Source organism: Astatotilapia calliptera, chromosome 23, assembly GCF_900246225.1.
Source record: "Astatotilapia calliptera chromosome 23, fAstCal1.2, whole genome shotgun sequence".
NCBI classification, from domain to species: Eukaryota; Metazoa; Chordata; class Actinopteri; order Cichliformes; family Cichlidae; genus Astatotilapia; species Astatotilapia calliptera.
In genome coordinates, this window is record NC_039323.1 from 31,564,177 (window position 1) to 31,635,156 (window position 70,980).

The 70,980-nt window shown below is 39.9% G+C and overlaps 4 protein-coding genes across 7 annotated transcripts; 2 read left to right on the plus strand and 2 right to left on the minus strand.

Moving 5' to 3' along the window:
* Positions 1–4,871: 4,871 nt before the first annotated feature.
* Positions 4,872–21,626, minus strand: txndc16 (thioredoxin domain containing 16). Of its 2 annotated transcripts, none has more exons than XM_026158263.1 (20): positions 21,193–21,626; positions 20,736–20,906; positions 19,375–19,457; positions 19,219–19,292; positions 18,143–18,217; positions 17,800–17,921; positions 17,218–17,308; positions 15,039–15,207; positions 13,255–13,424; positions 13,111–13,171; positions 12,909–13,020; positions 12,641–12,787; positions 12,229–12,288; positions 11,666–11,864; positions 11,306–11,442; positions 10,212–10,290; positions 9,621–9,762; positions 7,561–7,748; positions 7,262–7,452; positions 4,872–5,493 (listed from the first exon to the last, which is right to left on the minus strand). In XM_026158263.1, exons 2-20 carry the CDS (start codon positions 20,890–20,892, stop codon positions 5,303–5,305), a joined length of 2,448 nt encoding a protein of 815 aa, XP_026014048.1. In that variant the 5' UTR covers positions 20,893–20,906; positions 21,193–21,626; the 3' UTR covers positions 4,872–5,302. The 2 variants fall into 2 exon arrangements, with proteins under 2 accessions (XP_026014048.1, XP_026014045.1); XM_026158260.1 differs by having other exon boundaries at positions 12,876–13,020.
* gpr137c (G protein-coupled receptor 137c) lies at positions 20,837–35,598 on the plus strand. 2 transcript variants are annotated; one of them, XM_026158265.1, is made up of 9 exons: positions 20,837–20,899; positions 23,576–24,032; positions 30,982–31,031; positions 31,336–31,443; positions 31,596–31,734; positions 32,412–32,561; positions 33,971–34,096; positions 34,188–34,312; positions 34,402–35,598. In XM_026158265.1, exons 2-9 carry the CDS (start codon positions 23,658–23,660, stop codon positions 34,682–34,684), a joined length of 1,356 nt encoding a protein of 451 aa, XP_026014050.1. In that variant the 5' UTR covers positions 20,837–20,899; positions 23,576–23,657; the 3' UTR covers positions 34,685–35,598. The 2 variants fall into 2 exon arrangements, with proteins under 2 accessions (XP_026014050.1, XP_026014049.1); XM_026158264.1 differs by lacking the exon at positions 20,837–20,899 and having other exon boundaries at positions 23,295–24,032.
* Positions 35,599–39,946: 4,348 nt separating this feature from the next.
* Positions 39,947–50,683, minus strand: acp2 (acid phosphatase 2, lysosomal). Its single transcript, XM_026159551.1, has 13 exons — positions 50,495–50,683; positions 48,502–48,597; positions 48,087–48,173; positions 47,768–47,828; positions 47,585–47,676; positions 47,398–47,496; positions 45,890–45,979; positions 45,193–45,276; positions 45,052–45,100; positions 42,580–42,668; positions 42,298–42,404; positions 42,005–42,180; positions 39,947–41,893 (listed from the first exon to the last, which is right to left on the minus strand). The coding sequence occupies exons 1-13, from the start codon at positions 50,582–50,584 to the stop codon at positions 41,748–41,750; spliced, it is 1,266 nt and encodes a 421-aa protein (XP_026015336.1). The 5' UTR covers positions 50,585–50,683; the 3' UTR covers positions 39,947–41,747.
* An 8,752-nt stretch (positions 50,684–59,435) lies between these two features.
* On the plus strand, positions 59,436–70,266 carry LOC113015828 (insulin receptor substrate 2-like). 2 transcript variants are annotated; one of them, XM_026158179.1, is made up of 3 exons: positions 59,436–62,358; positions 62,545–63,026; positions 70,189–70,266. In XM_026158179.1, exons 1-3 carry the CDS (start codon positions 59,687–59,689, stop codon positions 70,191–70,193), a joined length of 3,159 nt encoding a protein of 1,052 aa, XP_026013964.1. In that variant the 5' UTR covers positions 59,436–59,686; the 3' UTR covers positions 70,194–70,266. The 2 variants fall into 2 exon arrangements, with proteins under 2 accessions (XP_026013964.1, XP_026013965.1); XM_026158180.1 differs by having other exon boundaries at positions 62,548–63,026.
* The last annotated feature ends 714 nt before the right edge of the window (positions 70,267–70,980 follow it).

Sequence of the window (70,980 nt, forward strand, 5' to 3'; positions counted from 1 at the left end):
GATATGTTTACATTTTTTATTTGTTATAGTTTTAATCCATATCTAAGAGTAATTTTTTTAATTAAGCCATTTTTCACTTTGTGGTGTCAGTTGGATGACTGTACAGCCATGCGTTTAGCTCTGAGTGACTGGAGCATTCCCATGCAGCACTGCACACAGTGGAGACTGCAACAACAACCCTGGGGCAAGGACACACAATAATTGTGTCACGTGCTGTTCATTTTTCTTAGTTTATTATAGATTTGCGTGGTAAAAATAAATAAGCATTCATATCTGAACACATGATGGAAATAATGTGTTTTAATGCAACCTGAAATCTGTGTCCTAATTGAATAGCAGATTATGTAGAACAGAGAAATTCCTGCCTCTGCCAGCAATAAGGGGACAATTGTATTTCTTAAACAAATACATGTATCCTAAGTCTGACAGAAAACAATTACTTTTTTACTATTTCATCAAAATATTTAAAAAATAATCATTTTTGGTAATACAGTAGATATTTATTTAACTGCATAAGTAATAATATATTACAGTTTTTCACACAGGAAAGAGTACAGCAAGCTGCAGGAGGCTGTCATGTATTTAAAAGAATAAAAGACAGGCAGTACAGAACAGTATGTTTTAATGTGGTACAAGTTGTGTCTGTGTTTGCCTTTCTGTAAAACCGCATGCCACAGAAAGAAGCTGTCTTTGGTTCCAGTTCAGTCCCTTATTTGTGATAAAGGCTTTAATGTCATCCAGTGATAACGTTGCAGTAATAAAGATTTACTGATTATCACGACTGAGCTTGGGGAGGGGTGATGCGCGTCATCTTGTATGCAGTGTGGTTTTGGCAATGGGATCTATGTCTGTGAGAACACAGATTATCTGACCTCCCATAGGAGTTTTTTTGTGCAATTATGGTTGAGATTTAGATACACACAAACTTGGGAGTATATATTCCCAGCCAGATAAACTTTACTCACACACACACAGGAAAATATACAATCACAGATAACACATCCTATTTCCAACAGACAAGATTAAGCTTATAAAAAGCATCCTCCTCTCTCTTCTTCTGTATTTCTCCGTCTCTATCATTGGATTTTTTCCTTGGCTTTTTACATGCTTACATCTGTCTGTCACTATGCCATAGACTACACATAGCATGTCCTGCACAACAAGCCAGATTCTTCCTTTTCGCGCAAATAGCTGGAACCACAGGCTGTGGTCGATGTTATGCAAACCAGAAAAATACTTTGAAGCAACAGCACATGAAATTAGCCATTTTTTCCTTTACAACTATGGCCTGCTTTTACTCAAAGTACTGTATGGTGATGTGAGCATAAAAAAAACATGACTTCTTTTAAGTACTACCAAGAGAACAAACAAACACGCAGGCAACATAGAAATGTGGTCTGTGTGTGTGTGTGTTTTTAATTTCCACAAATGTAATGATACACACAGTCTGGGGACACTAATGTCATCACTCGCGTGTGACACGGGGCTGTGTGATTAGACCATAATCTAGTTATATACCTGAAATATGCACGGCCATTTCCTTTTTGAGTGATTATGCTGAGTCACTGTGCCATGCAAAGCTCAAATGTAATTCAGGGAAGTGATACAGACTTCAGATTGGTTTCAAACCTGGTCATCACTGAGTGCTCTACAAAATGAAACCGTCCTCTAACATTTAAAACTCTCGTACATGTCCCTCCTGATTAAATATGAAAGAGGCAGAGGATTTTATTTTAAATGTTCTAAAACTAACATTTTTCAGGCATGTGTGTGTCTGTTGTTTCTTTCTTTCTTTGTTTCTTCAGTGTGCGGCCTCTACATATTCACAAAGTATGAATCTTAAGTATAAGCGCACAACTAATGATTTGGAGGAGCTAAAAAGGAAAAAAGGGGAGGAGATCTAGTAGGTCGACATTTTTCACTGTGAGATGTTGTTTTGTTTTTATTTTAAAAGTCTTTCTTTTTGGTCGTTTTCCAAGAAATCATAATCTTGAATGATTAACAGTTCATTTATTTTTTTAGTGTTCTTAGAAAAGAACAGGCACCTTTAGATAAAATGACCTGCTGATGCTTTAAATACAACATCCACATGGGGAAGAAAAGTGATTTAAGTGAACATGGCATAGTTGTTGGTGTCAAATGGGCTGCTCTCGGTATTTCAGAAACGACAGATCTCCTGGGATTTTCCTGCAAAAACATCTCAAGGTTTTTACAGGGAATTGTCCAAATAAGAGAAAATATTTGGTGAGCCTCGTTTAAACACCACAGCCTAGCTAAATATTGTTGCTAACCATGTCCATCCCTTTATCACCGCAGTGTACACATATTCTGATGGCTGCCTCCAGCAGGTTAATGTGCTCAAATGACCTCCACAATCACCAGATCATAATCAAATAGAGCGTCTTTGGGATGTGATGGAACAAGAGATTTGCATCATAGATGTGTAGCCAACAAATCATTAACTACGTGATGCTTTTGTGTCAGTATGGACCAAAATCTGATGTTGAATCTGTTGAATCGATGCCATGAAGAATTAAGGCAATGCTGAAGGCCAAAGAAGGTCAAATCTAAATAACTTTTTTCTCTCACTGATTGATCTTTAATTTCTTTTTTGTACTTGTTGAATGGGCGGCTGTAGCTCAGGAGGTAGAGTAGGTCATCTACTGAGCCGAAGGTTAGTAGATGCCTGGCTCCCCCAGTCTGCATCCCAAGTATCCTTAGCATAGCTGTCTTACTAACTCAGTAACCTTCCCAAAGGAGTGTGAATGTTAGCTAGGAAGCACCGCGCATAGAAGAAAGTGCTTGTGTCAATGGGTGAATGTGGCATGTTGTACAAAGCACTTTGAGCGCTCCGGGAGAGTAGAAAAGTGCTAAGAATCAGTCTGATGTCTTTCTAGTACATTTGTGAACTGTGAAACTGAAGGCTGAATAAAATAACAACAAATCCAAATTGTACTGATTTTAAATATCTTGGCCAATACCAATATTATCTTTTCAACTAACAATTCGGCTGTGTTCATTTGTTTATCATGCCAAAGTTGAACAAGCATACGATCACTCATACAAATATGTGGAACTGGATCCATATGCAAGGATGGAAAAAAAAAACTCAAAGGAAATGAAAGAATTAACTCACTTTTGAACAAGCATTTTCCTGGATTGCATTCTGTGACAATAGGAAAAACATAGAAAAAAATCTAAAACCACAGAACACTGGAAACCATCACAAATTTGTTTTCTCTATCATTTGCACGATATGCATTGCATATTTGTACTGTCACGTTTCTGTTTAAATACTCTCCAAATTCCAGTAAAAAGGAAACAAAGAGATATAAAACAAAGCGCCTCATCAGTCCCGTCAGCAGCTTTTAACACTAGCAGGGATTTTTCTGAGGGTGCAATTCTCCTTGAATTATATATGACACATTTCAGTCCAGGTCACTCTCTCACCACCATAAATAACACATAAATAACGCAAGTGTTAATGTTTTCGTTTAACTCGAGTCAGAAGGGAGAATGTGTCATTGATTGGACTTTTAATCCCAATTTCCATGGAAGCATTTCCACAGCACTAATCAGACCCTTAACCCATCTTATCATACATCTGTCTGTGAAGGTTCTCAGTCATCCAGGTCATCGTAGTCAAAGGAGCTTGCAAAGAAAAGCGTCTGGACTTCTTTGAGTTGCTTGAAGACGTTTCACCTCTCATCCGAGAAGCTTCTTCAGTTCTAAGGTCAAATGGTGGAGAGTCCCCATACATACTGGACAGAAATTTTTGGAGTGGCACAAATAATTTGTGTGGCATCTTATTGAAAAAGGGGTGAAAGGTAAATGGCTGCAAAAAACTTTGTGGTTTGCAAAACTTGTGCATTTAATTTTAAAATTGACCATTTATATTTGCATTTAAAGTTATGAAATATGATTCATTAAACATGTTTGTGGTTGAAACAGTAAAAAATATAACATTTTCTAATCGGATCTAATGTTTTTTGTCTGATTTTAGATCAATACAGTGTGTCAAAATAAAAACATAACTGTACATAACATAACCAGAGGGTTAAACATTTTTTTAAAGTAAGGCAATAGTTGTTTTTCAAGTAATTAATTACTTTTAGAATCTTGTAACTCAGTTACTAACTTAGTTACTTTTTTGAAGAAGTAACTAGTAAATATAATTAATTACTTTTTCAAGGTAACTTGCCCAGTACTGGTTGTTAAGCTGTAATCAGCTTCACTGATTACTTCATTGGAGTGCTCTGGGATCTGTATGAGTCAATCTCAGGGACCGTGCACTTAAGTTTTAGATAAAATAAACTAAGCTGAAACCATTAAATACCTAGCAAATATGTAAGCTTTAAATCTGCCGTTTATCAGGCATCACTGAGTAATCCTTTAAATCTAACCTCTCTTGTTCCTGTCCTGTCTTTTCTTACATCTCTGAGTGAAGTTCTCACACTCTGTTCTGTCCCTGGGAAATACAGCAGCTGAAGCTTTAGCTAGTAGAAACAGTGTGACAAACAGCACACAGAGTTTGTGTGTTTGCTGGTGTTTGTTGAGCTGATAGAAACGCTGAATTTGAAATTAGCTGCAACTAAATAAACATCACTGTCTTCATGCTTCCTCCTCGAGCTAGATTCTGACACCTGCACTCCTTCCAGCCCACTTTAACTCCTCAGTATAAACACTACAAATGAAACTGCTGAACCTAATGTAACGAGTCTGTTTTGAAAACGTATGTTGTCGAAGGTACAGATATTTGTTTCACCAAGTAGACGATATGACACGATGATAACACATAAGACTGGTTTTTGAGTTAATGAATGGAATGAACACATTTTTATGAATGCGTTCATAAAAATAGTTAAACACACTTTTTGTTTTCCAAAGGTTTATGACTTACAACGAAATTAAGGGACAGTTTACTGACTGACACATAATTAGTTCAGTTAACTGGCACATGAGCAGCTTTAAAAACAAAAACAAACAAAAACAGCCAATCAGATGCATCTACAAAGTTAAAAGAGTCACAAAATCACAGCAGTAAGAAATCAGACAATGAAACAGTCTCAATAAAAAAAAAATCCAAAAATAACATCCAGGAACAACTGAAAGGTTTAATAGCCAGCATGTCACATTAAAACACAATGGCAAAAATATTATTATTACTATTATTACATTATTATAATAATCTCTCATTAAATACTCAGTAACCCAACATTTAAGCTGTATATTATTAATAGAAAAGAAAACTTAAACAAAGAAACAGACAAATCAGATCAGCAGTGTTCTTTCCATCTGATGTTCAGAGTTCAGAGTGAGCGTGACGATTGTCACCTGTCATGTCCTCTACCACTACATGTTCTTTCACATTAACCTCTTCCTCCTCCTCCTTAGGAGTTTGCTGCTGGGCAGAGTCAGGTTCCTGCATGTCCATAATTTTCAAGAAGTCATAGAACTCAAAAGCAGGTGGCCAGCTATCCTCATCCAGCAAACCTACAGAACAAAAATATTTTATTATAATGTGAAGTTTCATACAGAATTAAAATGAATCATATTGTTAAAAGCATATTTGTCTTAAGATTAGAAAGTAAAACACAGGAATTTTCACAGGAATGTTGATACCTGGTGTCAGAGTGCTGTAACATCAATTTCGTTTGTGTCTTCTTTACTCATCAGTCATTTTAAATGCCAATAACAATATATCAGCAAATAGCTAATATTGGCCGATATATCAGTCGGGCTTAACTTCTCCAGTCTTCTTGAGTTTATTCTATATAGCCCAGGTTGTCCTGTTTTAGCTCCTTGGTTATTAGGTTTCCCTTGTGTCTTTGTCCTCTGTGTCCCTCTCTGTGTGTCTCTGTTTATGTGTGTGTCGTTGTGTCTTCTTTCCCTTTTCTCTTCCCATGTTCTCCTCCTTATGTCTCATTTCATCCCTCCCCTGCCTGTCATTTTTATCCCATGTTTCCCCAGACCGTCATGTCTCTCCTCTCACTCTCTGTGTCTCGTCTCCATTATCTGTTCCTGCGTCCCCCTCGTTATCTCCTCCGTTATCTCCCTAATCCATCTTGTTTCCTTGTGTGTCCTTTCCTCTCAGTTCCCGTGTCATGCTATGAGTTAGTCTGTGTCTTAGTGTTTCCTGGTTTATTTTGATAGTCTTGCGTTCCATGTTCAGTGTGTTTAGTTTTGCTTCTATTTATTTCTATAAATAAATTAAATAAAATTTTATTTATTTATAGACCATTTTTGTTCCTGAAGTTCAATTTATAATCGTCACAACAACTTTTTTCACTTTTATAAAATGACTTCAAATAATAATTTTAGGACTCACTCATATATGACAACCATCGCTACCTGTAAACTAAATGCGAGTCTGCAAACATAATACAGGTTTAACAGCATTTCCAAATCGATGAATAGTAAAAATGAATACATTGCAATCCAGCAGAAGAGTTTTGGTTAAAACAAGATTACAGCAAGTCAAAAACAGAACCTTAAGTCCTGCTGCATTAGTAAAAAGGTTGTTAGTCTGCAGTTTGTGTGCAGAGAATCAATTAAACGTTGTGCATTTCAGTGATGGAGACCAGCATCTTATCTCGGCTCTTGCCTTTATACACTCCAGAGCTAAAAGAGGACTCCAGATAGTTCGGGTTTCATATCTGAACTACGTTCAACAGTTATATTAACAGTTCTCTCACTGATAGAGAAGACTGCTGAATGTGTAGTCAGTCTTTATGGTGGGAATGTGACCACAGGTATTATTTCCATTTAGAAATATCACCAGTACAAGTAATTTCTCAGACTAACTGTTGTATGTAGAAAGGCAAATGTAAATAGACAGAAGGACAGCCTCTTGATCACAAAGGTCAGTCAACAATCACACACAATGTCTGCTTTTGTCGTTGCATCCAGTCTCATTTGATGACTTTGTGCGAGATTTTCAAAATGTGCTTGTAACTCAAATAAATTCCAGGTGACTAGAATCTACAAACTGCTAAAGGTAAATCTGAGGCATAGTTGAATTGTTTATTATTGATTTTTTATTGACTGGAAATTCCATCCAGACTAAGGTGACCTGAACATTACCTTAAAGATTTCAATCTTTAAGGTAATCTTGCACATTTCTACTCTCAATTCTGCTTTTAAGAGTGACCGGTTCATTAACTGTCTGTAATAAGGCAGAATTATAGCTGTATAGCATAGCTGTCTTGGAATTTATGGGATTGTAAACTCAGCTTTAAGCTTTCTCTTCTCCCCTCCTTACCTGTTGGTGACTCAGTACCATCCTCGACCCTTTGCAGCCAGTGAAGGACTGAGGAAGCCACTATGGGGGTGTTGGGTGGGTACTGGTATATTTGGTCTCCAGAGGGCAAGTGTGTGAGGACTAGTGCAGGAAGAGGGGGCATAGAGCCTACGTATGACCCCAGGACGGACATACCAGCTGGAGTGCGTCCACTAAAACAAAATATATTTTAAAAAAAAGTATAAATAAAAAAGTGGGGATTTTGGATTGTGTACACGATGGAAAAATAGAGCAGCAAATAAGCAGAAACAGAAACGTACAGATGGATCCAGCAGGCCAAATATCGCTCCATCGTTTCCCCTTCCGACTCTACTAATGTTCTCATCTCCTTCACCAGCGCCTGGTTCTGCCTTCGCCCAATCTTGTCCTCCTCCTCTCCCACAAACAGAAGGAGTAGGGCTTTGCCCAGCAAGAGGAAGGATGGCAGATTTTCTACAGTCAGCTCAGGCTGGGGATAGAAATCATGAAAAGAGGACGAAGAAGTGCCAAATAACTCAAAGACTTCAAATATCTGCATTTTCACAAACTCAGTCATCACACTACAAACCAGATAAAACACAGGCCAGTGAAATGAACAACATCCCAAATGAAAAAGAGAAGGTTTGACTTTGACACAATCAGCACAAATCTTGAGTTTCGGCTAATTATCCAAAGTTTACACATCACTGGTTTTTGCTGCACCTGCAACATCCTGCAGAAAACCTGCTTACAAAGGTCAGCACCAAGCATGTTAGAAGCAGCTGTTTACTTCCTGTGAAGAAAACTGCAGGTGGAATTTTAAGAGGGTCTGTCAATTAAATAGTGAGATGGCTGAGCCAATATTAAGTGATAAAGATTTACTAAGCAGAGCACGAGTACAAGGCTGCGACTGCAAAATAAACGTATCCATGAGAGTGGACGGTACTGCGAGTCATCTGCTGACAATGCACAAATCTGATTTAATGCTGACCTGTGCAATCTACTATAACTGACACAAATTACTGTCACGTTTCTGTTTAAATACTCTCCGAATTCTGTACAGTTAAAAGGAAACAAAGAGATATAAAACAAAGCGCCTCATCAGTCCCGTCAGCAGCTTTTAACACTAGCAGGGATTTTTCTGAGGGTGCAATTCTCCTTGAATTATATATGACACATTTCAGTCCAGGTCACTCTCTCACCATCATAAATAACACAGAAGCAAGTGTTAATGTCTCCATTTAACTCATTTTATCAAGTCATATTCTGTGATTGATTGGTGTGAGGTCATCAGCACAGCCAGAGGGGAGAATGTGTCATTGACTGGACTTTTGATCCCAAGCTCCATGGAAGCATTTCCACAGCAGGAATCAGACCCTTAACCCATCTTATCATCCATCAAGGATTATCGAAGCATTACTCTGACCTGGCATGACCTCTGTATTTGGAAAGCCGTAACTAAACCACATGTGAAGCCCATTACCTGAGACTATGATACTATGAACACGCCATAGTGGCTTTTATAAACATCCAAGAATTGTATATTGTATTGTAATGTATTTTCAAGTGGGATTAAGGAGGTCCTCAAAGGCCAAGAAAAGGGTGGAGTGCTCACTCTGGGTCAGGGACAAGTTCCTGCCCCAAGTGGAGGAGTTTAAGCATCTCGGGTACTTGTTCAAGAGTGACGGGAGAAGGGAGCGGGAGATCGACAGACAGATTGGTGCGGCTGCAGTGAAGCGGACACACTGTACTGGTCCGTCGTGGTGAAGAGAGAGCTGAGTGTAAAAGCAAAGCTCTCACTTTACTGGCCGATCGATGTCCCTACCCTCACCTATGGTCACGAGCTGTGGGTAGTGATCGAAAGAACGAGATCGCGGATAGAAGCAGTGGAAATGAGCTTCCTCCGAAGGGTGGCTGGCTTCTCCCTTAGAAATAGGGTGAGAAGTTCAGCCACCCAGAAGGGCCCCAGAGTAGAGCTGCTGCTCCTCCATGAGCAACATGAGCGCTTCCTGGGTGAGGTGTTTTGGGCATCTCCCATTGGGACAAGGCCCTGGGGCAGACCCAGGACACACTGGAGAGTTTATATCTCTCGGAAGCTGGAAGAGGTGGCCGTGGAGAGGGAGGTCTGGGCTTCTCTGCTTAAGTTGCTGCCCCCACGACCCGGCCCCAGATAAGAGGAAGAAGACGGACGGATTATAGTGATTAAAATCAAGCTGGACTTAGTTATTCACTCACTATTCCTGACTGGATGATTGCATTGAAACAAGTCATCCAACTTGAATTTGTGACTAATTTTGCAAAAAATGATAAAGACAAGTGTACACACACACACACACACACACACACACACACTATGGTTTACCATTGGGTGGAGCAGCGCAGTGTTAATGTGTGTGAGCAGCTCTTCAGCAGACGAGGAGGCAGGCAGTGTGAAAGGATGAGTGTGTGTCCTCCAAGATGGAAACACTAACACTGCGGGAAGGTCTACAGTGTGGTCTGCAGCCCTGCATAGTCAACATGCACGCACGCACGCACGCACACGCACAATATAAGTAAAACTAATAAACAATATTTTAAATGGTTAAAATTTAAATATTAAACATTAGAATCACAGCTAAGTTTTTAATGACAGGTATGTCTAAACCTTTACAAAATGTAACTACAACACTGATTAAAGCGTCTTTCCAAAGCCAGGTTGGATTATAGTAGGTACATGTAGGATTTCCACCCCTCAAAAACAAACTGCTTAACTGTCCATCTCCTAAAGCCTTTAAAAGCAATTGGAAATCCTACATTTCAAAGTTAGGAAAAACAGACAACTCATGGAACTATATTTTGTGCTTTTCAAACTTCAGCTACAGTGTGTTTTTCAAAACTTCCAGTAATTTAGGACTTTAAACTCGAAGAAGCAGTTTGCCAAATTGCCTCAACCTTGAAATGGTAGAGCTCGTACCATTTCTCTGCCAGTTCATCTGTCAGCAGTCCAGTCAGTGCGTCTCCTCTCAGGGACTTTGCTGCTTCGGTAAACGCTGCTAAACATGGCAATAAAGAAAAATTTGGAAAGAAAGAGTAAGTAATACAAGATACTGGAAACACACCGTCTATTTAAAATAACAAAGAGGAAAAGACTAAAATCAACAATGAGCAGAATCTGAACTCATTCGTTTGTGTTGTCCAGAACTGAATGAAAGCACAACAACGAGCTGCATTGTTAGATCAGGTGATATATTTCCACATTACCATGAACACTCACACTGCAATTTATTTTGACCGATCGCTCAACTGTCGCAGTGGATGCACCAAGCAAGCAGCCTCAGTGATATCAATGTGAAAATCCTGGGCGACTTCCTTCTGGAAGATTATCTTGTTAATAATTTTACCTCCTCATTACGTACGACTCTCAATACTGTAGCTCCTATGAAAGAGAGAGCTTCCCTTCATTGGTTCCAGTATCTAGTATATTTTCTCTGTATCTATTATTGTAGAGTCTACCTTACAATATAAAGCACTTTGAGATGACTGATGTTGTGATTTGGTGCTATATAAATGAAATTGAATTTATTGTGACAAAGCAGACAGACAGCTACTTTCCCACTCGATTGTTTACCACTCCCATTCATATAGTGATCATGTGTAGTGATCTGCCCCTTATTTATCACCCCCACTTTCCAAACACCAAGATAGCAACAGTAAAAACACTCATCTCATCGCTTTAAAACAGGAGTTCACAAACCAACAGAGGTCACAGTAGCTAAATGTATCTTTTATATATTAGCCAGAGTAAGTATTAGCTGATTACACCTACTCTGTTACTGTAAACACAATGCTAACATTGAGATAGCTTTGAATGTGAATGAGTACAGACAAAAGTGTTAATTAACAGCTACAAAACACCTCCAAGTATTTCTCCCCCACTCCCTTAAAAGTTCTTGTTTTGATTGCAGCTACTGGGAGATCTTCCTTAGTAGTATAACCATAACTAATAGAAGTTTAGCATTTGCACTGAGGCTTCCCTTGCAACAACAATGCACAATAACAACATCTTACCTGTTTGTGTCTGGGCCTCAAACAATCCCACAACTCTGTCAAGCTGGTACCCTGCTAGCTCAGGATGAGGCACTTCCAGAAGGAATGATTGCGCTTCCTCTAGAGTGGACAGACGAACAGGAGAAGCTACACGGCTTCTGGTTAAAAAAAATCAAGTCCACACAAACACACGTGTACATGTAAGTAGACTGACATTAAAAAGACAGCGCTACAAGACTAAACACACCTCCATTTCTATTTCAGGTTAAAGGGAAAGGATTGTACAAGTACACTAACTGCTATTTCATCAGTCCTTGATTTGGACCCGACTGAGGTTAAAGGCTTATATATGACTTCAAAGTTATATTCATGTTTTCTCACATCATGATGAAGCGATGTAGTGACTCACTACCCAGCATTCCTCTGAAGTGCTGGGCCGGATGCTGGGGGTGAAGAAGCAAGACACTGGGAAAGGCAGTGATTGGCTGGAAGGGGACAGCACTGCCTGGCTGAGCGGCGCAGAGGTCGGTCCATTCGCTGCAGTCGACCACACTCATCTGAACTTCGTTGACCTCTGAGTCTTAAGGTCAGTGAGAGCAAATCATGTGTTGATGAGTGAATTTTCTATCCATTGTTGCTATTAATCAAGTTTTGAAATGTGCAAATGAGGCCTGAATATTACATCTGCCTAGATAACAATCCTTTGTGGTTAAGGTAAAAGGGCAATTCATTCAGTACATGGATTTAGACGACTGTATGTTGGTTCACAAGGGGGTTTCATCTTTTGTAAATTTAGACAAACTGTAAAGCACAATAATAGGAGTCATAACTGACGTGGTACTGCCATCCAAACACACTTCTGTTCAAATACAGATCTCTGTTTTGACGTCTGCTAAAATAAACAGTGGAAACATAGCCCCCCCCAAAAAAAACTGCTTGTTTACCTGCAAGTCTCTCTGCAACTTCAATGAAAGAGCTGAGAAAAGCCATTGAAACAGCATCCCCTGGTGGGAGAAAACAGAAACTGCAATTTACTTGCATTTCATGTTCAAGAGGAAAACTTTTTTTTTTTTTTTTTTAAACATAAAGTATGCCTGGTTCATATAAGAGACATTATATGAAAGAGATGAATTCCAAAACAGTAAATATGGTGGTAGAAGTATAACTTCCATGGACAGGAAAAAGGCTTCATAAAGACTGTTAGAAGTACGGTAAATGAGCAACATTGTTAGAGTTTTATATCAGATTTTTCTGATGATTCTATACATGTAGTTTCTCTTTCCTGGTAAATACTGAATTTGTTGTATTAACTGCCTAAAGTGCCAAGACGCCTCTAAAGCAGCGACTCTGTCTTACATTTGAGGTAGAAGAGCACCACTGTGAGGCCACTCTGTGCTACTGCACTGTGAAAGTTGTCAGACGTCAGTTGGGTAACTGAATCCATGTCCGATAAGGTGCCTCTGTTTTCAAAAACTGCTGCTGCGATTTCATCGTCCAGCTTGCCTGGAGACAGATGCAGACACAAAAAAGTTAATCTCCTGTTCTCATTCTTCCTTTTCTTCACGCTTCTTTCACTCTTGAGTCCCTTTACCAAAATGTGAATCTTCCTCATCATCATCCACACCTTCATTGTCTTCTTCATCCTCCTCCTCCTCCTCTTCATCTTTTTCTTGATCTGCGAACAGCACCAACACCTCATCGAGGCTGTTTAAGGTCAAATACTTTACTTCTAAACTCTGGAGGTGCACACACACAAACAAAAACGTGGGTAAGAATAACAGGTACTCTCATTCTGTGTATTATCTCGTGCCATGTTAGAGTCACACCTTCTCAGGCAGCCTATAAGCAGCATTGTACTCATCAAGGGTTTTCACTGCAGGGCTCTGCCTGGAAACACACAAACCCATAAAAGAAATTATCTTAATGTCTTCATATCCATGCTCGTACACGTAGCTGGAGCTGTTGCACACCTGTGTACAAGCAGCAGCAGGGCGAGGCCTCGCAGCCTCCAGGCCAGCGTGGTGGCCGTATCGAGGTCCAGGTGCTCGGTTGCGGGATGAGAGAAGAGGAAGACCTGGGGAGTCTGCTGGTAGGGGAACTGGGGGGGCTGGACTGAGGAGGGGTCGTCGTACACCTCGGTCTGGTAAGGAAGAGACACAAAGTGTTAAGAGATTCTACTCCTGGTAGTAGGGTGGCTCTTTGTGCACAACATGCTCATGGTTACTTTTTTTGTAAATTTGGTAAGTTGTACGTTGCTTTTTTCTAAAGGTCTACTTACAAAACACAGCTGCAATGACAGCACAATAACCACATGATCTAATATGCTGTGTTCCTGTTAAAAGGGTGTTTTTTCTTCCCGCTGACGCCAAGTGCTTGCTCATAGGTGGTGATCTGATCGTTGGGTTTTCTCAGTATTACTGGAGGATCTTTAGCTTACAATATAAAGCATTTGTTATGATTTGACACTATAAAACTAAATTGACTTGACTTGTGAACTGTGAAGAAGCTTGCGTAGTGAGTCTTATATTGTTATTAAAGCTGCTTTTACAGGAAGCATCGAGTAAGTCCAACTTTTATTCGCACCTCAGAAACGTCAGCCTACAGGTAACTGAAAGAAACGTCACGATATGTGACTACTATACACAAAGAGAACAGGAGGCTGTGTTCTCCTTTTTCTTATGTTCGCTAGCCCCATCAGCAACATCTCCACTTAGAGACACATCAGTAGTTTTGTCTCTTGCATCATTTCATACACTCTTGTTGCTTCTTAATGACTGAACTCCTGAATTTCTTTTTGATCTTGCTCTTTTGTTTTGGACCGCTGAGTTTAACAGGTTAGTTTAGTTTAGTTGTCAGTGTCATGAAGGTTGGTCTATTTTACCCTTGCTAAATCACTGTGGTAACTTATGCTGAAGCCCAGCTTCTCACCGAATCTTTCACTTAAAATGTATTTTAGAGCAGGGATGCCTACTGTGAGGCCCGGGGGCTAGAAATGACCTGCCAAAGTGTCCAATCCGGTCAACTGGAAAATGTACTACGGCGGGGACATCCCTGCTTTAGAGCTATAAAGACTCATTGCTGAAGAAATACACTTTATACATGAAAGTTGTTAAGCCGTACCTTACTAATGCCACTGATTGAAGCCCAGCCAAAGAGTTACAGCAGCTGGAATTGCACCTAACAGAGATCAGATTAGAAAAGTGATCAGTTACATCTGTTGGCCACTTCTTGCCAATAATCTTCATTTATTAAAATAAATTTCACTTTGACCTGGCAACAAATAAAGCGTTCTCAATTTTTCCTCTATGAGCTTGAACACACTGACTAAATATTTTAATGTATCTGAGGTGTCAGAGCGCTGATGTGCAGCTGTCACATTAGTAACAAACAGCAGGAATGACAGGGCACTGAGAAATAAAACACTTAAACAACTCAAGACAGTATTCTGTTTTTTTGGCATGTTTGTGAAGATCAGAAATTGAGAAGATTAACAACCAACTGCAGCACCGCTGTCTTGTCTTATTTGCATAGATCTGTATCACCAAATGAGCACAGACACTGAGCCTAAAGCAGAAAGAACACTGATAACAACCCTTATCTCTGACTGGGGCTTTGTCAAGTCAGCTAACGCAAAGAAAACTGAACCATGAACTTCACTCTGTTCGCACGACGCCAGCAGCTCGATGACATTTTATACGCCAAATAACCTGATAAATTTTGCATTAATTTACAAAGTAATCCTGTACCAGCTTACAACTAGTGGAGCCTCCATGAGCTGCAGGAAGGAGTGGAGGCTTAAGGTGGATAGGGGTTTCCTCATGCGGGTCAAAGGGCAGCGCTCAGAGGTCATTGGGGTCATGAACCCACTGTGAACTCTGCAGTGGAGGAACCACACTCGAGACGAAGGAGATGATTCGTTTACACTGAAAGACACACAGAGACAACTTCCTGAAAACACAGACTAACATCAAACACATTCATACTGTCGGGTCTTTAGTTTATAACATGAGAAATTACATGAATCCTTTTCTTTGTATCCACACTTGTGTGTTTGTCTATGCATTTCCAGCAGGATGTCAGACTTTTCATATTTTCTCCCAAGTATTTGGAGTCAGACCAGAAAAGCAAAAATTATCCTGGGTATGTTAAAAGCCTGTTTCGAATGACAGTCCCTTTGGTTTTCACGCCATGTGAGTTTAAGGTTTTGAGCATGTATCTCTGAGGTCACAAGGCCACAGCAGAGACATCAGCTGTCATCTTAAACTTTCAGTAAATATCACACGAGCTACTGTAGCTGGAACTACATTTGCTGCACAGCTGTAGGACACTTTGCAAAGAGCCTCAATCTCAGCTTCTTCTTTTCTATGTTGTGTTACGTAATATTCAAAGCGCTTCACTTGTTCCACATTTTGTCATGTTACAGCCTTATCCCCAGCTGGATTCAATTCATTTATCACCTGAAAAATTCTACTCACAATACCCGATAATGACAAGGTGAAAAACATTTGATTTATATTTTCGCAAATGCATTAAAAATTAAAAGCAAAACTAAATGTACACAATTTTTCACAGCCTTTGCTCAATACTTTGCTGAAGCACCTTTGGCAAAATTACAGCCTCAAGTATTTTTGAGTATGATGCAACAAGAAACACTTTTTGGGGGGAGTTTCTCCTCTCAGGCAGGATGGGGAGCATTGGTGCACAGCCATCGGGTTAATCGGGTTAAGTCTGAGCTCTGGCCGGCCCCTCAAAGGTATTCACAGAGAGGTCCTGAAGCCACTTCTTTGTTATCTTGGCTGTGTGTTTAGGTTGTTGTCCTGTTGGATGATAACTCAGCAGGTTATCATTAAGGATGTCTCTGTACATAGCTGGTCCCCCAGTTCGTGCTCCAAAAAACCATTCCCACAGCATGATACTGCCACCACCATGCTTCACCGTAGGGATGGTATTGGCCTGGTGATGAGTGATGCCTGGTTTCCTTCAGACACGGCCCACAGTATTCAGGCCAAACCAAAGTTAGTCCTTGTTTCATCAGACCAGAGAATTTTGTTTCAGGTGCCTTTTGGCAAACTACACGTAGGCTGTCATGTGTCTCTTACTGAGCAGTGGCTTACATCTTGCCACTTTACCACACGGGCCTGATTACTGAAGTGCTGCATAAGTGGTTGTCCTTCTGGAAGGTTCTCCTGGAGCTCTGTCAGAGCAACTATTGTGTTCTTTGTTACGTCCCTGACTAAGGCTACGTCCACACTAGCCCGGATAGATTTGAAAACTGTTTTCGTCTGAAAAACGCTCCACGTCCACACTAGTGTTTTCAGTCGTTTTCACAGAGTTCTGCGTCCACATTGAAACGTCCGAAAACGCTTATGTTCCAGTCCTGTGCATGCGGGAAAAGCAAGACGATTCGACCTGCCTCATTTTTGTCTACCGTTTATTTACTTTCCAGCTCTTTGAAACGTCGCAGTAAAATGTTGAGGAAAAGCACTGAGTTTTTTAAATGGACTAACAATGAGGTGGAGTTGTTGCTGTGAGTAACACAAAAGTACAAAGTTGCAAAAGCGAGTGAGAATTAAAGATGCGTTTTCAAAGCGCATTAGTGTGGACATAGCCTGGTGTGTCTTCTAAATGACATCCAAATGAATTTACTACAGGTGGACTCCAATCAAGTTGTAAAAATACTTATGTACATGTTACATTTGTGTGGGGTTTTTTTTAAATACATTTACAAGAAATTCAAGCGAACTAATGTCCCTTTGTCATTATGGGGTATTGTGTGTAGAATGTTTTAGTTGAAAACTGAATTTAATCTAACTTGAAAGAAGGCTGTATCGTGACAAGATGCTGAACAAGTGAAGCGCTGTGAATACTTCCCAGGTACAAGTGTTGTCATTGACGCCTGCTCTGTACACAAAGAAAGGCCAAAAAGAACATACCCTAGGTGCTTCAACACGGGTCCTCCTGTTATGAGAATAAACTGATATTTGGATCCATACACATAGGCCGTCTCCATAATCGATCTGTGCTCTTAAGAAAAAACAAACAAAGATGATACATTGAATCAATCACTGGGACAATGTGTGTCTTACAAAGTACGATCAAACCTATGAGTAGCTACTAAAAAGTTTACCATCTTTAATTTAGGACTTGGTGATATGACCTCAAATTAACATCATGATTTTGAATTTTGATCGATGAATGATTATGCATACACATACACAGGCTGGTGACCTGTCGCAGGGCTAACACAGAGAGACGGACAACACTCGCACCTGTGGGCAATGTAGAATCACCATCTGCTGGAGTTTTACAGTCGGCTCAGTGTTCGAATTACGCTCTGAGTCATGTGACAACACAAACGGTATGTTTTATAGTTTATATAAGTATTAACAGAAATGAAAAACAAAGAAACAAAAATAACAGACACGGGCAAGATTGTGATTGTCCGTTTTGATTCCTTTTGAATTAACTGCCCAGCCTTACATTAATTACTATCCTTCCTGTCCTTCTTCCCATACCTTGTGTTCCCAGACTGCAAACATAACCAAGCACAATGTCTTTCTTCCCTCTGGCTGCCTTTTCCATTGCGAGGAGGTCAGCGTCTGTGTGGACATACTTTATCTCATCACGTAGAATGGCGCTGGAAGAGAAAAGCCGTCTTCAGTTAAATGCCAGAAGTACACGTTTGGCTCCCTCCTTTCATTTTTTCCCCCAACAAAGCTCACCAAAAGACAAAAAATAATGAGTGACTTTGGTTCTGGTTCAATCTCAGTGGATCATCTGAATGTATGTGATCCTAAAGGGTTCAAAAGTTAAAGTTTCACAAAGGTCTCTACAACACAGAGCATAAGCCTTACTTACAACAAGACTTCGGAGACTATCGAGTTGACGTCAAAGATAGTTTCCAAATCAAAACTCAAGAACTCCTTACCGCCTCTAGCAACAGAAAGACAAGGGCAGATTCAACGAGATTGCAACCATGCAGACACAAAAACCCTCATGAAGGTTATAATGTTCAGTTTTTATTCTCACTGCTGTTGAAAGTCATTGATGAAACTTTATGGACACTGAATGTTTTTTTACAGTTACAAATTCTAGTTTTAAAGGGAAGCTGTTAAGAAGTTTACTGCATTACATTTCAGTTTCCATAATACTTTGTCCACTTCATTACTATATATTAGGGGAGTAGGTAAAAAGGTTGATACAGTAGCATTAATAGTGTATCTCAGTGATGATAGCTGGGATAATACCTTTTGTGTTGATTGTTAGAAATACAATGAGAGTAAAGTTTTCATTAATATGAGCAGTAGCCCTTCCAACATGTAGTTAGAACTTCCTCTGGACTCTGATGCAGAGCATTTAGGGTGGATGCCAACAGGTGGCAGCAGATATTTTCATACTGAGGAGCAACAGAAATTGAAGTGGGGGAGAGACCAGTTAGATATAGTTTGGTGGAATAACTTTGCCTGTTTAACACAGCCAACAGAGTTGGGATCTGATTGCTCATGGAGTCAGGAATCAGGTTGAAGGGAAGCTACGTCTTTTCTTTCTTGATGAGTCAGAGATCAAATTCAAACACAGAGCTAAATTACACCAATTTTTACATTAAATGTGAACATCACTTCCCAGTGTGAACAAATGCCAGTGAATTAAGTTGGAAATCACAGAGAAAGAGACAATCAGCAGATTTATTATCCTTATTTACAGACTTGAATTGTTATTCTTCCATTCTGTTACTGTAGCTTAGCATGATTCACACTTTAAAATAACCGTCACTTATTGTGCTTTGGCTGCTGTAGGTCCCACTTCACCCACGCTCAGAAACAAGCTATTTTAGTTCACTTTGCCCATCCTTTAAAACATCTTTCTTCTGATTGGCTGCCCCTCCATGTTCTGGTCATTTTAGAATGAACACATACTGAGACTTTACAACTCACCTGAACAAAAAAGCAGTGTGCAGCAGCTGTTCCTCTGCGCAGTACGTGTAAACCAGCTCTTTGTTACAGTTCACCTAAAAAGCAACGACAAAAAAGTGATTCAACATCAACTTCAATGACTGATGAAGCGCAGTGCTCACAGGGGTCTACACTTACCTTACCAACTAGTACTCCATAATCCTGAAGAGCTTCAACAGACTTCTCCAACTCCACCAGGAACAGAGAGATGGTCGGAGAGACTGGAAACAGAGGAGGCGACAAAGAGAAACGCCTTTCAGACACGGACTGCTTTCCATTAATCTGAATCCACACGTTTTAATGTATGATGAATTTTCTCTTACTCATCTTATGCTACACATTCACATGTATTAAAGATTTAATTTTTTTTATTAAACTGAACTTTTAAAAAACTAAACCTTAAAAAAAAATGTTGTTTGACATCATTTAATGACTGAATCTCAATCTGTGAACACATTTCAACATTAAATGTGTTTGGATTACAATCAGACTGTAGCTGCTTTGAAAACGTCACTCTAAATACATTTGATTCAGTTTAGAGCCTTAAAGTCATTTCAGCTTCAGCTTCACTCAAAAGTACACATCATTTGCAAGATCCAGCTGTGACAGACAGTTTTCCATTAGTGTGACCGATTACAGCACGACTAATAATTGATCATTGATCAGTGTGTAACATACAGTAAATGTTTGCAGTACTGCCCACACACAGAGTTAGAGTTGTGGACTCTACAGAATTGATTGTGAGCTGGTTATGAATAAACGTGATCGCCGTCTCTGTCCTTATATATTTATGACTCAATAACTGGGAAAGTGTTCATGTTAAGTACACAAAACAGCAAACTCCCGTAAAACTGGTATTTCTGTGTCTGTAAAAACATAACATGAGCTTTGACAGCAACTTTATTACCTTGGAATGGAATCAAAGCATCAGTCACCTGGTTCAGGAGGGGAGGAGTCAGAGAGAAACTGTCTCTGTGAACTAAGCCTGCCAGCAGGTCTAGTTCACAGAGTCTGTTACCCTGGCAACTGACTCAGAATTTAATTTAATCGTCTTTCTGGACCAGAAAGCGAGAGTTTCCCTTATTTATGGTGAAAGCAAACCCAGAGATGTTAGCTAATCCTGCTTCCTGGAATAGGGCCCTAGCAGACAGAATGTCACTCACTATTTATGCACAGCCAGAAACAACACATTGATGTTCTGGTAGTCATTTTGGTCTTTTTAACCCTCCAGCATCATCTAGAATCTCTGCAAAGCTCTTCTTCATCTCTTCATGTAGAAGAGATGGCTCTCCTGCAAAAATGCCGCACAGCTCCTTATTTCAGTAAACTGACGTCACGTCAGCATGGCTGCTAATTTCATTAGCATGTTGAACTCATCAAAATACACTTGTTCAGCACGCTTGCATGTTTCACATCACAAGCCTGATAATGAGGAGCGTGGGACCTATGACAAATATACAGCAGCACAGCTGAGATAGCATGAGCAGTGAGCGGCCTACCTTGATGCTCAAAATAGATGAACATCATCTTCCCAGAATGCAATTTCTCATAAAAGTCCGCAGCTGTGTATTTAATCAGGTCTGAAGTGTTGGCCTTGTCTGTGCACCGTCCCGACCTCATCCACAGCAGGAAGACAGTAACACACATCCACATCATGGCTGAGGTGTGTTCTTTGGAAGAAACAATACTGTTAAAGGAGCACAATTGTGTGTGTGTGTGTGTATATATATATATATATATATATAGAGTTTGTAATAATCTCAGCTTCTGAAATTTCCAAACTGCGCAGGGGAGCTGTCATATTTGAGTCCTAAACAAGAAAAGGGGACGATTAAGGCTCGTTATTTTTTTATGTGACCCATACCATCTGCTATAACTGGTTAATATTTCTTGTTCGGCTCAATCAAATGAACAGCAGCACGTAAGAAGTGACAAAAAAAGCATGCTATCTGTTACCTGAAGAAGCAGACTGCAGAAAACCTTAAGGCTTAACTTGTTTCTTTCCAAGAGGTAAAAACCACAGCTAAAGCATTGTTGGAGGGAGAAACATCACAGCGATAATTATGAGCAAAAAACTATCTTACAAATATAAAACGTCCAAAAAGTCCAAAAACACCGCTTTAAGATTTTCTTAAAAGCTAATTCTTTAGCTAGGCTTGTTAGCTGCCTATTGATGGATATTCGTGCTAAGGGCTTTAAATAGCTAACAATTAGCTGATATTAGTTTTAAATTTAGAATATGCATGTCGCTATATGTCCGCGGGGAATCTAGGCCCAAACCAAAACTGTTTCCAATGTTATTTTTCGCCTTGATACACAATGAAATCTAAGAAAATAGTTCAAGATGTGACTCTCCAATATTAGCAAAACACTGTTAAATGCTCAGTTACGACGGCACTTCCGGGAAGCGTTTCAAAATAAAACCACAATAATATATATTTTTTTAAATTTATTTATACGTGCAAGCAAACATGAAAATATAGCATATAAGCCAAAAACAAGGACTGTACAGTTATAAAGAGCTTGAAAGTCAATATCATGTATCACCAGCTATATTCTTCATCACAGCCTCTATTTCTTCTAATTTTTTAAGCAGTCCTCAGGAATGGTTCCCCAAGCTTCTCGAATGACATTTTAAGCTCTTTCTTGGGATGTTGGCTGTCTTTTGTTCTGCTTTCTGTCAATATTATCCAGCACTGCTTCAATAATATCGAGGCTCAGACTCTGGAGACGAAAAAAATCAATGACTGATTAGGTTTTTCTATCCAGGTATACTTTTATTGCCTTGGCAGTGTGTTTGGGCTCAGTGTGATGATGGAAAATTAAACTGCTGCCAATCAGATGCGTTCCTGTTTGTATTGCATGGCGGATCAGAATCTAACGGTACTTTTCTGCGTTTATAATTCAATCAATTTTGATAAGATACCCAACACCACTGGTTGAAATGCACCCCTAAACCTTGGCTGTTGTACCTCTCTTCTAATGACCTCTGTACAAATTGGTGATATTGATTAATATTCCTCTGGAAATGGTCAGGGACAAGGACAGGAGTGAAAATAAATGATAATTCAATTTATTTATAAAGCGCTAAATCACAACACAGTCGCCTGAATGCACTTTATTAAAAAAAGAAAAGAAAAGGAGCTGTGGTCAAAGGAGCTTGCAAAGAAAAGCGTCTGGACTTCTTTAAGTTACTTGAAAACGTTTCACCTCTCATCCGAGAAGCTTCTTCAGTTCTAAGGTCAAATGGTGGAGAGTCCCAGATATAAACCTAGTGGGAGAATCCCCCCACAGAGGGACAAAAGGACCCCCCGATGATCCTCTAATCCCCTGAGCCAAGGTGTGAAACTGGGTGTGGGTCCCAATCAGCCAGAGTTTCGGGTTTTTGTCCCTCTGTGGGGGGTTACTTCCACTAGGTTTATATCTGGGACTCTCCACCATTTGACCTTAGAACTTTGCAAGCTCCTTTGACTACGATGACCTGGATGACTGAGAACCTTCACAGACAAAAGGAGCTGTGACTTCTTGAAAACAAAATAGAAAAACAATTACAGGCTGCTCTCTCTTTTTTTTAGTTAACGTAAAGCTAGCATGTGCGTTTATATTGAAACCACAGACGTTTTGGTGCCTCTGACTTTTTCCTTTACCCAACTTTCAGCCAACAGTATCTATCTGTTATCTATCTATCTGCTTGCGAGAGACACCCACTGGCATCCCTGAACCAAACACATTGTGGAAGGGTTTTGACTTGAGCAAATCACCAATCACACGCGCGCAGGGGGCGGAAACTTCCGCAGCTGACATCATCGTCACTCAATGAAGGAAGGAAGTTCTGGAGGTTGGGCGGCCTGATGAGCCAATGAAGCGGTGTTCTGATAATGTGGGTGTGCCACTGACGTTCACTTATGGGTGTTCGGAAAACAGCTACAACCTCCGGCTCAGGAGTCAGATGTTTTCCAATAAAACAAGGCTGGTGAGGAGCCAAGATGGCGGCCTGCGAAGAGCCAGTTTCCCTGTTAATTGGGACCGAGGGGGCGGGTCTATATAACTGCATCACAGCTGATCTGGAGGTTCCCCCCCCCCCTCAAGTTGTTTTTTTGCAGAGAGCAGCTTTGCAGAGAATCACAAGGGGACCTCTCTCTTGTTTTCTTTCTCCTCTGTCTTGTTATTCTAACCTGGCGCTTTAGAAAAAACTAAATCCAGCCTTTTTTTTTTTCGTTTTCAGACCCGTAGCGAATTTAAAGCACAGCGCAGTTCCACAATGCCACTTCTTTTCAGAATAAACTGCTTTTCTCGCAATTTTTCACCCGCACCCCCTCGTCTTTTTTGTCACCCACAGTGAATTTAGCCCAGGTCTGACCCACTTTGAAGTGTGTTCGCCTTCACTGCACCTCATGTGTTAGTGCGAGCCGCCGGCGGAGATGTTTTCGGCAGGAGAGGAGGTTCATTCCCAGTTGTTTACCTCACTGAAGGAGTCCTCCGGAGCTGCAGTCTCCCCAGCACTGGAGCTCAGTCTAACTGCCGTCTACACCGTCCTCTACTCCCTCCTGTTTGTTTTCGTCTACCTGCAGCTCTGGCTCATTTTGCACTACGGACACAAGCGTTTCAGCTATCAGAGTGTGTTTCTGTTTCTGTGCCTGCTGTGGGCAGCGCTGCGGACGACGCTCTTCTCTTTCTACTTTAAAAATGTGGTGCAGGCCAACCAGCTGCAGCCTCTGGCCTACTGGCTGCTCTACTGCTTCCCCGTCTGCCTGCAGTTCTTCACCCTCTGCCTGCTCAACCTCTACTTCACACAGGTAAGGGTGTGTGTGTGTGAGATGTACAGGGTTTGTATGAGATACCAGATTTCATTAAACTGCTGACACTGCAGTTTTCCCTTCTTTTGGCCCTAAATGCAAGCATAAGCACTTACAGTTGGTCAGGGATGCCTTTATCCACCTGTCTAGTGCAAATGTCAGTCACAGGGGACTGGAAAAACACATCATCAGTGAAGGATCCAGTGCTCTTAAGGTCTTGTGCTGCCAGTTTGAAAAGTTTTAATAACAGACTATATGGATGTTGCCACTATGATGTCACTAAATCCTGTCTTTGAAGGCTTGAGCTGAAGGACATTGGCATGCTAACTTTTTAAACCACATGTTACAAACACAGGGTGTATATGACCGAGACACTGAGAGGAACTGGACAGTCAAACGGTAGGTAGGCCCAACCTAAAGAGAGCCTTCTGTACTCTAAAGGGGAGCAAAATACATAAAATGAGCATTATGTTGGATTTTCTAAACTAGATATTAACACCGCAAACTCATCAAGCTACTATTAGGAGTAGCTTGAAGTTCTTTTCTGAACTGAGCGGTTGCTGTTATATTTTAGGCCTGCATATAGAACAAAATGACTGTTTGCACCAGAAATTAGTGAGGGTGGTCTCTACGCTTGGAAAAACCCAGAAACCATTCAAATGGTCATCAAAACAAGTCTTTATTGATATATTCTGAAGTGTCGAAACTGGTCATTGAGAGTACAGTGGAGGTCGTCAAATGTCGTCTCTATGGGGGGGAAAGAGGTATAACTGTGCTGCAGGTTTAATAGGGTGATTGGACAGCCTAGAAAGAGATTGGGTTTGCCTAAAGACAGAGAGACTTACCAGGTGAACCAGAAAGCACAGATCACAAGACACACCTGTAGAAAGTAAGAGCTACATAGAGGGACAGGCACAAGGTTAATGGTATGTCAAAGGTTTTACAGATAATACATCTTCTGTGTGTCATGAATTCAGAGCTGCATGATAGTTTATCAGATTCAGTAGCTCAGTGTTTGCTTTGTATTTCAATAAACAAGTATCACGTGTTTCACATAGACATACTTGTACATTATGAATACTTTTTAGCGGACCATGCATCAAAGGTGTAGGCAGCAATTAATTCACCTTCAGAGATTCATTGAATGCACGATAAAACGTGCTGGACTCATCTGCCACTTTATTAGGTGCACCTTACTAGTTCCAGTTTGAATCTTCTTTTGACATTCAGAACTGCCTTAATTCTTTGTGGCGTAGACTCAGCAAAGTGCTGAAAACATTTCTCAGATTGGCATGATTGCATCACAAAGTTGCTGAAGATTTTGTCTGCTGCAAAGTCATGAGATTCTCTTGTTCTACCGCATCTGAATGGTGCTCCATTGCACTGAGATCTGGTGACGAAGACACAAGTTTAAGAGTATTTCAGCTTTGTCACATAGTTGTCCTATTACAAAGCTTAAATCGTTGTTATTCTGGTGGAAGCAGACATCAGAAGATGCGGACGGTGTGGTCATAAAGGAATGGACATGGTCAGCAACAATACCCAAGTTGGTTGTAGCATTTTTAACAATGCTCCATTGGTATTATAGGGACTAAAGAGTGCCAAGAAAATATCCCCACATCATTAAAACCCCATCACCAGCATGAATCGTTGATACAAGGTAGGATTGAGCCACGTTTTCATGTTGTCTACATCAAATTCAGACCCTGTTATCTTAAAGTTGGGGTAAAGACTGGAGTGGCACTCGGTGTTTGTGCTGGAAAGTCCCAGCAGATCAGCAGCTTCTGAAATATTCAGACCAGCCTATATGGAAACCAAGAATCATGCAGCATTTAAAGTCACTTTCTTTCCCATTCTTGGATACATCCTCACGTTTACACTTTAGTACAAGGGTGGAGAACTCCAGACCTCAAGGGCCGGTGTCCTGCAGGTTTTAGATAGCACCCTGGATCAACACACCTGAATCAAACGACTAGTTCATTACCAGGTCTCTGGAGAACTTCAAGACATGTTCAGGAGGTCATTTCGCTATTTAGATCAGCTGTGTTGGATCAAGGACACATCCAAAACCTGCAGGACACCGGCCCTTGAGGCCTGGAGTTGGACACCCCTGCTCTAGTAGGTCGTCTCGATCGTCATGCACGCCTGTATGCAGTGAGTTGTTGCCATGTGACTGGCGGATGAGAGCAGGTATTCTTATTAAAGTGGCTAATTAGTGCGAAGTGGTCATTCTCAGATGTAAGAACATTTCTGATTGCGGAAACCTTACATGCGGAAAATACATGTTCTTGTATATTTGGTTTATTAAGCTTTCCTAATTGTTTTTGTTACTTTTGGAGAAACTAAGGCTTGCAGTTTTAGTTGTTATGCTAATAAGCCTAAACACACTTTATGCTGAGCTAAGCTAATCAGCTGCTAATTGTAATGTCATACTTGGCCAATACTATTACTGCTACTACTAAAAATAGTAATAGTGATATTCCATCAATACTTAATGGATGGATATAAAAGTGTCTTCAATCTTATTATTGAAATATTTGTCATAAAGTGACAGTATCAAAGCTATCAATTTGATATAGCCAGTTTTTCATTACGTGGTGTCTAAAATAGCAGGGGTTCCCTCTAAAAATGTATGCGCAGCTAAATAAATATGGCCAGTGTTATCACCATTGGCCTACATGTTCTGGGCGGACTGGTTTGAAGCAGTTTGGGTTGGTTTTGAAAGCTTTGCAAATAGACTCTGTTCATGTCCTGGGGTGACAGAAGGTGGATTGCATTTGCTTCTAACCTCCATTAGTGTTTCCTGTGCAGTAAGTGGATTGGACTCAAGAAAATGTCCCTGTTTGCTGTCACGGACGCAGTTGTTTAACACCTGCTCATGCCAAATGCATCTACGCATGTTGGGATTGTCACATGACTGGCCAGCCCAGTGAACAAACATTTCCAGCTTGTGGTTTGACGTCTGGTCAGAAGCACCTCCACACTCTCGGCTGGTTCACTAATGTCTCATTTACATACAGGGAGAGTAAAAAGGAAGCCCATCCAACTGGCTAAGTGGAGGTTTGGTAATGAAACCAATGGTGTCCTATGACTGCTGATTAGTCATTGTTGCTTATGTGTAAATGCACACAAACTATGCTCCTTTTTAATATGAATAAAATTAGCATTACATTTCCTTGTGTTGAAATAACAAAAATGAATCATGTCACATATAGTTTTGTTTTGCTTTGTTGTCACTATAGATTTAAATCTAAATTTAAATATACCCATGTTGGAATATCATGTGACAGGCCAGCCCAGTGAATGAACATTTCCAGGTCTGGCCAGATTTGAGTAATATATCTGAATCATATGTTCTTATAGTGTATACAGCTCAAACTGAACGCTCTCTCTGCAGTAAACTATTGCAGGCTCAGTAATAGCAGAAAACACTTTTTGCTCACTTCTTCTGTTTGACCACCATTGTTATCTCTACGCCAGCGGTGGCTCAGCTGGCCTGTATGTAAGCAAAGTTACTCACAGCAATGAAGCATCAAAGAACTCAACTGTGCTTTGTAAAGAATTGAATAATTTTACAAACTTTCAGCTTTATTTGTCACTTTGCTTGTTACAAAAAATAAAACAGAGTTAGCTGGTAAGAATTGGAATTTGTGGGTTGCGATTGCTTATTGCTTGTTTTCTGCATTAAACTACCTTGTGACAATTTGCATGAATGGATATCAGAAATATGGCTTTGGTTAATATTAACTCCCAGACAAATATTGTCTTGTGTAAATGGGACAAAAGCCAAAAATGCTGGAAATCAATGGCAGACACTTACTCAGGGTTAACTGGAAGCGTCTTCACTAACCATGTGACAGTGACTCATAAAGGGTCATTTTGCTGACTATCAAAACCCACAAAACGATATCATTTACTGTAAAAACTGTTAAGAAAACTCCACACTTAAAAACATGAAACAAAATCTTATTGTTATTGAAAAATGACCAAACTGATAAATGTCTTGTCAAAAATAATGAAATTTATTATTCTTTGAGTCCAGGTATGGACCTCTTAGGGTCGTGACAAATGCCCCAGGGCTACTGTAACATTTGTAATTGAAATATTTAGCATTTTATAGATTTAAAAACTTAAACCTGCTAATATATAAGATTCTTATGAAAATATGCAGCATAATAGGAGGAATTCAGATCATCTCGCCATTAAAATAAGGTCCAAATTAAGAATTCTGATCCAGTGATATGTTTATATCCCAGCATAGTGAATATTTTAACTTTAGGTATTTTAATGTTTTGATGCTAATACTTGTGTATTTCTACTTTTGCAGAGTCATTGCTTTTATTTAAGAGTCTAAATACTACTTCTCCATCTTGCAAGGCAGTTCTTAAACATAAAGCAGTATTTAAAAATGTGTGTTGTGTCGCTTTTCATGTTAGAACTCCTGTACGAGAGCACAGAGCTGCACGCGAGCCTAAAAATTGTACCCAGTATTTTCTATGCCGATAGACTGGCATTCATTTCTCAGCAAATACTCTGACTTAACTTGACTTCGTTTCTGAAAATGCATTAAAAAGAGCTTCATAGTATCATCACAGACCTTTAGATCTGCAGGGCTTTACTATTGAAACACATGACCGATTCTTTCAAACAGTATTGAATGATTTTTTTTTTTTTTCCACCTCACTGTTTAATGTTCACTTGCCTCTTTAGCTGAGGTCTGATATATTATCATGCAACTGCTGTGTGACATGCATGTGTGGAAATAGTGTCTTTCTGATGAGTTAGCTGTGACTCCTGGCATGTGATGTACTTCCCATTATTATACATTTTTTTTCTGCTTCCTACAAAAAGTGTAATGTAGTGATGAGTTTCCTATGCTGAGAGAAAACACAATAACAAATTGAACTATTCTCATTGTCTACTTATTAATAAAGACAAAGTATTGATAAGTGGACATTTTATATAGATGGTTTTTTATTTTTTAATTCCATAACCTACATGCAGAAACATAGTGCACATAAAGTATACACCCTGGTAGTCATGTGTTGCCTTGATGCTTCATTTCTAGGTTACCAATTACCTCCTCCTGGCCTACATTCTCACACAAAAGGCTCACTGATAATGTGTGTACGTGTCCATGTGTGTGTTTAAACTCAGCGTTGACTTGGTCAGTGTCCTGTGTGTCCAGTGCAAATGTAACATATAGTAATGTCAGAAATGGATGATGATTCATTTAACGTTGCTCAAAGGCAAATGTTGGCGTTTCCCTGTTTGTACCTCATAATCGCTGAATAAAGACTGTTTTGCTAAATATCTATGAAAAGGGACTCATTCCAAGGAGCGAGTGAACTTGGATCAGTGGATGTCTGTGTTCCAGCTTTTGTACCTTTAAGCTGGACTTGGGCACAGGTTAATGTTTTTTAGGCAGCTACTGATAAGATGTTGGCAACAAGGTGGCTGAGAGTCAATAGCTTGTGTAGTGCAGGTCTCAGCAGTTTATTAGCTCGTTTTTGTGCTGTGTGCAGCAGTTAGCATAGTATAGCATAGCATTGCATAGCAGCTAACATCATTTTATTTCATTTTTAGCTGTTTTACTGTTTAAAGAATATTCCAAATTTTTATGATGTTACAAAAATATGATTGTCACAGGTGAAGTATTTTAACGGGTTCCTATGTTTAAAAATTATCTAAAATTAGCTTATAAAATTAGCCAGAGCTGTAAAAGTCAAAGACATGTAGGGGTGGGGGATCTTTAACTTTCTGTTGTTGTAGAGAGTAATCGACTCAAGTTAAGCTGGGGCTGGGTCATACTGTCATGCAGTACCAATTTGAACCATAAGAGTTAAACAGGCTAATAATTGGGAGCACATTATGTGCACTGGTGGCACATAAATGTAGGTAGAGAACAAAGAAATATCAAAAGTTAGAAGAAAAACGGCACACATCACCCTTAGTGGTGAAAATGTTATTAACCCGTGCACACTGTAACTGAAAAAAATACCTTTAAAGACCAACCTGAAGAACTTGTCTATGTTTTGTGTTGCTACTCTCTAAATTATATGATCAGTGTGTTCTGTTGTGTCAATGGGGGGGGGAAGATGGCTATAGACATATTTTTCATTTACTCATCTGCATACAGCAGAGCAGTTAGTAGTTGTTATTAGCATTTAGTTTCTGGCTAACATCTAGTTTGCCTTTACAATGTGAATGTTGCAATTTGATAATATTTAAAGCAACATGACAGTCTTGCCAACCAGTAGAGGTTTTGCAAGTGCAGCTGTACTGGCTCTGCTTGTGTCAGAGAACAGTTTTATTGCTCCATAGGGACAGTCTGTGATAATCAGTGAGTCATAAAATGCCCAAACATACAGAAATGTAATTTCTAAAATCAACAATATATAAAAGAAAAGCACACAATGTGATCCTGTCTAACCTTCAGCTAGAAAGTCCAAATTATGTCTTACTAGAAAAGCTAACAGTGCATGGATTAAAAGACTTGCCATATGTCCATATATCTGTTAGTGGTTTCTGTGGAAGTAACATCTTTGCCCCTATGATGTTTTTCTTTATCTTTTGCTCAGCCAAAAGGTGTCACTATAACTGCTCTAAACTCTGTTTTAGACAGATTACCTTTTTCTTGGCTCTATATAATATAATTGACAGTGGGTATCCCTAATATGGCTGGGTCAGGCATAGATGTCTAGCTGTGAACACTGAAGCCCCACCTACCTGTTGTTTAAATCATTTATTTGCGATCATTGGGGCAGCCAATGAGAAGAAAGTCAGCTTGAGGGGCTAAACTGAGACATGGGCTGAACTGAGGGGGCTACAGCATGCAAAGCTATTATACTAAATGCCAATGATAACAGTATGGACTGGAAGTACACTGTTAATGTACAGTATCTGCCCTATAATTGTAATAAAAGTGATATCATTGTCTCTTTCTCAGGTGATGTTTAAAGCTAAAGCCAAGTATTCACCAGAGCTCACAAAGTACAAGTAAGTCTCTTTTTAATCTGTAATATTTGTGTTTTTAAGTAAACTGCATTTAGTTATGCAGTATTCCCTTTAACCTTGATTATTTAAGACAGAATTCAGAATAAGTCATAAGATCCTTCTTCTGCTTATGGCTAGAGTCTCTCTTTTGTCTTTCTTATTCTTTATACAAACACACACACACGTGCGCGCGCGCAGATGGATTGCAGCTTCAACACTATGAATATTAATAAGTTGTGTGTGAATAACGTCACATTTTTGGCCATCCTTTTACTGCCTGTCTGTATTTGTCTGTTTCCCTCTCCAGGGTTCCCCTACGTTTGTTCTTCCTGTGTCTCAGTATATTTTTCCTGGTGGTGAATTTGACTTGTGCACTGTTAGTGCAAGGAGCTCTTGAACACTCTGAATCCCCGAGGTACACAAAAACCTTTAATCAAAACAAAACAGTCAATTGAATGTTTTCTACTTACTTGAAAATAACGGAGAAAACATTCATTCATAGCACAGTTTTAATTCTGAATTTTATCCCAGTATTTAAAGACATTAGCATAACCTCTGTGTTTCCAGTGATGGGAGTGTCAGACATGCAGTCTTGGCCCGGGTCCTGATCAACGACAGTCTGTTTGTGCTGTGTGCCATATCTCTGGCTGTGTGCATCTTCAAGATCGCCAAGATGTCATCTGCCAACGTTTATCTCGAGTCAAAGGTAGAAGGGGAAAAAAAGAAAAGAAAAAAGCATGAATTGTTCAGCTGCTTTTTCTTTAGATACACTGATATTACTTTCTTCTAATCAATAAATACAGTTAATACTCAACAATGTGAGATATTAGGAATTAATAATTTTGATGCTGATCATTCAGTGTCTTCAGATCATCCACTTTCCAACAGCACTGTTTGGGAAGTGAAGAAAACTGTAACCTGCATATTTTCGTCCCATCTGCAGGAGTCTGCCATTGTTTTTATGATATAAACTGTCTTTATAACGTAAAAAAACAATTTATCAGGGGAAAAAAAAATATGATCAGCTATTCTGCAAACAGCCACATGGGGGCGATTGAGATATTTTATCCTCCTTTCCCAAAAGTCCCAAAATTTGAAATTATTTTACACTACCAAAGTATAAAAACTATAAAGTAACCTTTACACAGGGAATAGTGAATGAATGAACAAGGTGCTTCTCTGGACACAACCTTAGAAATCCAATGAGAAAATATCATATCTCTCCTATAGTTCAATCTTTGGCTGTAGTCAGACATTTCTGTCACGCTAAAGCATCTGTTGTACTGGTGGATCACATCGGTGGCCCACATCTGACAATACATTACAGGAAAGCTGGCCGGCTGATGCGTGAGCTTGTAATAAGTGCAGAAATTCTTCCTTTAGGGTACATCCGTGTGCCAAGCGACAGCCATCGGTGCCATGGTGATTCTCCTCTTCATGTCCAGAGCCTGTTATAATCTGGTGGTGGTGGCCCTGACCCCACAGGACCGATTCAGTCCCTTTAATTATGGCTGGTACAGTGTTTCTGATCAGGTACTGTATCATGTGTGTTAAGTTATAGATATATCGTGTGTGTGTGTGTGTGTGGACAGTCCATCTAAGGAGATTTGGTAAGATGATACTTAATGGGGTAAAGGGCTTTGTTTGCTATAAATAACTATGTGTCTGTGTGAACTGACCTACATCTGAGTTCAGGCTTTGAGATGGACAGAGCTTTTTAAATCATTCCATTGTGTATTTTGTGGGCAGGTACTGCACACGACAAACAGTAACAGATCTCTAACAGGAGTGTAATCTGATATTATTTCCTTAATCTGGCAGTCTAATATTCTTCTATCCCTTTGTGTAGCGTCTGAGCACTTTCAGTTTACATCACGAGAAGATATACGCATACACATAACAGACAACAATTGTGTGAATATTATTATTATTATTATTATTATTATTATTATTAATGATAATATGTATTATTTGGTATTTCTGTCTATGAAGATTATTTGCCACTAAATTACTAGCCAAACTATTCGATAAGTGTGTACTAAGTATAGCCCACCTGATATAAACCAATCCAGTACTTGTTTCAGCTTGTTTTCTCCTTAGTTTTAAACATCTGCATTGCTGTCAATGATGATCAAGGTTGCCCTCTGGTGGATACAGCATGGAACATCAACAGTCAAAACATGGTTGAAGGGTTTTGGTTTGGATTGGGGGGTTTTGTGGTGGTGGTTCACCTCCTTTTTGTTTTTGTTTTTTTTAATATTATAAATGCTGATAATGATAGATTAGCATGCACCTAATCTTGGCCGACAATATCATTCCATATTGGGTGCTAGAGGCTTTGCATGATTCATGAGTGATATTTGTCTGTCAGAAATATGCTGTTTTAACCTCTCTTTAAGTTCCATGAGACCCCACCCATCTGTTCTAATATTACGTAAACAAGGAAAATTTTTTTTAAACGTATGTTTATGAGATAATTAATAAAATTAAAACCTACTATTTTAGCTTGAGCTAGGAATTGATTAGCTTAGCTTAGCATACAAACTGAAAGGAATAGAAACTTGAGGTTTGGTAATTTAGTAAATATTTTTAACTGTTTCTTTTGGAGTTTTTTTTGTCTACAAAAAAGGTACATGTGTAAATTTGTAGGTAGTTGGAAGCCATATTTTTAAATATATAAAGGCTAGCAGTTTCTCCGTGCTCCCAGTATTTAGGCTAAGCTGCGATAATTGCTACATGGCGCTAGCTACAAACTGGAACTTTGATATCAGAGTGGTATCCATCGCTTCTCAGCCTTCTTTATTATTTCAATATTTTAAGTTTTTTTTTTTTTTTTTTTAATTATTATTATTATTTTAAATTTTTTTTTTTCAGTTATTTGCTGCCTTCAATATGTTATAGGTCAAAGAAAATATCTGTAATACAGCGTGTTCTTGTTAAAGGCTGACGTACAGGAGATCAGCGGTGAAGCCTACATTGTGTTTGGGATCATTCTGTTCTTCTGGGAGTTGCTGCCTACCAGCTTAGTGGTGGTTTTCTTTAGAGTCCAGAGACCCAACCAAAACCTGGTAAACTAAGAAGTTAAAAATACTGTCTCATGTGAACTTTTTCAAAAGTTGTAAATTTGAGACAAAACTTAAATATGTCTGCATCTCTCAGGCTCCAGGAGGCATGATCAACAGCCATAGTTTCAGCTCCAGGGCTTATTTCTTTGACAATCCCCGGCGGTACGACAGCGATGACGACCTGTCCAGAAGCATCAATAACAGGACTGATCGGGCCAGGTGGGTATGAACATTTGAAGTTAAAAGTCACCATTTTTAAATCATGTTAAGCTCGTCGTTTAAAAAAATGTGTTCTCTCCCATCCTCAGTCTCCTGTCCACCACACCTCAACCAGGAGCATCTAGTTGGTATGGCTCCATCCAATGTAATGCACCTTTAGCAGCAGGGGTGTCATCTGCCCAGCAGCCACCATCTTCCACTGCGCCGCTCCTTTTTGCCTATGGAAACATCCAGAGTCACCATCACCACCATCACAACTACTACTCCACCCCCCAGAACAACTACCACCATCACCATCACAGTAACTATTATTCTACGCCACAGAATTATCACTGCGGATCACAGACATATTTCACCACCCCACAGAATTAAGCTGGAGTGGTCATAAAGATAAAAAAAAGAAAAAGGGGGGGGAAGAAAGAAGAGGGACTAATTACTTAAAATGTTTTGTTTTTTCCTTGTCTGCATTCTGCTTAACAAACAGTGTCATAGCTTGTACTTGTACAATTTTTTTTTCTCTGGACCAAATTGTGCATCATAATTGGTTTGCCAAATAATTTTGGAGAAATGTGGGGGTATAAGGTTGGCACACCATGACTACTTGCTTTTTGAAAGCCATCTTTAAACAGAAACCATGGAACAATTTGCAGCACTAGTGGCTAATATGCCTACAAATGAAGATGCTTTTTTGCTGTTTAATATTTTGGTCAATAACTTCTTGAGATTGGAACCAATCATCGACTGGGAAAAATCATCACCCTTTCCTGGTCAATTCCACTCAGACACTATTTATTTTGACATATATACGATAATCAAGCAGGTATGTAAGCTAAAGTGGCTAATCATGAATCTGCAACAGTATGACAGTGACGAGTTTGGGACGTCTTGTCAAATTGTTTGGATCATGTGACGGTTTTTGCAATAGAATTGTAAAAATGCAATTATTTTAATTGGCAGTAGGCTAAGTTGGGAAAGGGCACAGCACTGCAGGTGGGCTTTTTCAAAAGAAGAACCAATTCAGTATGCAGTTATCGCACATTAACACCTCTTTGCACTTTTCTGAAAGTGAAATATTTCTTAAGCGTTATTAAATAAATGGCTACGCAAACACAAGAGTCATCAGCTGTAGCCATAGCTAAAACCTTTTGACAAGCTAGCTGCAGGAGAGAATGGTGTGGCTAGCAGCTAACAAGGAAAAAATATTTTGTGTGCCTGCCACTGTGTACTGATGTAGTTACATTTAAAAAAAAAAAAAAAGATGAAGCTAATAAAAAGTTTAATTATCATTCCTTGTTTTATTTGCCACGCAGATGGTTCACCTGAATGCAAAAACAGCCTAATCAAATTAAACTGGCCAGTGCTATTTGGCTAATGGACTATGAACAGAAACCAGAAATCTTGTAAGCCTACACATTCCTACATATGCATACTTTTTTTTTTTTTTTTTTTTTTTTTTTTTTTTTTGGACAGAGATTTGTTCCCACAATTGAGATCTGGGAATGGTTTTTCACAATCCTCTTATGCTATAGAGAATGTTCTTGGGAAAGTTCAAACCTTTGTCATAATACCATTATAAGCTAGGCCATTAAAATCTAACCCTTTAAACATAGGAGTATCTCTTCACTATGAAAACTAAATTATGTACTTTTGCAAAAGACATTTCAAGATGTTTATCACTCTTAAGATCTAGTTTTGACAGGAATTAGCGTTTGCTAATTTGCCAGTGACTGTTGATTCAGCGAGTGCTAGGTTATACAGAGTGCTGACACTTTTGTTAATCTGTTTAGCAAGAAAATTAGCAGAGACCAAGAAAATGCAAGAAGCTAATGATTCCTTAGCTTCATGTGTTTTCATAACCAATTCCTTGACCAAACAGATCGGTAGGAATCTGTTTTTAAAGGCAAATTTATTACTTTTGTTAAAATGTTTCCGTTAAATTGTACCACACAAACAGAAAGGTGTACAAAAACTATCAAAAACCTTGCTACTTTAAGCTGCTGAACCACTTCTTTACTGGCACGTAATGTTGGTTGGGTCAAATAAGTTTACAGTTTTCAAAACTTGCAAAATACTGTTACATTTAAAGGTACTTTTTGTCATTACCCTCTGAAAAGTTAAATCAGCACTTTCACCACCAGGAGGCAGCATTTTAACAACAGGTGTACTGAATTAGGTTCACATTTCTGTTTAGCCACACCCTTGTGTCCTCAAGAGGCATCTAGATTGCCATTAAAACGAATGCATACTTAATGACTTGCCTGATTGACTCAGAGCGCCCTCTTGTGTTTGACATTGGTATTACAAAAATATGGGCTAGTTCAACTTGGCTGATATTACTTCAACACAAGTCACATATGTTGTGGACATGAAGTCATAGATTGATTCTTCAACTTGTAATAGGCACCCTTTTTTTTTTTTTTTTTTTTTTTTTTTTTTAAAGAGTTATGTCCAGGAAAAAAACCCCAAAACAGTCAGATTTATATGTAGCAGCTGTATGGGTATCAATCTCAACAGAATCAGCCCGGTTGAGGAAGACTGTTTAACAGATTATTGCCCGAGCCAGACTTCAACAAAATCTGCTTGGCTTCTAGAGAATGCCGATGTTGATGAAACTGCTGATTTTTGGATACAAATTTTAACAGCTACATCCAGGCAACCTTGGACAAAATCATACAATGAAAATTTGTGAAAATGTAAGACTGGAGCAAAAATTCTATCACATATTCTTATGTGAGAAGAAGAATTAAAATATATCATAGCTTCATCTCAATCACAATCTTACATCATACATAGGAGATTATATCATCAATATGTGGCCTACATCCAGTATTGGACTATAACTTGGCCCTTACTATTCGTTTGGAAGGGAAAGGTTCGGTGAAACGTGACCAAAAACTTTTATGGTACCTAATTCTTTGCGAGTTGTGAGGCGACGATTTGCACTTAGAAAAGAAGTTCACCTTCAATTTAAAAAAAAAAAACAAAACAAAAAAAACCCTTTTCAGGGCCTGAATGTAGGTTTTTCTTCTCAAACCTTGTATTTTCTTCAGTAATCATCGTTATTCTGTATTTTACCATTTATCCTTTTGGAAAGGAAAACATCAATGTGCCATCACGTCATCATATCTAATAGTTTCATTCCTTAAGGAAAATATTTTTGCACAAAAGAAAAGGTTGAATGATGTTGTTAATTGTGTCTGGCTATGTAATTTCTAATTGGTGTGTGAAGTAATTTGAGTCTGTGTGTTATGCTTTTCTACATTACTGTTTATTCTACATTAATTTTTACTGTCTAACAGATTATGCAGTTAATTTTTTTGCCCCATTGTTCTTCATAATGTTTCAAATGTTCCAAATCTCATAACAGACTGCAGCCTGTAAGCTTCACTTTTAATGGAACCTTTTTGCTTTATGACCTGGCTCACAAATCAGAATCCCTCAATCTCTTCTGACTGAAAGAAAAAATGTTTCCACATGGTTTTGGAACACTTCAACAGACTTGTAAATGACCATGCAAACTTCATACCACCAAAAGGGGGGGTGGAAGCAAGAAAGTGTCTGTTTGGTTCACTTTTGTGGAACAAATTAGCAATAAAATCGTTTCAATTGCATTTCATGCTTTCATCACTTCTTCAGCAGGTTATACTGGATATTCTGAAACACAGTGAAATAAATGAAGTTCTCATTTTTCTTTTTGACCCAGCTGCAGTGGAGAATGCATGTTTCTGAAACGGTGCACAACAACTCAGTTTCCTATTTTCGTTTGAAGCTAGTAATACTTGTGTAAAAATGGTGTTTGCTCTTCCTGCTACAAAAAAGCAGTGATAACTGTTTCATGTTATGAATTGTTTCATCTGTGGCCATAATGAATGTAACCTACTGTGCAAGAGATCACTAATGATGTATGCAAGAAAAACACTACCATGTTTGAATAAAGGCCTACTGCACTGTTTTTAAGATGGAAATCGTTCATGTATAGAAGGTCCTCATTATGTTTGCTAACATGGATCTGACCAGTTCTGACTTCGCCTACGAGTACACACAGCAGAATTGACCAGCTAACAAGATTATGGAAATGATCCGAACTGAAGGTGAGATGTTAGCTATTCCTCAGAGAGCTGCAAGATGTAGCACCAGAAAACATAACAGCTTTGATTTCTGATTAGATTTAAGTCTCATTTTCCCTGGAATATGTAATTTCTTTTCATGTTGTGCACACAAAAAATAACAGCACATTTTGGCTCATTTAGCAAATGTCCATTCTTTTATTTATTTATTTTTAAACTGATTTGTGATAACTGCAAAATGCAAGTTCAAAGTACACATCCTCGTGGCTTAGACTTAAATTTGGTTCCTGAATTTACTTATGCAAAACAGACTGAAATATAACATGGACATAGCCAGTGTTACATCACCTATTGGTTACTGAAGTCTCGTTGTTTAACCCAGTGTATTTTCACTCAGCTGCCTTAACCTCCTAAGACCCGAACTCTTCCACGGTATGCATTTTTAATTTCTCTTTAATATTTGGGCATATTGGGGCCCAATGAATGTAAAAACAAAGAATTACCAGATTTTTTTTTTTATTACCTTATTTTTGTTTTTAAGAAAAATAAAATAATATCCACACATGAGGATATTCGTTTAAAATTTTGATAGAACAGTAGCAGTATAATGTCCTCGTAAGTGGCTATCAGGCCCATGTAGAGCAAAATTTAGTATTTTGGTCTAAATAACCCAAAATGTGATGTCCACATATGTGGACTCCAGGTCCTAGGAGGTTAAAACTGTTTTTTTCAAATACTTTACTATGAATAACGTTTTTTAAATGAACTTAAACTTGTTTTTCAGTAGACTTTTATACCACTTGGTTTTCTACCTGAAAAAAACAATTTAACCTATTTTAGCCCATTTAACAGAAAAACATTTTTACTCATTGATTAGTGTGTAATTATGTCTCCCAACAAACTAACGCATTCTCATAAACTTAGGATTAATCAATTAAAAAGACACAGGAGTGAGCACAGATTTATCGAAGTTGCCATGCTGCCCCACCATCTGGAATAAAAAAACCAACATGGACATCGCCGTTCCACCTGACTGCGTTTCAAGTATGTCACTGGAGAACAGCCATATATGTAGTGCACCTTGTAAGTTATTAATTTAAAGATCACAAATTGTAGGGTCTACCTTACAATATAAAGCACCTTGAGGCGACTGTTGTTGTGATTTGTTGCAGTATATAATTAAAATTGAATTGAATTATAAACTAAGATTATGCCAGCAACCAGTTCAAAACTAGGATTATGCAACTGAACTGGGAGGGGCAAGAAAACAGAATTTAGTCGACTGCTGTCTACTGACATCTAGTGGTGAGATTTTACACACTGTATTTCTAAAGGCACTTTTCCATTAGTACCTACTCCGATGGACTTGCTACGACTCAACTGGTTTTTCATTACAACCCAGTGTGCATGCTTGTTGTTGTAGAAATGCGTCTGGGTGTCCATAATGTAATTAATATGTAACATGAATGCTATAACAAAGGTGGGTGGGGTGGAAGCTCTGGCCATCTTTTATATGCAGTCTGAAAATCTCATCCAAAACTGGGTGTTTTCTTTTTGTAAAACATTGTGAGATACCATTAATGGGTTTTAATGACTTAAAGTATTAAAAAAATAAGGCAGAGAGTCAAAGATGCATTTCCAGTGTTCCCAAGTTCTCAGATTTTCATAAATGGATCGATTAAAAACGAAGCTGGGGGGGGCAAAAAACCCCCATTCAGATTACACCTTTAACAAAAAAACAAAACAAAAAAACCCCCCAAAACCCTAATGATTCTTCTTGGTAATTCCAAGAATACTATTTTAGTTTCTTGCTGCAAAGAGATTAAACATTGGGCTTAAGCCAAGCTGCCAATGTGCTTGGCAGCATTCAGTGACAGACCTCCCTTTATTAAATCAAACACAGATGGAAGATTTGAAATTACAAACAGCATAAAAAACACCATATTATTAAAAACATACAAGGCATCTTGATCATTAGGTGCTGGAGTCAAAACAGATCCAAAGCTGAAATGAATCAACCTTACCCCCAGTGTGCAAAAGCAACACATACACACACTGAGAGGCAGAATGAATGAAAGCACTGGCACAAACACACAGGTTTGCAGTTAGAAATATCCAGGAGAATGCAATGATATAATTACAAGAAGACATATGCTGGATTAAACCTCTTTAGTAAATTAATAGAACCAAAAGCTGCAGCTTTTACCCCATCCTGTGTTAACAGATCTGCAAAGCACCATGCAAATGCCAAAGCAAACAGATAAGTGCACCTCCACACCTCAACAGTCATCAAGTTGTCACGTTTAACACAGAAACAGGTTGTTAAGTAAGACTTGCACTAATATTGTGTAAGATTAATTACTTCCCATCAGGATATATTTTGGATTTATTCAGCGGCACATACTTGCATTACTGCTCAGATTCACACTTGTGAAGCATGATGCTGTGAATGGGTTGTATTGCTGCCACCTTTGAGAACTGTAATCATTATGCAGCATGTTGCTTGATTAAGTTTAACAAAGGCTAATAAACTCTTTGTGAACTGGCTGAAGGGCTAATGGAGACCAAATGTATGGCTACATGAAATGACTGTGTAAGGCATATATTTTCCCAGTGTGGCACTTGGTGAATCTGAACGTACTCTAAACAAGCAAGTGGGGTTATGTAACATGTGATGTGCTGGAGAGGAGCTGACAAGACATGGTTAGCTTACCTAGCAGTTAGTCATGATGCTACAGTGCATAAACTGCCCATTATGGTTGCTGTATTGGTAGCATTATGCGCAAACTGTGGCGCGACCACAGCCCTGTCACTGTGTATACTACATGGGTGTGCACTGCTGTTTGTGAGGGCAACTATGGTAAGTGTGATGGGTCCTTACCATTAACCATGTAATGCCACGTCACCGCGGAGTTATTAAGTGCAGCATCAGTAAATGACTCATTTTGCAAATGCCCAGAATGAGGCCGCGCTCTGACTGACCTATTAAGGAAAAAAAAATTTTTCACAGCACAGCTGTTGTCTTTTTAACTGCTATTATAAAAATCTGGATTCTTAAAATGCAACACCCAACCCCATCCTCCACACGTTTCATTAAAATCTACTCATTTACGTTCAATTAAAAAAATCTATATTTTCAGTCTTTAGCAATAAAGATGCAAATTTTAAAAAAAAATTTTTTCAAGGAATGTTAAAACCAAGGATGTTCTCCACTTTCATCTCGGGATCTAAAGTCTTGCTGAGTTGTTCTCTGGGTTGAGTTTGAAATTTTCTGCGAGCGGGTGGGTTAGAGTTCAAAGTTCATCGTCATCGCTGGTCTCCCAAGATGCAAGATTTGGAGATCTCCGAGGAAGGAGTTTGTGCTTCTGTCAGGAATCCTCTCCGCCTTCCTGGTTGATCACATGCTGGTATCCCCGGCTGTTTATTGGATCCTTGTGCCGACAAAGAACGCCGAGGAGGATGACAATGAGGACGAGGAGCACACATCCGGTCACAGCCAGGCTGGTGATGACCACTGCAAATATGAAGAAGAATGCAAAAATGGTGCAAAACTGTTTTAGTCTATATTTTTTTTTTAATGTTTACAGTCAAGTGTGTCATGTTTTATTATGTGTGAAGTGCTCACGTTTATCTGTGTGTTTTGAAGGGAGCTGACACTCTTTGTCTCTGTCGTCTGAGATGAAGACCTTTGTAATTGTTACAAACTCATCCAGGGGGCAGTCAAGGGAGCAGCCCGGTAACTGAAGCGGGTACGGGGGCTCCTTGGTGTTGTTCCGGTAAAACATGGACACTGAAGCAGAGCTGCGTGGACACGAGACAAAGACTTTTACAGTTTTACAAGTCCCATCATCCCACTTAAATATACTGTTATCAACTCAATGGAGTCTGTTTTACTGTGATGCTTGCGTGTGTGTTTACCCGTTGTCTTCCCTGTAGAGCTCAATCATGAGACAGGAGGCATATGGCGGCTGTATTCCATTAAATACGCTCAAGCTGGCCAGCAGAGCGGCTACAGTGGTGTCATGCTGTGAGGCACACAGACACACACATATAAAGAATAGTATAGGACAGCTTAAGCTAGCTTACTTAGCTTAGCAAAAACCCGAAACAGGGAGACTGCTAACATGGCTCAGTCAAAAAACAAAACAATCTTTTACCAACAATTCAAAAAGTTACTAATAAGTCTTCAAACTAGCTCACCGCTGAGAGCATCATCATTTTCAGCTGCTGTTTTGGGTCTGGAACGGCCATCTTGGAAAGATTCTTCACGATTTCACCCAGCAGCATCCCTGAAAGACAGACAGTAGATACTATTATCCCTTTAATGACAGCTCGAATCATTTTAATACTGTTAATAAATCTCCTGAAAAAACAAACAGCATTTGCAATTATTGCTCCTTCTAGTGAGTGCTGTGTGCATTTCTTCTTCAGTCACCTCTCTCACTCACTATGTGATAATAGACTCTCTGCATTGAATCATATCTTTTATTAATCTGTCTCTCTTCCACAGCATGTCTTTATCCTGTCTTCCTTCTCTCACCCCAACCGGTCGCAGCAGATGGCCCCGCCCCTCCCTGAGCCTGGTTCTGCCGGAGGTTTCTTCCTGTTAAAAGGGAGTTTTTCCTTCCCACTGTGGCCAAATCGCTTGCTCACAGGGGGTCATATGATTGTTGGGTTTTCTTTGTATGTATTATTGTAGGGTCTACCTTACAATATAAAGCGCCTTGAGGTGACTGTTATTTTGACTTGGTGCTGTATAAATAAATTGAACAGAAAAAAAGACTTTGTGTAACACAGATCCATTGTTATTCAAAAAATGATTAAAAAAGGACATCATGCGCCTTCAGACATGAACACACTGCAGATCATCATCAAGCCGTCACAAATACTCCCTTTAGTGTTGGATTTTTTCACCTACTCTTAACATATTTTTACATATATAAAAACCATGAGAAAATCAACAGCACCGCTGTTTTTAATTTATCGCATTCATGATGCTACTCCAACCTACTGCCAGATTAACCCCAGAACACCAACGTAGGGTGACTTATCCCACAAATTAAATTCTAAAAAACACAGAACTGGGCTGTAAACAACCACAGGCTGACTCTGTATGAAAGCAGAAATCTTCATTATATCTAATCTAAAAGTGTGCTCGACAGTCCTGTCTCTATAACTCAGTGCTACATGTTTGTTACCAGAGAGTAAGAGCAGATTACGTACTGTTTCTGTAGCATGCTCTTCTCTTAATCACATTTCCGTTTTTGAATTTTACAGAAACTGCACGTTTCACATATGCAAAAGTAATACAGAAGACCCTTGCCAAGTCACGGTGCAGAGTTCACAGATTTCTCCTTAAAAATGAACTAATTACTGTTCTTAGAAACAGAATTCACAAATATACTCCAAAATTTGTTTAATGGCTTTCTTTGTGTCAATATATCATTTTTCATGTGTATTAATGCTAAATTATTAATACTATATTTATATTTTAGTACTGTAGAGCGAACACAAAGCAACTGTAATACCACTGTACTCAGAGGCGGGAGTTTTAAAAGTATCCAATCCAAGAGTGCTATTTATCTGTACTTACTGCAGATGGAGTCAAGTATTCCTGCATCATAACCAGTGTTGGGTGTAATGTGTTACTAAGTAACGCGTTACTGTAATTAAATTACTTTTTCACTGAAAAAGTAGAGTAACTAATTACTGTTCATTTTTAGGTATTTTAATTACAGTTACTTTCAATGTACTTGCGTTACATTGTAAAATAATTAAACTTGCTGAATATCATTGTTTAATTTCAATAATTTGTCTTCTAAACGTAGAAGTAAACTCTGCTGCTTTAACATCGTTGCAGTGCAGGTGCTCGTCATTTTGCGCCAGTTTGCTGCATAGTCGTATTCTAAAGCGGAAGATGTCGGACTTGGCTGAAGCGAGTGGCTGTTTTTTGAAATGGACATATTCCCGACTCTTCACTTTTCTGAAACAAGCAGACAAGAATATTAGAGTAATATGTAAGCCATGTCCTGGGGAGAAAAAACTATCGACCGCTGTTAATAGCACGAGTAATCTATAGAAGCGCCTGACACGAGAGCATAGACGAACACTTCTGAGTGATCTTTGTTCATCATCCATGGATAACACCGCGGCAACTCCTGCTAAGCAGGCAAAGCCTGATTTTACTTCAGCAGCACAGAAAGCGTCTGAAGGTGAGCTTAAAACAATGATTGCAGGCTACATTGTGGAAGAGATGCTACTGCTGCGTACTGTAGAGTCTCCGTCTTTAAAAAAATGTATTTATTACTTAAAGAGTTTAATTTCTATTGTTTGCCCACTCAAGGTGTATAGGGATTTTAAGAAGTATTTAGTTAAATTACTTATTTAGTAATTAAGTCACTTTTCTGACACAGTAATTAGATAAGTATTTTAAATACAATATTGACTGAGTAATTAGTAATTAATTACTTTTTTAAAGTAACTTACCCAACACTGATCATAACAAGTGTTCTCATGTTTTTCATTTCGTTCTTCTAAAAACTCTAACAAGACACCCAAACACATACTTGGGTTATTGGGGTTTTGTTTTTTTTCAAACCACATCTTCTTGTCAGGCTGACGCTGAAACATAACAAATTTAGTTTTGGTAGCCACACACACACAGACACACACCTCCCTGCAGCCGACTCTTCTCCTGCTGTTCGTGCACCGCAAATATGACCTGCAAACATGTCACATTAGATAATATTAGTAAATATCAGTACTGAGATCAGAAACTTTAAATGAAAGCTGAGATGGAACCACAGCTTTTACCTGAAATCCAAAGTCTTTGAGCTTTTGGAGCTTCTTCATAACGTCAGGCGAGACCCAATCAGGAGCCGTCATGTTGTGCTGAGACTGGAAGGGGGGGGGGGGGGGGCAACACAGACAGACATAAAGACGAGTTTTTTCATACTTTCCTACTTAGTTACTCAGCGGTTGCACTCTGTGTCCCAGCTGTACTCTGCTCAAATGAAAATTAACACCATTTGGTGTATAAATGGCACCTTTTACTTTACTTTATTCTCACTAAGAGTAAAAGTGTGAACAGTGTAACAGTGGCACGCCACTGCTCATGCGGTCCACCTAAAGTCAGGCTGAAATGCAGGAAGTGAGACAAGAAAAATGTGAAACTGCTGTGAGCAGCACTTTGCTGTTCCTCAAACATTGTGTTACCAAAACTGTTCATCGTTTCCTCAAAATGGTCAGTTGAGTTATCAGAATAAAACTCATGTGACATATGAGATTTGTCCTGACTAGCACGGTGCTGTTATTTTGAAACTAAAGCAACGTGACGGCCTCTTTTAGCTGCATATCTGACAGCAGTAGAAAACATTGGATCATTTAAAACTGGGCCTATTCTGCTCTGACATGTTGCTGCTGTAAATAAAAACTCAACAAACCGGCTGACAGAGAATTTGGCTTTCCCTTGGTGTTTTTAGTGTGTGTGTGTGTGTGTATGTGTTCTTACCTCACAGAAGAGAGTGTCATACACACTCCAGACAGTTTCCACAGTGGTGTCCTTCAGGCCCGTTTTGTTCCTCACCAACTCTATGATATCCTGAAGAGAAGAACAAAGCAGACTTGTGAACAGTGTACCTCCAACTCTTACTCTTTATTCTCCAATGATAAAAAGTCATTTACAGTCATGTGAAAAAGAACATTTTCACAGGATTGTATGCATTCTTTGAAAAACCAAGTACACCCATGATTCAGTAGCTTTTAGACTGGAAGTAATCATTTTCTGTACGACTTTGTCTCTCTTTGGGTCGCTGTTCTTTACAACATTGCTTCAGTTCATTTTGTTTGTGGATATTTGTTTACGCAAAGCTCTCTTAAAGCCCTTTGAGGTCTTATTTCAGCCAGTTTGAGGTCTGGACTTTGACTACGACTGTATCAACGCATTGATTCTTTTGTTTGTCAGGATTGTTAGTGTGCCTGGGATAATTGTACTGTAACAAGACCTGTTTCAGCCAAGCTCTGGAGTACTTTGGTACACAAAGAAGTTCTTGGTCCCAGGTCCTCTGGCTGGAAAACAAGCCCAAATCATCACCCCTCCACCACCATGCTTAACAGTTGATATGAGGTATTTCTGCTGATATACTGCGTTTGGTTTTTGTCAAACATCTTCATTTAGTACTTTGGTCAAAGCTTTGTGATGTATTTAAACACTGCCATGTCAGGAGGTTTTCTTCTAGCAACCTTTCCAAATAAGCCGTACTTGTTCAGTCATTTTTATGACCATTTTTCTACCCTCCTGAACTTTAACATTTAACATGCTAACTGAATTTGTTAGCGAATTTGCTGGGAAGATTCCAGCATTTTGTTAAAATAGCTAAAATGCTCCAGATCAGTCAACTGCCAAAACCTCTGCTTTTATAGGGGTGATCACACTTGATTAATTCATTAGCAGCACCGAGCTGCTGCTAATCCTCTCAATTTCGATGAAAGCCATAAGAATGCACTTGAGTTTTTCACAAGTCTGCTCTGTGAAAATTTTCTTTATACAACGTTTGGGACAATGGCACGATTTCCCCTTTTGTATCCCACCATAAAGGATTTGAATGAAAACAAAGCAATCACAGCATGACTGAAAAGCAGGCTTTCACTTTTTCTCTAACAAAACTAAAATATAAATCATTTAGGAAAACTACACTTAAAAAACAAAACAAAAAAAAAACAAACATATACAGTCGATTTTTTATGCTTAAAGGTGATTGGCCAATGATCTGTTTTAAGGCCAGGTGTGGCTCATTTTCACAGCATTCGATGAGAGAAAACGTCTAAAGTTAATTCCATTTGTTTAATTTCCTTATATTTATAATTAGCTATCATTATATAAGCATAAAAACATGAAACTGAGTGCATTTCTAAACAGTCAATACATTACTATTTATATTAAATCGCTTGAATTAAAGCTGAGTCTATACGTCTGACCCAACAGTAATGGATAGATATACTAAAGAAGAGAAGCGGTACCTGGTACGTTGCAGTAACGTTTAAAAATTCCTCCGTGTGTTCGGTTTCATTCATCAGCTGCTGGTAACGAGGACAGTCTTTCAAAGGAAATGAGAGAAGCTAAAAAACAAAAAAGACATATTTCAGACACCGACTAACTTTTCGCAAACATAAACAACTTCAAACAGCAGTGACTTCATACACTAACCCTCTCTTCACTTTGCGGCACAGTGTGGACAGGTATCGGCTGCCACTTCAGGTTAGGGTTGAAGACCTGCTGGCCGCTGGGAGGATAAAGACCTGGATGAGGGGGGAAAAAAAATATGGCACGCCAAATGAGAAGAGTACCAGAAACAGCAGTATGAATATTAGAAAGAAGAGGTCTTCGGACCTGCGAGGTTGGCCTCGGCACTCATAAGGGTGCGATCGTAGTCTGTACTGCGAACTAAGATCTGAAGACAAAAGGCATTAAGCAGGTTAAGATGTATTATAGTTGAAATTTAGGATATCAACAGTCAAAAGTTAAATATTAAGAAACAAACTGCACAAAAACAGAGGCACTCTTCCGTCATATTACAGGAATTTGTGCGCTGGTGCGAACTCTGAAGAGGCCTCTTCTGTCAAATATTAACAAGAGTCACAGTTTGACTATAAAAGCTTCATGACGACTTGTCATGTGGACTAAAAGTGAAAAGGAGGCTCCATCTCACCTCGTGCCGGTTGTAGGATGCATTGAGGAATTTTTCGTATCGAGTCCTCAGAAACTGGCCCAGCTCAAAGTGCTGCTGCATCCCTATCTACAACGACAAATATGAAATAAGTTACACTCTGGCTAAAGTAGCAGAACTGTAAAATCATGTAGTATGTTAAAAATCAGAGTAGTATGGGCCAGCTGGTTGGTGTTGCTCAGGAGCCTGGCTGCAACATTTTGCATGACCTGTATTTATCTCATTTATCTTTTATTTTTTGTACAAACTTGGAAAACAGTAATCTAGCTTGTACCCTGAACACATTTTTCTGTATCAGCTTTAGCTGTGTGACAGCTGTACTACACACAATACTGCCTGCTGTAGTAAATGTAGATTTAACAGTTTACATTAGAATAAAAAGCAGTCTTGGTTATACCTGTGACAGCTGACCAAAGCCCTGCGGCCAGTCGCTCTCTTGGTGGGGGTCAGTGGGATAGGCTTTGACTGGTGATCTGTCGCCATGCCGAAACAACTGGAAAGGACAGAAGTTAAAGAAAGAGTGTCATGAAAAACTGGCATTTAAAACAGTTTAATTTAATATTTTCAAATATTCAAAGCTGCACAAAGTGTGCTCTGTGTATCATTTATACGCACACTGAAAGCCTGACAAATCATGAAATATTATTTTCCATCTTCATAAACATATTTTTAAAGTCTACCAAAGGTGCTTTGCATGAATTATAACGAAACAAGCTCTTACTCCTGGTGGTTCTGAAACTGTAAATCAGTAAACAGGTCAAAAATGTGTGTGTTTGGATTTTTTTTTTTTTTAGGAAAAATATTTGCCCGACAGTGCACATCACTGTTTGCAACATCTTCAGCTTATCTTGCATATACTGACAACAAAACCTTTGTTCTACTTTTATCAGTATCACTGGTGGACATAATACCCAGTCAGCAGACACCTGAAACTGCTTAGCAAACACTATAATGTCAAACCATTAGGACAAATGGCTTTAACACCAGTCCCCTAAAAACAGCATGGATAACGACTAAATGCAGTTTGTGTCATATTTAATAATAAGAAGGCTACAGTGAAACCTGTATTTATGAAGCAGGTCTTTTATGAACCCTAACATTGGTATGAGGGTTGATTACGATCAGTTTCAAGTGAAGGAGATCCTATTACAAGCAGTTCCACCTAAACATCCTACAGTACACATCAAATGGTTTTAAATTTCAGCTTTCAAACCACTCTAGAGAAATGCTGCTTTCTAGTTTACACAAGTCTATTTGAAGAGTGGATTATCCCTTTCTAATCTTATCTGTTCTACAATACAGTCTTGGCTCTCCATGTAAGTTTCTAAGAATGAGTCCAGGTATATCCTGATCTCCTATTTCACACTATGGCAACATTTTTGTTGCCAATGCCTGTTAAAACACATTGGGAACATGTGACCTGGAGCTCTCCCCAATACACAAAGTGTTAAAAAACAGGCAATTTTCCCTTTTCAGTTGGTAGTCTTAGACATGCAAAAAAAAAGATCCTAATGTGCACCACCCATAGAGCAAGCAAAACACATATGGACTGGAAGACAACAGAAAACAGTACATCTTGCAGTGTATAGCTCATTGTTGCCTCTTGAAGACAATAACTTCCTTATCCTTAAACACTTTGTTTTTCTTTAATGAGGCATGCCGGTGTTCCCGATCATCTGTAAATATTGGCTCTTTTGTAGTTTGTGCATCTGTTCTTTGACTATTGGGCTCATTCTACACTATCATCACTGTGACCTACATTTACACATTTATTGTTCGGGGTTTTTTTTTTAAGTGTTTGTGTGTGTATCGACAGAGCTCATTCCAACTTCATTAAGTTCGCTAAGTTGTCACGTCAGAAAGGTAAGGCCTGTCATGCAGCTCCTGGTGCCAGCGGTGACATTAACATTACAGCCCACAACACCTCAGGTTTCTTACTAAAGTAATGATAGACACTTGCTAACAGAGTTAGCATGTAGTGAGGATTCCTGTAGTGGTTTCGTCTGAAGTCAGTGCACACCGTGCCATTTGACAATTTCTAATACTTTGACGTTGACATATTCCTTCAGTGTGCAGTCTTAGAACGGGTTAGCATTGCAGCCTTCTAGTTCAATACGATACTAGCTACTGGTGAGAGGCAAAACACTCAACCTACCTACTAATTTCCTAATGATAATTATTCGTGAATGTATTATTTATATGCCGATGTTTCTAAAAGACTCCAAAGACTTCTGCCAGATGTCATTCCTAGACAGGAAACTATACATGTTGACAAGTAACCGATGGTTACAGAAAACCTCCTAAATTATAAATGTAGTTCCGCAACCGTCTACACACTGTGGAATTCCGCACAGCTTTCGCGGCGTTTCAACACCTTCAACGTTACTCACCACAGTCGTATACACTAGTTTTCTTTCTGCCGCGGCTCGTCCACACACACAGGTCAGTGTGAAAACAAAGAGCACTGCAGCTGGCACCATGTTTCTGTCTGTGTCAGCAGAGCGCTAACCTGTCTTGGCTTCAGCTGCTAACTGGCTCGATTTCCTCTCTTGTGCGCGCTGGGTCAAGTCAGCAGCAGACTCGAATTACATCGGAAGTCGTAAAATAAACTGGCAATATTTTTAAAGGAAATTAAATTTAAAAAGAGGAACCATTGAGGTGGGCGTATTTCTGCTATTTTCATATGTATTCATAAAACCGACGATGATGTTTTTCATCCACATTTGCTCCATAATTACTGGGTCAGATTTTATTTCGAAACGATAAACGGAAGTGACAGAGCAGCAATTTTAAATTGTTATTGATCCCTTTATCCCTAGTCTTAAAGTGTATATTTATTTTCTTGCTCTTCTTATAATTATTGTTTGTTTACTTGCACTGCTGTAACTGGAGCCTCGTCGTCTCGTCTGTCTATATACTGGACTGTATGTAGCGGAGATGACAATAAAGTTTACTTTGACTTCAGCAGCGAGGAAGCGCACCGAGGGCTCTCGCGCTCACTTTTCGCATACAGAATTTCGAAAAAACATGCAAATTATAAGTCTGTATCATAATGTCGGGTGTTTTCGTGTTTGTTGGTTTGTTTTTATTTTGTTTTATTTTGCGAGTTGGTTATTAGATGCTGCTCCAGCCAGCCAGAGAATCCCCCGCCACCCCGCCCTCTCCTCCCTGTGCCGCAAGCAGCAGGCACCTCGCCCTTACTCCCAGCAAATGGGCGATAGAAAACCGATCGGTGCCTATGCCATCCTCAGTATGCGCTGGCATGACGTCGGGGCAACATGAGTACGAGCAATTTTTTTTTTTTTCTTTTTTTTGCCGATGCCCGTGATGCCGCCCCCCGCCACAATGCCGCCCCGGGCAACCGCCCGTGTCGCCCGTATCAAAAACCGCTACTGGATAAAGTACAGTATCACCGCAAATATGGTGACATTTCTTAGGTATATTTAGATTTAGTATACATAATGAGTTTCAGTGATATAAATAGATTATATAATTTTTATACAATTTATGTATTAGATTATTTTACATTATACAGTTTGCTGTACGTTGTGTTTTTTGACAACAGAAAGGATTTTATAGCTTTACATAAATAGAACTGAGCGCAGGGATTTATATGAACTTGGAAATGCAACGTGGAAGCCAAATGCAGGAGTTACATTAATATTTGTTTGTTTGTTTATCTGTTCATTATTAGATTTTGTGTGTAACAGGAGTTTTTTGTCTTTTCCTAAGATTGTTATTCAATTGCGCCATTCTCATTTTCTTTGTTGGCAGCAAGAAGTGCAAAGCTCAAAGATGTTTACACCACAGCTACCGATCCTCAGGAGGGCTCAAAGAGCTGGAGGGCTTTCTTTATCTTTTGTCATCATACAATAGTAAAGTAAAATGAGGGCCTTAAAATTGTGCAAATTAACAGGTATTTATCTGTGGGTTTAGTTGTATATAAAATACTTGTAGGAAGCTGTACCAGTACAAACATGACAGTACAACAGAAGAGTAGGACGAAACTCGTAACATAAACAACAATTATGCATTACACTTCATGTTCAAGATTGTTACAAATTGCTTCATGGATTTGCTTCTGAAGAACTCCTATGTTGGCACAGCAGTTGAGGAGGAGGGAAGGAGTCCATAGAGCACACGGTTGTAGTAAACCAGCTGATAAGAGAGACTCGGGGGAGCAGAGGGGATGTGTCAGTACTGTAGCTGGATCTTTCCAATGCCCATGGATTGATCCCATACAAATTAATGGAAAGATCCCTGTCCAGCTGTTATACTTTTAAGAAGGTCCAAAGTCTCATCCTTTACTATTACAACAATTTTTGTCTGAGGGCATCTTCAAGGACAGTAACATCATGGCACTGGTTGGAAAGGCATCATAACTGCCTGTAGTTCTCAATTCACCTGTTTGTGTGGGCCACAAACTTAATCGTCAAGTTGGCTGAGGTGCCGCCAAAAGGCCAGTGTCCAAGTAAGGGCCAACCTCCAATTAGAGGATTAATTTATGACCTGATTGCCACAATGAAGAAGATAACAGATAACAGAGAAAAACTTCCTTAAACATCAGCGCTTTCAGAAATACATCTACTGTAATGAAATTTGTTGGCTACTGTTGTGTAGTCTGTTATTGTAAATTTAAATGTTTAATAAATTTGGAAATTAACTTCTACAAATCAGAGCTGCACCTTCTAATGTGGGATGGATGCAAAGTCTTCTAACAAAACCAGGTTTTCCCCCAAAAGTCTTCCGATTATTTAAGTCTTATTTTGAAAATTTCTAAGCTTTTTTTGTAAATAACTAATGGAACAAGTCATACAGCTACAAGAGAAATATTTGCATCTTTTTTTTAGCCCTGCTAGCTGCATGTCTTCATGATTAAAAAGCTCCTCTGATAACCCAGGCCTTTTCCTTTTCACAGGGAGTTCTTTCTTCCCACTGTCACCAAGTGCTTGTTCATAAGCAATCACCAGATTGTTTGGGTTCCCTCTCTAATATTTCAAGGTCTATACCTAACAATATAAAGCACCATTAGGTTGCTGTTATTGTGATGGTGCTATATAACTAAAATTTATTTGAACTGCACTGTGTCAAAATGGAGCAACCATTAGCAAACAGACGAGCGTCTGGGGTTTAGCATCATAATAGATGGCTTTTCTTTTAAAGACCACCTTTGCCAATATGCGTGACGTATTGAAGACGAGGTGCAGTGTGAAAAACTTCTTATCACTCCTTTAGTACATTAGCAAAGAAAGCCTCCTAATGACGAAGAGAAGATGTCAAATCTAGTTTAATAAAACAGGCAAACTAAACAGGTTCAGGATAACAGCTATGAGAAATCACTCTGTTGAATGAATGTTGGAAGTTTAACCTTTCTGCTGCATGCTACATTCATTTTTCAGTCCATTTTAATCACGCTGCAGAAATTGACAGTTAACCATCACACGCAGATATTTTATTTTTTATTTTTCGTTATTAATAAATATTTAATGCATTTCTATTTAAATCAAGGTGTAGGGGTATTTTCCCAAGAGCATTAAAAGGTGTTTTTTAGCCAATACAAACATAAGACTTTATAGAATATGATGCATCACTGTAGATTAAACAGTATGAAAGTATGAAATGTTTGACATCAGTTTTAACACCTTCAGCAGTCATTTCAATCCCTGTCACACTGATATAAGACATTTATTCTACTGAAGAGTTATTTGAAGTTTTGATCATTTACGTACAACTTGCCAGTAATGCAGTTTTACATGTTGCTTCTTTTGCTTTAAAAATGGTTTTTAAGAAATTCCTCCACCAGTCTCCACTGCGAGCTAATGATAAATATTTTGGGTGAATATATTTGATATTTATGTAACTACACAAGTCTTTGCAATTCTTCAGCCAGAAAGGTGAAAATGTCCATTCATACAGGCAAGCTGGCGAGATGATAAAAGAAAGGCAGCACATTATGTTTGAGGTCTGATTTGTCCTGTTTTTTTTTTTGTTATTCTCTTTTTATTAAACAACCTATATAAACACAAATAATCCAAAATAAACATATAATCAAGAATAGACGTAAATAATAAAAATAAATAAATAAATAAAAATAAGAAAAACAGACGGGTGTACCCTCTAGTGTGTATGTACTCGCACACACATATTCACTCACACACCCATATTCTTAAGCATACATACACATACCTACTTACATATGTGTTCACTTGTAGTCTCATACATACTAACATATACATATAAACACATAACGATTCAGAAATGTGGCATATATAGTTACAGAGATTCAAACAAGATCGGGTCTCCTTAACCGGATGTAGTGTTTCCATTTACCCCAAATTTCACTAAATATATCAAACTGGAGTCTTTTAATGAAGGTAATTCTTTCCATTTTAAACATCCCATGTACAGTCTCATGCCAATCACCCAGTGATGGAATTTTCACACTAAGCCATTTCTTGGTAATAATTTTACGGGCAGCCAAACTCAGGATACCATACAACTGCTTAGACATTTTATCTACATTTACTGAGTATAAATATCCAAACAAAAGTTCGTCCCAATTAAAGGGAAGCTGCATACCAAAAATAATCTGCAACTCAGAGTGGATCAATACCCAAAAAATGTTGATCCTTGGGCAAGACCAGAACAGATGAAAATGTTTTACTCCTTGGGCCCCACAATTTCTCCAGCAATTAGAGTGATTAAAATAATGTTTACTTTGTGCAGGGGTAATAAAAAACCTACTGATACTCTTCCAACCGTAACATCTCCATGTATTAGAACTAGAAATTCTCCACTGAAAAGCGCACTGCTCATACCAAATGTTATCTGATATTGCTATATTTGTTTCATTTTCCCATTTTTTTTTGATGTAGGTAGTATTCCACTTCTTAACCTCTTGTATACCCTTGTACAATCTTGAAATCACCTTAAGGCCTGTGTCAGCCTGATAAGCCTTGACAAATATACTCAGAACAGGTAAAGAAAAAAGATCTGTTCTCTTAGGTATAAAATTATATAGATGATGCCTAATTTGTAAGAACCTAAAAAAGTCCGTTTTACTTAACTGGTATTGATCTTTTATTGATTGGAAGTCCCTAAGAATTCCCTTATCGTAAAACATACAATATGCCGTTAAACCTTGTCCAGACCATTTTTTATATCTTACGTCTAATTCATTAGGTAAAAAATCACTGTCAAAAGCGCACCATCTTAAAATCCTAACCTCTTCAATCCAATCATTCTTATTAAGAAATTGTAACCAGAGTTTTAAAGGTAGGTTAATCCATTGGTTTCCTTGATGAATTTGTTTTTTAATAAGTGTCACATCCCCTAGAATTGCCTGAATTGGAGAATCTTTTAAGGTCACTGTTTCTAGTTCTTTCCATCTCGCTTGATAATCTACATTACACCAACACACTAATGTCCTCAATTGAGCAGAAATATAATAGTCTTTCAAACATGGGAACCCCAACCCTCCTTTGTCTTTAGCCAACTGAATAGTTTGGTACTTAATCCGTGGTTTTTTCCCCTGCCATATAAACCTAGAGATTATTTTGTCCCATTCCCGAAATTGTTTGTCAGTTATTTCTACAGGGAGTGTTTGGAATAGGTAGAGCATCCTGGGCAAGATATTCATTTTAACTGTATCTATACGTGATTCAAAATTTAAAAATGGTAATAAATTCCATCTTTTAATATCCTCATTTATTTTATAACTTAAAGGATTAAAGTTTGCATTGTATATCTTAGACAGATCTTTAGTAATATTTACTCCAAGATACTTCATCTGCTCCGTTTCCCATTTCAAATTGGCTTTAGCCTTAATTTCATAATTGGGCTCATAGTTAAAAGTTAATATCTGAGTCTTCGATATATTTAGTTTATAACCTGATATTGAACTAAAGATCTCCAGAAGTGACAATAGCTTGGGGAAAGTAGTGTTTGGATTTGTCAAATAAATCAAAATATCGTCAGCAAACAAGGAAATCTTATGCTCTCGACCCCTAATCTTGACTCCAGTAATAGTATTGCTTTGTATTACACTTTGACTCAGGGCCTCTATGAAGAGAGCAAAGAGTGAGGGGCTTAGAGGACAACCCTGACGTGTCCCTCTCTGTAGGTTAAAAACATTTGAAAGCGCCCCGTTAACTTTGATTCTTGCCTTTGGTGATTTATATAATGCTTGTATAATCCTGATAAACGATTGATGGAATCCGAATTTATCCATGACTTTGTATAAAAATTCCCAATTAACCCGATCGAAGGCCTTTTCTGCATCTAAGCTCATAAGGGCCATCTGAATTTTATTTTTCCTAACATAATCAATAACATGTAGTGTTCGGCGAACATTATCTTGCGTTTGTCTCTGCTTAATAAAACCAGTCTGATCCAAACTAATTATCTGAACAAGAATATTTTCAATTCTTTTGGCAAGAATGTATGTAAATATCTTAAAGTCCTGGTTAAGAACACTAATGGGGCGGTAATTTCCACAGTCAAGCCTGTCCTTTCCTTCTTTAGCTATTATAGAGATAGAAGCCTCATTCCAAGATGGGGGAATTACTCCCGTCTTTAAAATATAGTTGAATGATGTTCTCATCAAAGGAATCAGTACCTCTTTCATTTCTTTATACCAGTCTGATGGGAATCCATCTGGGCCTGGGCATTTATTCGGTTTCAATTTTGTAATAGCTTTTTTAATTTCAAATTCAGATATGTCCTTGATTAGGGTTATATTCTGTTTTTCATTCAACTTTGGTAAGTCGAATGAATCTAAAAAAGATATCATACCTTTAATATCCACTCTAGGTTGTGTATATAGTTCTTTGTAGAATTTTAGGAAGGCTGACTGTATATCTTCAAGTTTATACACAATGTTATTTGTTTGAGGGTCCTTTATTTTATATATTGTATTTTCTAATTGTTGTTTTTTTAATTTATAAGCCAGTAATTTAGCAGATTTGCCTCCTACCTCATAGTATCTTTGTTTTAAAAAAACCATATTTTTTGATGATTTGTCCTGTTTAACAGTGGAAAAAGATGTTTTTGTATGTTTGTGTCAGTGTGGCGGTGGTGGGGGCACAGTCTCTGCTTGCCTTTCAGTAAAGTCACCACATGGTACTGATTAAAAGAGCTAAATATAAAGCTTTGTACTGATCTGGTATCACACTCCCTTCAGTCTTCCATTTGCCACCGTTTTACTTTACTAGTGCAACTATGACTATTAACACTGGATTTTACTGGTTTAAAAAAATGTAAAAATAAACACATTTATTTTAAGAAACTTTATTTTGATCTACTGTAAAAAAAAAAAATCATTATTTCACCCAAAGAATTCAGAATAATTAATATTATCACAATAGCTAGAAAACATGAGGAACAATAACTTTAGTATCAATTAAACTTTGTTTCTGATGTGTTTGGCAAATGAATTACAATCAGAATTTGAGTATAGGGATGTGTAGGCTGTGGATGTTTACTAAAAGAGACACTCTGTTTTATCCCTAATGTTGTCAATACTGGCAGTTGAAAACCCTATAATTACTAAGTAAGGGGTCTTTCAGTTGTATCGGGACCATTTAAAGTCTTTTTTGGTCTAGAATAAAGTTCACTGAGCCGGAAAGAATCCTCAAACATCCTACGTTAATGACATTATTACTTTATTGTTATCATACTCTGCTTTCATGACAAAACAGGCAGCTTGTTTTTAACATGAAGTGAAAGTTACTGAGCTAAGACATAAACTGAAAGCGAAATAGGAGCAAGCGAGTTAAAACTGTAAACCACACCTTTGGCACGTTGTTTACATGTATAGTATTCACTCAGTCAGTATTATTAAGGTTTTTATTCCTCATTAGAACATTATTTTGAAACACAACTAATGATAGGCTGTAAAATCATTTAGATAAAAGTGAAACCTCTCAAATATTTACCCAGAGCACGCTTTCCGAAGTTGTCTACGGTGAGTTATGAGAAAACGTAAATTAGGGGCATAAATCATTCTTCATGTTTCTTTATGTCATAATCGCATTACACTGAATATAGTTTTGCTATTCAAACTATGATATATCCATTAGTACTGAGGTCTAAAAGGTGCATCAGACAAAATTAACAAAATCAAAATTTAGGCTTTGGATTATGATACTTGGAGAAGGTGTAAAATTGGTGTTATTGCATTTTTAACTGAGCTTACACTAAAGATGGAAGAGCCCACGAAAAAGGCATCCAAATGAGTGCTTAAATAAACCCTGTACGTGTCGTTCCCATCAACAGCAAAACAACCGTATTCGGCACCCTTCCCTTCATGTTGTCGCCAAGGCTGCCAGTCAAATGTCAACAACAGTCCCATTTGTTGCTGCCTGCAGCTGTTTCTAATGCCGAATGTTGTGTGCAGGTTTGCTCCTGTTCGTACACTTTATAAATATGATCCAGGGAAAGTTTTGCTTTGTTTTCCCCGAATCACACGCTGTGCAGTGAGCCCAAGAAAACAGATGATGGCAGCATTTCCGCAGAATTTGCTCGTACATAAGCCTCTGATGTGTTTACTTCAGCCTTTCCTACTATTCTCTGTGAGATAGCTGTTTTTCATTCAGTGTGAACATTTTGGAAATAAAGTACAACATAAGCATAAGGGAATACCGAACCCAAGACTAAAAAAAAACAACGAATTCCCCAACATTCTCTGCTTTTTCATTCTCCATCATTTAAAAAAAGACAGTTTTTAAAGAGCTAATCACCCTAATTATCACCGAATATAGTCGGGCAGTTGGATGTGAGCATAAATGGAGATGCGCTCAAATAGGAAACACGAGGTTCCAGTTGGATAGGAATACCCACAGGTATAAAAATAGGCCACAACACGCCTTATATAATAAGTGGGACGTCAGGCTTGTTTACAGCGTCCCCGCTTGAGAAATAAAGGGTTACAATCCAGCATTATGCTGCACATTTCAAATCCCCCATTAATCCAAACGGGCTCAATTGGCCTGCCAATCACATCGACAAACATGGATATATTTTGAAGTGAGGTGTCGGTGTTTTAAAAGAAAAACAGAAAAAAAGAAAGAAAACACCCCGGAGGGGGCGGGATGAGGTAGTGGGGGTGCGTGACGCTTTCGTTTTACAGTGGGAAATAGGAATTCACGTTCCTCAATGGACTCGCTGGTATTTTCGTTTTCTACGTGAGAGAGGTTGCTGTTGGAGAAGCAGGGAGGGAGGCGGGGTTTGTTTGTTTCAAGTGAGTAAAACAGCCAATAGTCGGCGACGCTTTGGCGTGACGGACAGGCACGGCCCCTGCAGGACGCCCCGCCCCCTTATGACTGTGTGTTTTATTCTGTTTTTAGAGCAGCAGCGTCACATGTTGTTTTTCTCCTGGATCAGATCAGTCTGGTCCCCACTGCACTGTTGCTTCTGCCGTGGCGGACATATCCTGCAATGGATTAGAGATTTTTTTTTTCTTTTAGCGGTTTGTATTATATATTTATAAATAATTTCTTTATTTTGCGTTTTGCTGTGAGTTTCGAACAAAAAAAGCAAGAGGAATTTGCCGATCTGGACTTGAAAAGAAAAGCGGAGGGAAAATGACAAGTCCTCCGGCGACGGGAGGACACCTGTTATCTAATGGGACGAATGGGGTGAAGAAGTGCGGATACCTGAGGAAGCAGAAGCACGGACACAGGCGATTTTTTGTGCTCCGGGAGCCGATCGAGCGCTGCCCGGCCCGCCTGGAGTATTATGAGAGCGAGAAGAAATGGAGAAACAAGTCCGCCGCGAAACGGGTTATAACTTTGGACTCCTGTCTGTGCGTAAACAAACGCGCCGACGCCAAACACAAGCACCTCATCGCCCTCTACACCAAGGACGAATACTTCGCCGTAGCTGCAGACAACGAGCAGGAGCAGGAGAGCTGGTACAGGGTTTTGACTGATTTAATAGCTGAGGGGAAAGTGTATGACAGTCCTGCTTCCACTTCCTCTCTAGTTGGCTTTGAAGAGGCCAGTTATGGACTCCTCACTCCGGCAACACCTACCTACAAGGAGGTATGGCAGGTCAACTTGAAATCCAAAGGTTTAGGTCAGGTGAAGAACCTCACTGGAGTGTACAGGCTGTGTTTGTCCAGCAGGACCATCAGCTTTGTGAAACTGAACTCTGAAACAGCTGCTGTCAGTTTACAGCTCATGAATATCAGGAGATGTGGCCACTCAGACAGCTTCTTTTTCATAGAGGTTGGCCGCTCTGCGGTCACGGGGCCCGGGGAGTTCTGGATGCAGGCGGAGGACTCGGTGGTGGCACAGAACATCCACGAAACGATCCTGGATGCCATGAAGGCCATGAAGGAGCTGTCTGAGTTCAGGCCGAGGAGCAAAAGCCAGTCTGCTAGCACCAACCCCATCTCTGTGCCCACGCGGCGCAACCTGAACAATCCCCCCCCAAGTCAGACGGGCCTGGTGAGGAGATCCAGAACCGACAGCATGGCAGCCACATCCCCAGGAAGGAAGGTCACGCCCTGTCGGATAAGAACGTCCAGCGAGGGAGACGGAAGTGTGACCCGGCCTGTGTCAATGTCCATATCTGTAAACGGGAGTCCCACCAGTCCAAACTCTGGGAATCCCCTGAACAGATCCTACACCCTCAGCAATGGGCGCACCTGCAGGATGCTGGAGTCCACATACAACCTCCATCACAGCCGCTCGATGCCAGTGTCCAACTCCCCTCCCGCTGTCTCCAGCCCCATTAGCATGTCTCCACGAGGGGGGGGCAGGATCTCTACTCCTGACAAAGCTAGGCGCCCCTTCAGCTGCAGTGCCTCCATTTCGGGCTCTCTCAGCGATACTGGCTTCATGCTGTGTGATGATTACAGTTCCAGTCCAGGTGAACTCCGGTTCCTCCCCTTTACTCGCAGTGACACCCCCGATTCCCTGTCTAGCACTCCTCCTTCCCGTGACACTAGTGACCCCTGTGGCTACATGATAATGGAGGGAGTAAATGGGAGCAGGTGCAACAGGGGTGAGAGTCTGGCTTACAGGAAAAGAACACACTCCCTCACCACACCGCGTCAACAGAGGGTGGTAGCGCCGTTGTCCTCAGCCTCTCTGGATGAGTACACGCTTATGAAGATGACCCACGGACAGAACTCCCACTCTGCCTCACCCAAAGTGTGTTACCCGGAGGATTACGGTGATATTGAAATCGGTTCATCCAGAAGCTCCAGCAGCAACCTTGGTGACGATGGCTATATGCCCATGATACCAGGTATAGCACCTCAGTCTGGCAAGGCAGACAACTACGTGCCTATGAGCCCCATGTGCGTCTCTGCACCGAAGCAGATTGTGAACCCTAGGGTGCATCCTCAGGCGGCTGCCAGTGGCAGCTACAAGACCAACTCCCCTTCCTCCAGTTCCCTAGAAGACAACGGATACATGAGAATGTGGTGTGGCGCTAAATCCTCCATGGAAAGCCCAGATCGGCATGGTGAATACATGAACATGTCCCCTGGAAACCCACCTCCTCTCCAGACTCCACCAGATTACTGCTTGGGCCTGCTGGCTGCTGAACCCACATCAGTTAGATCAGCATATCAGACCGGCTCCCTCACACTACCTGCTAAACTGCAGGCCTCCAAGAATGAAGATAACAGCCAGTATGTGCTGATGAGTCCCCAGAGTTTGAGGCAGAGACCTGGGGAGTCTGACTATTATTCAGTGATGCAACCCAGTGCAGCTCACTCCTCACCGCTGTGCCCCTCAGCACCCTCCCCAATCAGACACAGCCGGGCTGAGAACCTCTCCTACAGGGGGAGGCTGGGCAGGCCTAACAGGCTGTCTCTGGACACACTCAGAACCCTGCCCAGCATGAATGAACATCCCCTCCCAGGGGAGCCCAGGAGCCCTGGGGAGTACATTAACATCGACTTCAGTGGTGCCAGATTCTCTCCGCCCTCTGTCGTATCCACAGAGAGCCAGTCTTCATCATTGGGCTCCAGCGGTGGGGGTCCTGGGAGGTCATCTCTAGCAGACTACATAAACCTGGAGCTGGGATCACACTCGCCCAAGGATGCTGACACTCCTGCTGCGCGCTTGGACACACTCCCAGAGCTAACCTTGTGCCCCTGCTCGGAGGAGGATGGCGTATACCATGTGGATAGTGAGAAAGACTCCCAGGGCCTCAGTGATGAGGTGAAAAATGATTACACTGAGATGACATTTGGGATGACCAGTTTGCCCCCACAGCTCGTACCTCTGAACGCAGCAAGGTGTGTGTCTGTTTGTTGTGTTTTATCACTAATTATTATTTATTTAAAGTATTTGGTTGTGTGTTTTGGTAAAAAATCCTGGTTCACTGCAGGTGGCAACAAAACGTCATTTAAATTTAATTCATATTTAGTTTTAGTCACATTTTTAGTTATTTTTATCTTAATTTCCCTGCTTCTGTTTTCCAGTAGTCAGGGCAGCAGAGAGAAGATGCGCTCCATGGAAGACCAGGGTATTCCAGAGCACATTGGGGTCTTCCTGCTCGGTCCAAACTCCTCCTCCACAGTGGACCCTGACTGCTCTGCCAAGGTAATCAGGGCAAATCCACAGGGACGCCGGCGCCACAGCTCTGAAACGTTCTCATCTACTGCCACTGTGACCCCGGTCTTCGCATCCTTTGCTCGTGGCGATGCCGTGAAGAGGCACAGCTCAGTGGAGAACATCTCGTCACGGAGCAGCGAAGGTTCTGACGAGGAGTACGGCAGCCCTGAGAACCGGCAGAGCTCAGAGGGTTACCCCAATGGACTCAACTATATTGCCTTGAACCTTGAGAAGTGTGAGGATCTGGTCGGCTTCAAACCCACCAGCAGCTGCAAAGGGGGCATCAATGGATTGCACAGCTCACCATATGTCTGCCTGGGATTCAAGGAGGCTGCAACCACTGCCAAAGGTGGGTCAGGTTTATGTCAGATACTGCTGAATAAAATATCCAAACAGTCAGATTTTAGCACAGGGAATGAAGGGTTTCAGGAATGTGGGAGGCATCTCTTTAATTAAAAAGAAAGCGGTACTGCACAGATGAAAAATTTGGGAGGAAAAAAAATATGAGAGACTTGAATTTCCTCTAGATTCAAATTCAAACTGGCCCTCAGCAGCGGATGCTGCCTTCAAGTGCTCATTTTAAGCTTCTACTTTTGAGTTCTTCTGTGAGTAGTTAATCTCTTTGTGCTTAAATGTTAGGGTGCTACTGGGAATTGGGAGTGCCCACATAAAGCGAGGAAAGCAGCAGCAATTTTAAAGATACTCTTAACTGCTTTTAAGATCACTATCAGAGAATTTGCAGTATTTCCCACAACATGTGAACACACCATGTGACTGCTATGAAACGTGACCAGGCTGAGGGCTGTGAAGTAAACAAGCACCGTGACAGAGCAGGATGCTGCCTCGCTGTTGCTGTCGTGGGCTGATGATACCGAAAATACAAGCTCAGAGTTCCACCGACGCTTATAAAGAGTCGAAGTTTGTTGCAAAAATGGGCAGAAATTCCAAATTAGAGATTCATTTTAAACCTCATGCAAAAAAATTCCAGAGCAACTAATAAGTCATTAAATATTTATCTGTGAAGTGTATGTAACTGGTTTACTGTGGATGGTTATTAGCAGGCATAACCCAGTTGTCGATGTCACGGGAATCCTAGTGGAGGCTTCCTGTCAGCTGTAATGTCTCTCTGAGCCGCAGGCATTTCCGGCTGTTGTTTTTCAGTTGGGTAGGCATTAGGATGTGTTGCACATCAATGTGACCTCTACAGACCCCTTATTCCCACCATCCTGTGATCAATATCCCAGTGAGCAAAACAAAAGCCCCAGTGTGGGGCAGTAGACGAAAGGATCATGGGGGAAGCAAACAAAAAGTGCTGTGGAGTGGGGGGCAGCACAGTTTTGACTTTAAAGCTAAGTGTGACTCTTTGACACCCTTGCCATCCAACTGAGACATGCAGCTCACATGTGCTTGCAAGTACGTAGAGGTCGGAGGGGGTGGAGGGATGTTGTACCCCCCAATGTGAGGCCCAGTGTAAGTGGATATATGTGCATGTCCTTGTGAGCAATGACTAGGGGAAAACAACAAAGCAGGGCCATCAGGTAACTGGATGTCATGGTCTGCATTCCTGGCTGAGCTGGTTAGAAAAAGTTGCTGTGAGAGGGGGTTTGCTTTTCTCTGGCTCCAGGCCGATTGAACAGACGGTGGCTTTTATTTTACCACAAAGCCCCCCCTCATGTGAGGAGGTTTGATTTTTAGGATGTAGAAATGGGTAGGGGGGGGTTCTGTTAAGTTATTAGTATTTGGAGAGTCAGTGGCACTCTGGTAAATAAAGCGGAATGTAACAATACCGAGACAGTGACATGTTTGTTTTTGTCTCTGCAGGCTTGCACGTGTCCCCAACTCATGTTTTTGACAAGTGCTAATATTTTTATGACACTAATAAAGCTTTTGAATTGACCATGGAGAGGAAGGGGACAGGGGGAGGGAACATACATGTGGACTCTAGCACGTACACATAGGGTGTTTTTTTTTTTCTCTCTGTTTCTTCTTCTTTTTTTCCCTTTTTTTTTTTTTTTTTTTCCAGCGGTGGAGCCTGTATCCTTAAATGCTTGGCAAAGATGTGCATAGGGAGAGAGAGTGTGTAGGCTGTGTTGTTTTCCAGTGCTGCCTGCCTTTTTGCGGGAGAGCGAGTAAATGCGTGCATAATGGGGCAGGATGGCACGTGCACTCCGCTGCCCTTCTGTCTCATTAGTCTGTTCACTTAGAAGAAGTAAGCAGAGAGAGAGAGAAGGAGGCGGGGGCGGCAGAGTGCTCGGTAGAAAGGGGAGGGGAGGCTTTCTGGCTTTTTAAAGGAACAAATAAACTCATCTGTGAGGCCCCTCTTCCACTGAGGTACATTCTGGGAGAGCGGGAGCCCTTGTTTACCCGGTTCCTCTGCTGCGCGGTGAAGCAGGGTGAAGGAGGTCAGAGCATTCTGCAAGGGAGGATTTTGGCACCTGGCCCCGCTGGCGGAGGGCTTTGATCCCGTGTTTATAGGGACGGCACACTGGGCTCCTGGACCGTGTGCCACTCTGACCCAAAAGTCTGCAGGTTTTCAATACAGCCAAACACCCCTGCTGATTAATTTTATACTCGCAGGTAAATGCAGTTTGGCCCGGTGGGTAACTTTCACTCTAAAGTGAGGATTAAAGCAACTAAACACCCAAATTGCTCCTCCTTCCATGTGACAGCCTTGCATTTTGAAAAAAAAACGTGACGTGCTGCTTCCTGGTTTGTTGTTTTTTCTTGTTTGTTTTTCTCTATGCTCCACCTCCAGTGAGCTTAAATGCCTGGCATAAGTATCAGGAGTTTGTTTACCTCCTGTTTTGTCAGGGAGCCAGGCCATGTGACTCAGAGGCGGTGTTTACTGCCGCGCTTACCCAAGTAGGCTGTCTCCACTTGCGGCCCTGGCTAGCCGCAGCTCAGCCAGGTGGATGTTCTGTACCAGACTCAGATTAGCCAAGTCAGCCGTCTCTGTTTCCACCACCTCTGACTAATACCTTTATCTGACGGCACCAATCAGCTCCTGCTTCCTGTGATGATTGAAGAGATCATTCCTAATGCTGTATTGATATGATTGTCCTTCACTAGACTTACGGCTGTACGTTTTGTTTAAGCATTGAGGGGAACACATTAGGCAGTGGGTTTGGACCTGATCTGTTTGACTGTCAGACACTTTCCTTAAAATTAGGTGGATTTCACATCTTTTTTGCAGAAAGTTGTGATGCAAGCATCTTTATGTAAAAAAACAAGCATCAGGAATGGATGAAGTGCATTCTGTATCACTTTTTGTGGAAATAACCTGCTTAAATGCTCATGGTGCAGATGTGTTTGTGTTCACGTTGGACACTTTGCATGCATTCAAAACAAGAGATCCATATTTTGGGCTGATGCAAAACGACTGCAGTGATCACAAAAGCATAATTTCCAAAATGTTGTTAAAGGTGAAGTTTGCCCTTCTTGCAGCTGCTAACCAAGCCATGTACTGTTGCCTCTGAAACCTCAGCTTCTTGTTGCTATTTCCAGTCTGGAAAGTGCAGAATCAGAATCTGCTTTATTGAGTACACGTGTATGTGTATGCATACAAGGAACTGGGCATTCAGAATTCTTTCTCTGCTGTTAATATACTTATCAGAATAGACATAACAGTCATCTGTACAGTTGTATCAAATTACAACATAGCAGCTCACCATTCTGATGAGTTTCAGAATGAGTTTCTGACATGCACAATTTAACTTTTAAAAGCAGCATCCATCTCTGTATACTTTATTATCAGCTTGGACTGTGACATAACAATCTTGAGCTCCCTTGAGCTTAAAAAAACCTAGTGTTTAGCAAGAGATTTCTCAAATGTATCCAAAACAGAACTGCAATAGCCAGATCAAGGGAAGCTATATAATAATGGCGTATGAAATGATGTCATCTTGTCTTAAGATACACGGTACAGTTTTGGGTTGCACAAGTGATAGTGTGTGTGTGTGTGTGTGTGTGTGTGTGTGTGTGTGTGTGTGTGTGTGTGTGTGTACTGGATGAATTAAAGAGGTCCAGGAATGGAGCTCTGTGGCACACTTGTAATAATAGCAAGGTAATTTGGTCTGAAACCTTTGGAACACTACTGCTAGAAAGACACTTATTGAAAACAGAAATAGTTAGCAAACTAGTGAAACTTTCCAAAAACTGGAAACATGCACGTGTTATAAATCTAGACCTAGAATAGCGGTGTTTATCTGTGGGCTTCAATTTTAACTAAACATTAGCAGAAGGTGGGAAATAGACTGAGGCCTAAGGGGGCTGCAAGTCCAAAAGGAGCCCTGCTGTGTCACTTCAAGTCCCTCCTGAGTGCTAGTGGCAGATGGCCATTTTCCGGAGTGCGCATGGGTTTGTTAAGGGGGGGGGGGTTAAACACCTGCCATCCTGTTCTTTCTTTACACACTGTCATTACACTGATTTCCCTTACACATGCATACAAACTACCTGGTAAACGTACATATATCCTGCTATATTTCTCTCTGCAGTACACACCCAAACTCCAAACCGGTTAACCCCCCCACCCCCACCCCCAACCCAGACCATCTGCTGCGCCCACAGGCTACAGAGTGTATCAGTTCTGTGTGTGTGTGTGTGTGTGTGTGTGTGTGTGTGTGTGTGTGTGTGTAATTTGTTGGCCAGATTAGAGACATCCGCGTCCATCTCCTCAAATCCCACTTCCCCCCTGACGTCATTCGGTTGGTTGTATTGTGAGTGATGTCATTGCAAAGTGCATGCAGTGGGTAAATGCACCCACTGCATGCACTGTGTATCTGTTACACAAATTTCCACTGATTCGTGTCCTTGATGTCAGAGGGGGAAGCAAGCAAAAGCGGTCTAAGTTGCCCAGCCATGCATTACTAAGTTACTCAGAGCATGCCCAGTAGACCAGGTTGTTATTCAGTTCCCAAACTAAGGGCTGAGATTTGTGTTATGCGTCACAAGATAAATGGTAGGGGGGAAAAGTATCTTGTTTTGCTTTTTTGCTAAAAATGGGTTTTTGTACAGGAAATTCAAACTCCATTCGAAATATTAAAACTTGATGGCACAATTACTAGCAGATAAATTGTGCATTTAATGGTTGCATTGGAACTATTGCATCCTCTTTAAATGTTTACCCCAACAAAGAGCTCTGTTTGGATTTTACAGCCACATTTAAAAAAACATTTATTTTTTTTCCCGCAATTTGTGGATTTACTCCTAAAGATGACACCTGATTGTACCCATTAGCCTGATTGCACAATCCATTCTTGCTATACCCTGACCCTTGAACACACACGCATGCCGGCTGTTAAATAGTTTATTTACACCTGCATCAGAGGAAAATTGAAGTTGGGATTTTACTAAAATAACAAAGAACGGCAAACAACCAAAGCAGGAACTCCAGAAATGCCATGTTACATGATATATGGAGAACAAACACGTAATGCCAAAGGCTCCTATGTCAGAGTTTCCAATGGGGTGTGTGTGTGTGTGTGTGTGTGTGTGTGTGTGTGTGTGTGTGTCACGGCTCAGTGAGAAGGAGGGGGGCTAAAGTAGGCCGGGATGTTCCAGACAGAAGCGCTAGCTGCTAGATAACTGCGTGGCCAGCGTTCCCCACATTTAACCAGCCACGGCTCCAGATGAGATTATAGCCTCTGCGGGCAAGATTAGACGGCCAAGGGTAGATCAGCAAGAGCCGGTGGATGCTCCATGGAGAGGAGCTGGGGAATGCGTAATGTAAGGTGCGGGCATTTAGGATGTTTTGTCCGAATTTGAACATGTTTATAAAGCTGAATTCAACAGAAATCTGACCCTGACTGTAAAATGATCTCGTCATTATAGTCAATCTCTGAAAAATCATATAAGATCGAGGGACTTATCTTTGGATTTAGTGATTAACATCTCTAACATCCTCCTCAGCTACACTATCATCTTATGGGGCCTAAAATATCTTCAAAAGATCTAAACGTGTGGTTCTGTGAAAGAGAACTGGGCTGCTTGTTTATAAGAGCGCTGAATGACAGATCCAAAAATGGCAGCTTTTCAGGAACTAACACAAACAGCCTGATCGCTGCGCATATTTGAGGTCGTTCAGCTGGCTTTTTTTTTTTCTTCCCCAGGGTTTCATCAGCCTTACAGTGCTAAAGTTTTCTTAGCTCAAACTGTTTAAGGACATTGATGCTCCCTGTCTTTTTCAGATCCTACCGCGGCTGCATTTCCACAGAAAGAAAACAAATGTTCCATTCTTATCGTCTATTGCAGCATAAATGCAGCCACAGTTCCTTTCCGTTTGTTTAATATTAGAGATGCTGCTGTACCGCTTGTAGCTGCGCTAAGTGTGTGTCCAGAGCAGCATGACAGGAACACCCACCCCCTCCTCATCTTTCTGCATCCTAGATTATGTAATTATGCTTGCTGTGGATGAGCCCCTTTGCCCCACCACACACAAACTGTCCTTCAAGTCTTTCCTGGGCTAAACAGCTGGTGTGTTAAGATCAGAACATTACTATCCAATAAGGCCCAGCATACACACAAACACACTTTTAACACCTTCAGCTGCAGGATACTTTTTATTGGACAAAAGATCTTCATATTTAGTCAGTAGCAGCTCTAGAAATGTGAGGTCAAAATGACCTAACATTAGCTCTGTGGATAAGAGGCATAGCTTCAAATACCAAAGTGCCTTTAAATCAATAACCAGGCTAGAGTCAGATTATACAACATGTGTGATATTGATGTAAAAAAAACAAACGTGTTGTTGTTTTAGATGTGTAAAACTATATGTTCAGAACTGTCCCATGTGTGTGGCACCCACTTGATATTTAAGCTGTTTTTCCCTGTGCCTCCTTGTTATTGTGACACACAAAACCCTAATCTGAGCCTGTGAATGAGTTCACTCTGTACAGTACATGTGTACCTTACAGAGTGAACACTGTTCTCTCAGAGGCCCTCATGTCTGTTGCCTCAAGAGAGCTGCTTAATTGGCACCAGTGTTGTTTGTGGGGAAACTATCAGACTACTAACACGGGTCATTTCCTTTTAGGATGACTGTTACAGTTTTCTAGTTAAAGAACTTGTGTTTTGAATTGTCGAAGAACCAGATTTGTCAAGTCATTGGATGTTTTGCAGCATTAAAGGTGCAGTGTGGGTCTTTTTGGCCACTAGTGGTGCTATAGAGCAGCGTTTGGCCAGCTGACCTTACAGGTGCTTTATGAAAAAACAGTTCTTAGATCTTGGATGATATTCGCACAAGATTTAGTCATTTTGTTTCCAAACAAAGAAAATTGAGGCTTTAAGTCTCCATTCATTAAACTGCTTAAAGTGAGGCTTATTTGCGTGGATTTACATGCCAAGAATTTGAGTGTGCTTTGCTTGACAGTTGGATGCAAATGACCAAATATGCATATGATCGTTAGAGGGTGCAAGTTGAGGTGTACTAGTTTATTTGGCTTAGCCACTGTAAGAATGAAAATGTTAAATATTTTTATTAACTGTTGTTTTCTCTCTCTTGTAATCTCTTCCAGACTGAAGGACTTGATCTGTCCTCTGACTTGGCATCTTGACTGACCTGCTGCTCAAAAGGAAGAGAGAAAAAAAAAAAACCAACAGAAAAAAACCAACAAAAAAACCCAAACTTTGCCCTTTTACGGGGCTCTGCAGCCCGAAAAGACTGTGTGGACCCTCGGCATCACAAATACACACTTGGGACACAAGCAGATCACCATCTATGCATGTCATGGATTTGCTGATGGCAGGGCAGGTGTGTTTGTGTGGATGGGTGTGTTAATGTGTTGTGAATCGGTGTGTCTCCTGCACTTTTAGAGGCCATTTCTCCTGTGACCCAGTTTTTGGCACAAGCACAGAAGATAGTCAGACAATAACAGAAGTCTAATGGTACCCAAATACTATTTATTTACTTGAGGGTAGTTTTATGACTGCCTGCATGTGTGTGCGTGTTTCTGACAAAAATACGACCAACAGTTATGCCAGTGAACAATGAAACCTAGAAATGGCCAAGGGAGAGAGGATACTAAGGTACACTGAGTATACTTAGATTAGATACTTTATTTATTTTTGGATGATGAATGTCTGAAAAGACCTACACAATGCCTTAATGTCTATACTGTCCTTATGTTTTCTATGAAACAAGTGATAAATATTCTATTATTGTATGTTTGTTTGGACCTACATCTCTATATTGTTATTCTCTTGTGGAAAGTAAAATGCCTAGTTTACCATTAAATCTATATATTATTTAAGAAATGTACAGTACTGTGGGGCTGCTTGAGAGCTGATTTATTGTATTGATATTAAAG

What these genes read in the sequence shown, in the direction of transcription:
- gpr137c (XM_026158265.1), top strand. Translation starts at nt 23,658, where the DNA reads ATGTTTTCGGCAGGAGAGGAGGTTCATTCCCAGTTGTTTACCTCACTG. An exon ending in TCAACCTCTACTTCACACAG is followed by an intron (nt 24,033 to 30,981) that starts GTAAGGGTGTGT and finishes TCTCTTTCTCAG; the next exon opens with GTGATGTTTAAAGCTAAAGC. An exon ending in ACGTTTATCTCGAGTCAAAG is followed by an intron (nt 31,735 to 32,411) that starts GTAGAAGGGGAA and finishes TTCTTCCTTTAG; the next exon opens with GGTACATCCGTGTGCCAAGC.
- acp2 (XM_026159551.1), bottom strand. Translation starts at nt 50,584, where the DNA reads ATGGTGCCAGCTGCAGTGCTCTTTGTTTTCACACTGACCTGTGTGTGT. An exon ending in AACTAGTGTATACGACTGTG is followed by an intron (nt 48,598 to 50,494) that starts GTGAGTAACGTT and finishes TGTCCTTTCCAG; the next exon opens with TTGTTTCGGCATGGCGACAG. An exon ending in CTCTACAGGGAAGACAACGG is followed by an intron (nt 42,181 to 42,297) that starts GTAAACACACAC and finishes GTGTCCACGCAG; the next exon opens with CTCTGCTTCAGTGTCCATGT.
- LOC113015828 (XM_026158179.1), top strand. Translation starts at nt 59,687, where the DNA reads ATGACAAGTCCTCCGGCGACGGGAGGACACCTGTTATCTAATGGGACG. An exon ending in GTACCTCTGAACGCAGCAAG is followed by an intron (nt 62,359 to 62,544) that starts GTGTGTGTCTGT and finishes TCTGTTTTCCAG; the next exon opens with TAGTCAGGGCAGCAGAGAGA.
- txndc16 (XM_026158260.1), bottom strand. Translation starts at nt 20,892, where the DNA reads ATGATGTGGATGTGTGTTACTGTCTTCCTGCTGTGGATGAGGTCGGGA. An exon ending in CTACATCGCTTCATCATGAT is followed by an intron (nt 11,443 to 11,665) that starts GTGAGAAAACAT and finishes TTTTTTAACCAG; the next exon opens with AAGCCGTGTAGCTTCTCCTG. An exon ending in CTGCGCTGCTCCACCCAATG is followed by an intron (nt 7,749 to 9,620) that starts GTAAACCATAGT and finishes TTCTATCCCCAG; the next exon opens with CCTGAGCTGACTGTAGAAAA.